General features: G+C 45.2%; 1 protein-coding gene across 3 annotated transcripts; it reads right to left on the bottom strand.

The window, feature by feature from the left end:
* Positions 1–34,975: 34,975 nt before the first annotated feature.
* NAB1 (NGFI-A binding protein 1) lies at positions 34,976–60,429 on the bottom strand. 3 transcript variants are annotated; one of them, XM_041403472.1, is made up of 9 exons: positions 60,262–60,428; positions 59,355–59,445; positions 54,755–55,585; positions 49,257–49,390; positions 48,221–48,272; positions 42,592–42,702; positions 40,098–40,239; positions 38,753–38,902; positions 34,976–37,652 (listed from the first exon to the last, which is right to left on the bottom strand). In XM_041403472.1, exons 3-9 carry the CDS (start codon positions 55,568–55,570, stop codon positions 37,561–37,563), a joined length of 1,497 nt encoding a protein of 498 aa, XP_041259406.1. In that variant the 5' UTR covers positions 55,571–55,585; positions 59,355–59,445; positions 60,262–60,428; the 3' UTR covers positions 34,976–37,560. The 3 variants fall into 3 exon arrangements, with proteins under 3 accessions (XP_041259406.1, XP_041259407.1, XP_041259404.1); XM_041403473.1 differs by lacking the exon at positions 59,355–59,445 and having other exon boundaries at positions 38,777–38,902; positions 60,262–60,429; XM_041403470.1 differs by lacking the exon at positions 59,355–59,445.
* Between the last annotated feature and the right edge of the window lie 519 nt (positions 60,430–60,948).

The raw sequence follows: 60,948 nt of genomic DNA on the forward strand, positions 1-60,948 counted from the left end.
AGCTTACATCTGATGGATATCAATAATTAACTCCAGCCTGAAATGAAAGTGTACAGGTTTAACTTCCCTGAGAGGCAGGTACTTCCCTGTGTTTCTAGATCTGACAGGTTCTGGTGTGCCTTGCTCCCACACAGGAGGTAAAATGCCAACTTATAGTGAAGTGATCCCTCTGGAAGAAAGGACCCTGCACTAAATGCTGATGGGGATAAGGGAGGGATTGATTTAATTTAAATCCAAATTTTTAGAGTGCTAAAAGAAAAAATGTTATAAAAAAATATTTATTGTTCCTAATTATCCTTAGGCCTTAGGTTTTGCTAAAATCTGTCAAGAGTAAAAACTTGGTTTTTACATGGCATGACAAGGTGCCATGTTCCTGCACCTGCTCTCAGTAGATGCTTCAGACCTCAACAGAGCCACTTACGTGTGTGTGTGTGTAATTAATGTGGGGAAACAACCTTGCACTTCTGAAGGCTGCTCTTGAAGTGCAACTTCAGACTCCTTCATCAGGCCTAATTGAGCTCTTGGGTATCAGATGTTTCTGCACAAACATTTCTCCATGCACAGCAGACTCCTTCATCAGGCCTAATTGAGCTCTTGGGTATCAGATGTTTCTGCCAAACACTTCTCCATGCACAGCGGTATATATATATAGATTTTTTTTTTATCAGTTTTTACTATTGATCCTTTACTGAGGGGACCTGAAGCTTTCTTTCATTAACACCAGCTTATCATTTACACCTAAAATCACCCCAGCTTTACAGGTATGTGACAGCAGCATCACCCACACCTAGCAACAGCAGCGGATGGTTCACTTGGGCACTGCCACAAGCAGGTTTTGTGTGTTACATGAACACTTGCCCTCAAGGTATATTCTAGAGCAGAACCTGCTCCCACAGAAATCATAACCAGACTCACAGCATCCCTGACAACTGGCAATAATCAGCTTCCTCAGGAGTATCCCTCTCCTTCAGGGAGGAGCAGGTACCTCCAAAGTAGGGGGCTGGCCAAACTGAATTCTCCAAGTGTTGGATGCCCAGCACATTGCCCTGGGGTCTTCAAAGCTGGCCTCAACACCAAGTGGGACCAGGTGAAGGTCTCCTGTTGGATGACAGTCTGTGCATATGCACAACAAGCTGGTGGGGATTTCCCAGTTTTGGCCCTTGCTTTCTAAAATGAGGAAGTTCCCCACATCTGCTGGCTTGCACATTCCATTTCTGTCTGGCAGCAGACTCTGCAGCCCGCGATGGCAGCACCAGAGGCAGCACAAGCAGAGAGCTGGTGGAGCACTGCCACGGTGCTGTGCTTTGGGAGGAGGCTGCCTCCCGTACAAAGCAGACCTTGTACTCTCCCTCCAGGGCTGTGCCTCATCCCGCCCCGTTCCAGCGGGCTGTCTGCGAGATGCCAAACCCAGGGGAGTCACATGGCTGCGTGGCAGACAGGAGCAGATCTATTTAAATTGATTATGCTTCAAACAAAACTGGTTCGATGTCTACTTACATTCCGGTTTCAGGAACATTTCATAACCACTAAGCCTTTTAATTAAAAAATGTACGACCTTCGTTGCTGAGCCAGCAGTCTTTGCAAAGCATCTTTGCAAACAGCAGGTGAGCTCAGGAAGGGACCCGAGGTGCGGGAGGAGAATCTACTGGCCCCATTCCTTCTCTCAGAACCCTTGAGCTGCCTGGGCACATCTGCACATAGGTGAGGCTCTTACAGACCACAGCATGAATTATCGGCCCCCAGCAGACAGAGAGGACAGCTCAGACTGGTGACTGGGGTGACAACCAGGAGCATTTCCTAAACCAGGGGAAAGAGCTCTCTCCGTCCAGCTGACAGTGCCTGCAGTCAGAAAGTGTTTATAGCTTCCAGCTGAGAAGTCAGCTAAAGTACCAGCCTGCAAGGAGACTCTGCACTGGCTCTCACAAAGGAGGCTCCTGTTCAGGCAAACTTGTTGCTGTTTCTTTGGTGTGACTGCACACACAGCTCCTCAGAAGGAAGCTGGTGGCCGCCTTCACGCTGAAGTTTTGCAAAGTTATGTAAAGGAGTGTTGTTTTTCTGGCCATCCCTGCAAGCTCCGGTCTGACACATCACCACCACGCTGATTTCTCTCCCGAGGAGAGGCTTGCCGGAGATCTGCGCTTTCGGGCAGTTCCCTTATAAGGCAAAGCTTTGGGCTCAGCTGGACTTAGCTATTCTCTTAGTCTTTAGTCTTCAGTGCAAAAAAATAGTCCTGCACTCTGATAAGCCATTGTACCAGTGTCAAGCCAGAAAGAAGAAAACAGAACTGCTCTTTTTGCCTTTGCTAAATGCCAGCTGACTTCGCCATTGGAAAAAAACACCCCGCTCCCTCCCAAAAACAATCGGCTCAGAGAATGTGTAATGTTTGTACCATGAGTTTTGCCCACCAACAATAGCCTGCAAACTCTTCAGCACTGTCTCTTCATCACATGTTCATCCAGTGCTTAACTCGGCAGAGCTCTGCCACTCATCTCTGATCCCTGGGCAGCACAGTCATGTAAGCACTACAGAAAATAGTGAAAACCCCATCAAACAACAACTTGAGTTACAAGGAGACTGGGCTGGGCCCTGACTCATCCCTCCCAAGAGCCCTCTCACAAAGGGCACCAGAGAATCGGTAATAACAAACATGCCAGCCCAGCTAACTCCCTTTTGAGCTCTTAGCCAGAAAAAAACCCCACTATTGTCTCAAATCCAGGGAGTGTAAAGCAATTTGGAGATGACAAGCAGTTCAGTTACTGCAGTAGCAATCCTGAGAAGCAAAAGGAAGAGAAAGAAAGTGTTTAGAGTGTGGTATATATACTTATACTACACTCAAGCTGGAAGCCAGGTTTAAGCCTGACCCTGTTTATGGTTGAACTGATAATGCTCAGATCAGATCTCAAGTCCTGAGTTTTCCAAGGAGCCACAGAGATGCAAGTTTGAATCTAGTTCTACATGATTGTGGTGCTCTGGATAAAGATATTCTGTGTCAAGCATCCTAACACATGAAGTCTTAGCAGTTAACACCTCACAGCTGTGTAAAGTGGATTACAGATTTGCCTTAAAATGTGCTTTCCATAAAGAAAAGCTATTGCTCAGATGCCGATGCAGGCACAGATTCAATGAGCAATTGAAATAAGGTGACAGAGAAGATGCTATCCTTGGCTGCCTATCTGCTGTGCATTAGCAAGCCAGTGGCTAAGAGTATCTTTAGCTGTCAGCCTCCTCTTCCTAAGCAAGAGCAATAGGAGGCTGCTTTGGTATAGTTAAAAGCAGAATTTATTATTTCTTAATAAAGGATTAGCAGTAACCCCATTGATTTTCTTATATGCCTGCCATGGCCCTACTTGTAGATTGCTAACTGGATCTATAAATGCAAGTCAGCCAGCTCTTAAAAGCCATTGAAAGGCATCATTGTGTGCTCCTCAGCTTGGAGATGACTCACTTTTCAAAACTGAAACGCCAGTAGTTATGTGGTGGTTTCTCAAACCCCAAGAGCATTCTGTTGGAATAGTGTCACTGGAAAAAGTCACATCAGCTGAAGAGAGAAGCTGAAATTTGTCACCTTGCAGCTGCTGCCCAGTTTATTTGTTACCTGCCTAGTGGAACATTACCTTACCAAGCATTGTTTCCTTTTTGAAGGATGAGCACTTTGCAAAAACAGCACGTAAGGGACTCTCCCTCTGGGACCCCATGATCCTTTCTCCTCTCCCCATGGGGAGAGAGGGCCTGCCACCCTGCACTCCAGCAGCAGCACGTGAGCCCGGCTGAATGGGTGCTGAGGCATGTGCAGAATCAATGGGGATTTACTGCTCCACCCAAATTTAATCTCATCATAATCCAAGGTATTTGTACACCAGCGTGTGGTTTGCTGGAGATAACCAGGGCTACTGTGTCACAGGAGGCTTGTCTGTCAGGCAGGGCACGTAGTGTCTACTGCTGCTTTCATGGCTTATCTTACAAATCTATTGCAGCAATCAGAATGAAGGCGGGGAGATCATAATAGTTACCAGAGAACAACAAAAATCTTTTAGACCGGTACGTTTGCAGTGCAAGAGGAAGAGTTGTGGTGCACTTTGTTTTGTTTACTTCCTTGAGTACTACCACCATGCATACCACAGTGATGGCTTAATCCAAAATAACATCTTTTTTTATGTGTGAGAGGAGGAGGAGAGCTGAGAAAGGAACATGCTGTAAAAACAATGCAAACTGGATATGCAGAAACAAGGGATATTTTTGTTTCTTCTACAAAGTAATTAAGCAAAACAAAATAAAACCTGTTGTAACTAAATTCAATTTGTTCCGAGCCAAGCTGACTGTTTCCTCCTGTGCCTGCCATATCCAAGCTACTTCTCCATTTAGCAGCACAAGGCACAGCGCTTTCATACTGTAACAGCAAAATCAGCACAGGACTTCCACTGCATTTCACAAAGTGAAGTGGCACATTATCAGGTGTGGGCAGCAACAAAGGTATTTCATCATGAACAGCAAAGAACTCAACAGAAAAAAACCCTTGACCATAGAAAATACATCGGCCCCAGCATTTTCATCATGCCACTGCCGTTAATTAATCGCTCAATGACATTGCTGCCCCAACATCCCAACCATTGCCTCATTGCTCCAATATCCCTCATTGCCCTTCCTCTGAACTGCTTTTGCTCCAAGAGTGCTGTGGGGCAAAGATCTGTCTCCCAAGGCTTTGAAGTGCTTAGTGCACTGCTGGCATCATATGAAAACACCATAAAATATACACACGCAAGTATCTGCATAGATTACTATTATTACCAAGGCTGTTGCTACATTTGTTGGTTATTTTACCATGCAGCAGCTATTTCGCTCTGATTTCCTTTAAGCTCGTGATAGGTTTATACAGAGGCAAAGGTAATCTAGCAAATGCGAGTGATTAATAACTTCCCCAACTAACATAATCCGCGAGCAGTAAGACAGAAACTGCGTCATTTTCTGGGCCGGGTCTCGGAGAGCAGTTGGAGCTGATGGGAAAAGCTATCCAGAGGCACAACCTACAGGTACAAGCTGATACTGCACCCGGGCTGAGGGCACCAGCGCGGCTCACCACCATGGAAAAGCAGTATATCCACAAAGGAAAAGTCCTCCTGAGAGGATAAAAATGATTCTGGATGTGAAAGGGATACAAGCTACACAGCTCCCCACGCAAAGCATCCAAGCATTCTCTTTCTTGCATTTACCCCTTCTGGTCAGGGGGCTGGAAGAGGATTTCCAAACCTGACAGGAACACAAGCACTGGGTACTGAGAATACAAGCATTGGGTGAATGAAGCTTGGATCATCATATTAATAACGGTTTTACCTCGAAGTTCTTGTGTCCTTGGAGAGAATTAGTCACTGTAATTTGTAATATCACCTCCCTTCTTCAACAAGTCAGACTTGGAGTCCATGAAAGCATTATGCACACCAGATACAGAAAGGAGAAATGGCAAAAGGAAAGGTGAGTTGCCCCTTCCTTTTCTTCAGGGAGCTTGCTGAGTAGCTGTGAATGCAGCCTGCTCACCCTGTTGGCCACCTCTTCTGCCTCCATCCCCTTTCCTGCAGCAATTCAAGGAAATAGTCCAAAATCCATATTTCTGCATCTCCAGAACATTACTTTTATCACCAGGCAACGTTTTTTTCCAGTCTTGCCAACATACCTGGGTCCAGTGAACTGGAGCACAACCCCAGCAGACTGCCACAGCCAGGGGAGGAGGCCTGGAGGGCACTCATGACAGGCTGGTACCAGGTTGTCAGGGTTATCCAAATCATGGGTGGGGGAAGAAGAGGAGAGCCCTGACTGCTCATGCCCAGCCAGCTGTGCCCCCCTGAGGGTCACACACAGGGAATGAGGGGTCTTGTCAACCCCCCCCTCCCCAGGCAGCTCTGACCCCATCAGTCTCTTGACTCCCAAATATATGAACATTGTAATTTCTGTCTTGAAAAATGCAGATGTCCAGCCACTCCAGAACTAATGAACAAGGTTTGTTTCAGGGCTGACACATCTTAAAAAGCCTGGCTTTCAGCTGCACAGCAATTTTTCTAAATTGGCTCCATTTGAGAGGATTCAAATGGGGTGGCCAACCATGACCTACAACTCTTCAAAATACCAGTCTTCATACATGCCCTGTGAAGGCCAGATCCAATCTGAAGACCTTTACTGCTCCCAGGTAACTCAGTCATTCTGTTAACTGCAGCAGGAAATCAGCTGGAGTAACTATTTCCAAATTACTGCAGACACTTTGTTCAGGGATAAAAGGACCATTATTTCTTTTTTTTAATTATATTCTTTTGGATGGAAAGTCATATGGAGGCAATCATCACATGGGCATCTGGGAGAGATTCCAGAGCAGAATCAAAGAACGTGGGATTTTTTTGCTCTGTGTTGCTATTCTGGTAAATTTCTTCATGTGGAAAAACCCCAACAACAGTCAAGCTCACCGTGTTGTTTACTTCTCTTAGGGCCTGGAGATGTGTTATACACCCTACTTTAGATGTCAGCAGTTTCAGCTGCACAATAAAGTCGTTTTGGTAGCCACAAGGATCTGGTAGAGGTTTCCAAAAGTACTGGAATCTGCTGCAGGAGCACTCCTGGCCAGGCAACCTCCCTGACTTCTGCAGGTCCCTCCTTAGCAGCTCGCACATCACTGCTCGTGATTTCAGAAGTGAAAACCAAGAGAGACACCATGGCAAAAAAGTTAATTTAGGTTATAAAAAGACAGGAATTCTGTTTCTTTATAAAACGTGTAGCCATGCATTTCCTTTGCACTCCCACTACAAGCCAGCGGGGTGTGCCCGTGGATCAGCTTTCCTACACACAACTCAATTTTTGCCTTAAAATGATGCAAACTCTCCTCCTCATGCATCATAGCCTTCTTTAAAAAAAAAAAAAAAAAGTCCATGACCCAATTAAACTAACAAGAACAGATCAACTTTGCTGATGCTGCACCACCTCTCTGTAGTTTCTCACTAAAATACAGCAAAACTTCAGCAATACGTAAAAGGAGCAGTAGGCTGAGAATCAGAATCACCTCCAGTTTTCTAATAAACAAACACTCTCAAACGCCTCTTCATGCTGCCTGCTCTTCGGCAGATCAGCCTGGCAGCCTTCCCAGCAGCACCTCTGAAACCAGGATTCCCGGGGAGGCACACAAGGGCAGGGCAGCTCCAGCACCATGGAAGGCAGTGAGTTCTCCAGCTCACAGGGCTGGGAAGGGACCCTGTCCCCAGGCAGTGCCACACCAGCAGCACAGCCAAAGCTGACTCCAGGAGCTGGATGCAATCCCTGAATTGTATCCCCCTGAAAGCCACAGCCACACAGAATAATGCTGTTCTAGCACCAGACAGTTTAGGTCACTGCTGAGCGAGACACACTCAGGATTGAGGTGTGCAAAACCATGTGCGAAACAGCAGTTTAACACACTTAAAAGTACTTTAGGCTTCTAAAAGGGACACCTGATTTTTTCCTATTCTGTTGAATATTGTGCACATCACTCTGGGAATTCACCTGACCCAAAAGAGCTACAGCTGGCACTTGATCTATTTTTGACACTAATGCAAAAAAGCTGTCCTGGATCACTAGCGAGTACCATCTGCTCTTTGCAACTGAAATGCCATCACTTCACACACCAGGGCCAGGAGCTTCAAAAATAGCTAGTCTGAAGTGAGCTGCCTTGATCTGTATTTAGGCACCTGACTGACTTTCAGGGAGAGCTGGGCCTGCTGCAGCTCTCATTAACCTGAATTTGGGACCCCCTGCCATTTCAGCCTTAGCAGTGTCCTCTGGGTTTCTCCAACCTGGGATAAGCAAAAAGGCCTGGTTTGTACTAAATGCTGATTTAGCAGTTTCTCAGATGAGTGAAATTCTCCAAAGCACCCAAACACTGAAGTTACCAGGTTGCTACTTACTTTCAATTTCTTAAGCTAAAACTACCTTTTAACTCAGGAACCATTTCTTTTTTAGATGAAGTCAGAATGACAATTTTCACCTTACAGAAATAATAAAATACAAACTCCAACTTTTAGTGTTTACAAGATGGAAAACAGCTTGTAGAAGTGATGGAAATGCTATGCTGAAGTTGTAGCTCCAATCCATTGCACCCTATTTTCCTGAGAGGCTCCTTGTTCCTACCACACTGACTTAGTATATTCACTTTTTTTTCTGAAGGGGACCACAGGTACACAGTTTCATACCTACAGTGTAGGTCCAGGAAGACATTTCCATACTGGTGGAGATCCAGCATTTATACAATGCAACATAAAAATCCTCAAAGCTCTAAAAGATGTTTTCACTGTATAAGTGACGATCATTTTGATGTGAAACCTGCTTTAATGAATACCTGACAACTAAAATTCTCAAAGGAATGATTTCACTTGACATGAATGCATTCAACTACTGTTTGTTGAATGATATTCTTCTTAAACAGCCAGCCAAAGAATATAGTGACACCTGTAAATCAGGGGTTCACAACCTTAGCAGCACTCAGGGCCATGTTTGAAACCTGCCAGAGCTCTCAGGGTGATGCTGGATTTCAGGATAAGCTCGGGAGGATTTGCATAAGCAGAGAGAGGCCTTCAGGAAGTCAGTGTTTGCACTGTAACCAGGGAGTAGTCCTCACCACAAACATTATCAAGGACTGCATGCAGAATATCTCTTTTGCAGTCAGCATATTTACTGTTTCCTCACAAAATGTGGATGGATGTAATGCCAGCTTCTGTGGGCCAGGTCAGGACATTGTATTGGCTCACGTTCAGAGCAGCTTCTGTTGGCACTGAAATAAGTCGAAGTTCAATTCGTTTAGGGGTGGAGCGTTCTGAAAGCCCATTTTCTGCAGAATTAAAAAAAAAATAAAATAAAAATCAAACACCTAAAGAGATACATCCTATATGCATAAGCCCCTGGAAAAAGTACTTTCCAACCTGCCAAAATGAGTCAGAGCGCTGAGAATACCAACGAGGAGCACCAATAAACCCAGCAGAGGAGGGGTGTAAGAACTGAATGCTTTCTGGAAAAAAAAAAAAAGGCACGAGCAGGTCTCGTTTCCAAAGGGCAGCCTTGCCTTTTCTTACCAGCAGGTGTCACATGGATGCAAGTTGTCATTCCAGCTGACACCGCATCCCCTGCCTGGGACAACGAGCTTGGCCCCAAATCAAGGTGCCTGGGGAACATGTTCCTGGCCAGGAGACAAATGGAGTTGTCCTCCACCTGGACAAGGACCAGAATCACTCAGATATGCCTTACATGCCACACAGGGGACCTGGCTGGCGTTTCAGGAGCCAGGGCACTTCTCTAACAGGACACACGACCCTCATAGAAGGCAAGGATGCCTGACAAGTGACCCTTAGCTCCTTCCTCAGGGGCACTAACAACACCGATGCTTCACAACCTTTTTTTTTTTCAGGAAATACCACTATTTTGTGCCACTTCAGCCTGCATTGCCCTTTCCAAGAGGTCATAGCTAGGTCCTCCAGGATGCCAGACTGTGCAACCCAGAGTAAATGCATGGATGGGGGATTTTAGCAGGATGTGCAAGAGCAAGGCTTTGAGTGGTGTTTCTTCTCAGAAGCATTGGGATTCCCAAAGCGTCCCTATCCAAGATGCGAGTTGTGAATGCTAAGTGAAAAAACACAGGCAAATAGCAATTTCTCATCTCACAGCAATTTCTGAGCTTGAGGTAAACACTATATAGGTCATTTTTTAAAACACTTCAACAACTGCTTTCACTCAATGGGATCCTCTGGAGCCCAAATCTTTTCTCCATCAGCTCACCAGAAACACCGTGGGCTTCATCAGTGTTGCACAGCAGCTGCACAAATCAGCCCAGCACTGGGAGTGCATCATCTCCTAGAGGGAAACTGCCATGGAACCTCCAGGAGCTCACCTCTACCACCACTGCCGCTGCAGACTCCCCTGCTCCAGAGGACTTTGCACAGGCAGCCTGCAAAAGGAGTCCCTGTGTGCCCCATGGGATGGGAAACCATCAGGTGGATAGGAGCCCCAGGATAATAGGAATTTCGCCCTGAGTGCCTTTGGCTGTGCTGGACCACTGTGCTAAGAGGGAGTGACAGCCATTGTTTTGCCCAAAAGGAGAGGCCTGAGCTTCAGCTCTGTCACACACAGAAAGGAGGCATCACCTGGGGGGGACCCTCCACATAAGCAGCTGCTGAGTGACCAGGAGCAAAGCAAACCAAAGCAATTATAACTATTAAATATAAACATTGATTAGTATGGTTCATAAAGTCAGGAGTCATGCCATGTTCTCTTGCTTTGGTTTTGCTTCTAAAAATTCTTCTAAATGTGAGTATCTTTCCTGGGATACATACAGCCTTGCATTTTGTTCCCCTCCTGGAACAAAGGGGAGGATGGATGCTTTGTAGATACCCATTTTCAACAGCCCTGTGAAAGTGTGGGAGTACAAATGTCTGACATCCCCCTGCACAGCTTCAAATACCCTCAGGCCCATCTCCTGCTTACAGGCTCCTTCAGCCTATGCCAACCTGAAATACCTTGAAACAGAGATGAGTCATTTGTAAGGACTGATGGCTAATGTTGCTTCCACCACCCTCCTTCATGTAAGAGACTTGCAATAAGAGTTTAAGAGACCGAGAAAAGCTTGAGTTTTATGGAAGCTAAATGCTTCAGCAAAGCTTTTAAACTAAAGAATAAAATAATAGGGTGACCAATACAGTCCCTACAGCTGAGGGATGTTCAGGAAAGCAAAATATAAGAAATTTGCTTTATTGGCTTTGAGCAAACAGCTCAGTTTGAGTAGCACAAATGGCACAGAAACACCTGTGGCCTCAGCACTGCTCCACAGTACTGGGGTTGAAATGACCCACATTCATTCATGCTAGAAAATAATAAAGCTCATAACTGAAGTCATCATCTCAGGATGGAGATGCTCCATCAGAGGTGCAGGTTGGTATTTCCCATGCAGACATGCAGCAGGGAGAGGAGTAGAACAAAAACACACAGAAAGAAGTGCTTGTGTGGCCTGAGTGCTGCATGGGCCCATCATTTCCATCACCTCACCATCCCTCTACTTTCCCACCTACTGTTTCCAGCTTTCACTTTCCAATCTTCATTCATCCTGGAGCTCTGGGATGCTCATGGCAGGGAATGTGCCCTTATGCACTTCTGCTACAGTGGCTATAGGCAGCAAACAAAAACTCAGCTGTTCCCATCTCTCTCTCCAGAGTATAACTGGCTCTGGCACCCCAGCATCTACCAATGTTCAAGTAGGGAGGAAATACAAAAGTTATTTAAATAAACAAATTCACTCTGTAAATGCTACGTGTGGCCAAACCGGATCTCCCAAGGCACACGGAGCTGCTCCTCAGTTGGTACAAAGTGTATCAGCAAAGGATATTTGCTCAGAGATTACAGCCTTGGGGAGCAAAAGCCAAGCCTTGTGACAGGGCAGAGATAAAAGAAACTGGAACTGAGACAAAAAGGAGGGAAAAGGCAAAAATCTGAAAAAAATTAAATGCCATCTTTCAACTGCACATTAATGGGCTTTGAACAGGGGCCTCAAAACTGTCCCTCTGTACTCTGACATACTTTTGCAATGGCTGAATACTGCAATTTTTTCACCAAGTGCAGCATCATCAATGCCAGGACCTGGCATCTCCCGGGGCCTGGAGGACCCCTCTCCTCTTACTCAGAAGGTGAGGGGTGGGAAAGGGAGCAGAGAAGGGGCCAGGGCAGCTCAGCTGCCCTTGGTCTGAGGCAGCAGGGCTGGCTCACCCTGGGAAGGTGCTGCATCAGATGAACTCCATCCCAGTCATCTTTATGAATTGACACTGGAAAGAGCACAGTTGTGGTTTGCTCCTCTAATTTTCCTTCTCTTGCAGAAGGACCAGCGTACAAGCACAGAGATGAGTTTTTCCATGAGTCTTTCCTGACCCAAGTCCAAACTGCCAGAAACATCTCCCAGGCTGCTGCATGTAAAACTACTTAGCCCTTTCTCCACAGGTGAGGAACTGCCATCACTAAAAACCACTTTTTTATACATCTACATGAAAAAAAAAATTTTTTATGGTTTTATCCTCTTCATACACCCAGTGTCTGCTGCAAGCCCAGTGCAGCCACAGCCAAATTGCTTGGTTGTGTCAGAACTCTGGTGGGGCAGGAACAGTGACTGGTGGGAATTAATTATCCCCTTGCATCCATGGAATATCTCCCACCTTTTTTATTCCCTTCTTCATCTCAGTGTTCCTTTCCACTGCAAACTTCCAAATTGGAGTTGCTTGTTTTTTCCCAAAGCCCCTTTGCCTGTGGGGCACAGGTTGTGAGGGGGGGAACACAACTCTGCCATCACCAGGCCCTACTGCAGCTACTGACAGGGAAGCAACAGGACAAGCCCAGCAAAAAACCCTTTGATCCAGAAAAATGGATGAGAGAGATGGTTTAGTAGCAAAGATTCCCAAAACATTGAAAATCCAACAACAGTGTGGGTTATGACATATAGCAGAAGCAGCTTAAAAATCACACTTGTTATGCTCCTATCTGGTATCCCACCATCAGGAAAATGAAAGTCAAGAGAGGTGCTCATCCAGCTGGGTTGTGAGACTGAGGACTAAGGGGGAACAAAGTTTTGAAGATCTCAAGGAACTCTGCACCATCCCCTGAATCACCTGGACAGATTCACAAGCTGGTTGATGTCTTGACTGAACCCCAAGATTGTGAAAAAAACAAGCATGGAAAGAGGCTGCCATTCACTGCTATCCCCAGTGGACAAGGGGAATGGCAAGAAAAATTGGCTTTTATTTTTAAGTTCTTCAAGGAGCTTTAAAAAAAATAAAAGGAAAAAAAGTGATGGAGGGAGTGGTGAAGCAGCAACAGCAGCCTGTGAAGGTGCAGTGGGGCAGGAGGATGAGTCAGTGTGAGTGGGCTGGGGCAAGGGCCATGAGCAGGACTGGGGAGTGGGCAGGCACAGAGCTCCTGCTCAGGGTCCTTGCAGAACACATGGCCTCCAATTGCCACAGGGAAAGAGCAAAAAACACCAAGGACCTGGTTTTACACAGAATGAGAAAGCAGAAAGCTGATGGTTAATGGCTCGACTCTTTCCTGCATCCTGCACATCTGGCAGCTTTGCAGTGCCCTGATCCTGGTTTAAAGCCTAAAGTGCTTCTCCCACGAGATGCAAAGCCCTCCTGCCAGGTGTGCAGGCTGCTGGGCACAGCTTTGTGAAGCTCCAGGAGAGCCTTCAAGCAAGAGGAGCTCAAAGAACCCAGCCCTCAGCCCCCTTGAAACAGCTTTCCCTATTGAATGATCATCATAATTAAACCAGAGCCAAGTGTCATGGCAGAGCAGCAGCTAAATTACAGGGTGGAGAAAGGCAGGGGTCTGACTGCCTGGCAATCAAAGAGGGCAAAGGAAACCTGAGCTCTGTAATTGCACCCCAATCTGAGAACAGGCAGGAATAGAAATGTGCCTCAAAAAAAAAAATAAAAATCAAACCATGTTGCAATTAAGTTTCTCTCCCTTTCTAATCCATAATTTGAAACATAATTATTTTAAATTATGATGGGTAATACCTTTGTAGACCAGAGAGTGTTGTAAATTAAAACTACCTACTATGCAAACCTAAGCTATCTCCAGTAAGTTAAATTCCATGACACTGTTTGTAGGCCATGTCCCAGGAAATGCAGCAAGAAAGGTGAGCACCAGGGTGGCTGGAAGTGACAGAGCTTCATCTCACCTTTGTACAGCTCCTCACCTCTGTACAGGACATCCACCACCCAGCCCCAAAGTCTCTCAATTCACTACCAGGTGCCTTTCCTCCCTACTGGCAGGGATAACCAGCAGTGGAAGCACCACACTGGGTAGCTGTTCCCAGTATGACCTCTTGTAGCCACAAACAGCAAACTGTTGCACCCACAGCCTGGTGCAGACTTGGAGTCGTTTCTGAGACTTAGAAACCAGGTGAGATTTGGGCACTGGAGCTGACGGTGGCCGTGCTCAGCTCTGATAACAGAGACAGGGCTGCTTGTACGTGCTGGGAAATGCTGCAACTGCGTGGGCAGAGTATGATACAGTGGACACATTTAGAAGCACTTACACCGACTTTTAAAAATACATTAATTTTACACATTTACTACTTCAAGAGGTTGGGTTTTTTTGGGGTGGGTTTTTTTAATTATTTAAAATAACACCCTTTCTCCCTGCTAAAATTTGTTCTGCATATCAATCAGAGTGAAGAGAAATCCTTTGGACCTTTCTCTGTGCATAAAACCACCACAAAAATAAAAGTATCAATAAATTATAAAGTGTTCTTTCCACAGCCATCTGTGTGGAGAAGGAAATCCCCAGCATACATGTCTTCTAGCAGAGCCACTTTATCAAAATACCACTAAAAAAGACACACAGTTTCCATCAGAAGTTCAGAGGTTTTCTGAAGCATACAGGCAATCCTGAACTGGTAGACCCGGAAATGTGCAAGGCCACATTTGTAGGACCTGGGAGGACATTTCTTCTGGGAGCTGTGCTTCACCACACAACATCCTCATGGCACATAAGATGCCTGAGCCACTCGCTGGCAGCAAAACTAATTGTAATGCATCATTAAAGTGGCAGGAAAACACATAGGGAATTATTTATCTCTCATCTTGTAACAGAATGGCAAAGCTAGCCTTGGAGAATGACTTTTTAAAATTTTTCACCTCAAAACACATAAAAATTACTAACAGACTCAAGTAAATTAATACTATGAATTAAGTCAGCAGTGCTGCTGCAGAGAAGCAAAGCTTGAACACCAAAAGCCTAGGTATCAGCCCAAAGCAGGTGCCATTCCTCCGGTTATGCAGGTTTGCGACCACAAGATTTGAGTTTCCTTCATCCCTTACTGAACAAGGGCTCTATTGATTTATTTATTTTAATCAGATTTCTCTCAAGTCACCCACACTCATCAAACCTGATTGGCAGGGCATGAAATAGCAATCCCTAAAAATAGAAACGAGGAAGAGTCTCGCTCCACTTCCACCCTCCTCCCAAAAATCTGCCACACGGGGCTGCAGCGAGGTGGGGTCCCCTGGGATGGAGTCAGCCAGACAGTGGAATTTGGATGCTGTTCCCATTGCAGGGGACAAACAGCAAAGGAGCCAAACCCACGTCCCTTGGAGGCTCTTGGTTGCAAGGGATTTGCATTGCCTCTAAAGGCAGCAGTACCGCCCAAGATCTTTCTGGGCTGGAGAATTAGGGTCATGTCACAAGTGGGATCTAGCACCAGTCCCTAGAAGCAATAGTGATGGGCAACATAGAGAGAGAAAAAAAAAAAAACAAACAACAAAACACCAAAAAACACACCAGCTCAAGCTTTTCTGTGAGCTCTGGGCATGATCCTAGTCCCACAGAAGTGTGTGGGCGTTTTGCAACTATTCCCAGTAAATGTAGATCTGTTCTCCTCTCCTTGTTCCCTTACTGTCTCTGCCTGGCATTCCCTCCTCGCCTCAGTTCTCCTTCCCTCTGCCGGGGTCAGCGTCCGCAGCCCCAGGCATGGATTCACCACCCATCCTTTGCTGCCATGGAGGTGCGCACGGCCGCTGGAAACCGGTCCATTTCCAACCAGCAGCTACCGGCGTCACCTCCCACACCAGCAGGGATAACTGGCTCCAGGAGCACCGCATCCAGCGGGAAACGCCCGCCGGCCCCCGAGCTGCGGGCAAGCAGCTCTCCGGGAAACGCCGCGCTCGCAACCTGCGCCTTTAAATTCATTTTACTATTACAGTCATTTCACTAACTACTTAATTGCAGCCATCTCTCTGCGTCTGTCTCGGCCCGACACCCACAGCTGCGGCCGCCCACGCTGCCACCCACGCCGGCCCACGCTCTGACTCATGCTCCGAGCCGTGCTCGAAAAGCCCCGCTCCCCGCCGAACGCTCCCTTCAAATGTGTGCTGCTACTTTGATCTATTTCCATAGATTCCTGTGAGTCATCTGATCCGTCTCTGATCTAAACCCAGTAGACTAGAGCCTGCATGTATGGTGTTTTGCATGAATTTGGCTTGCACAGAGGGCTGACCCTGCTGAAACGCATGGGCATGCCAGACCACAAAATTCCTGGGAACTTCTTCCAGGAGGGAATTGCTTACGTATCAAAAAAACAAGAGCAATTATTTTCTATTAAAAAGTCTCATTGTACTTTAAAATTTATATATATATAGGTAGTGGGGACAGCATTATTCAGGGATATAAGGCCACAGCGATGCTCAGAACGCCTTTCCACCAGATCCCTTCACAGCCTTTTCCCACCTCCCCGTTTGTTACCCCTCTCCTCCTTTTGCAGATGGCAGCATGGTGGTGCCAAACCTCAAAGTGCACGTTGGCAGGAGCCAGCCTGCCACTGGCAGCACCTTAATGAAGGCACGGGGGATGATCTGTCCTGGACACCTCGAGGCAGTGCAATTTGGCTGCTGTCACAGGGGAAGGCACTAATGACACGCAGGCTACCACCAACGCCTACTGTCTGGCAGATTTGTGGTCCCTCGTTATCCCAAATCTCGAGAGATGTGCCCCAGGGATACCCAACCTCTTCCCGAGTGGGTATCGCCTCCTGGTGATCAATCCAGCACTTGTGGGCGGATCCACAAAAGCCATGGGGGAACATTTCTAAGCCTGCCATCCCTTCCAGCCGTTATGTGGTTTGTGGAGGATGCTGGCATGGCTGAGTGTGGATAGTCAGAGGTGCTCACTCCCACCTGGAGGCTGTTGGCCAGGTCGTGCCAGCCTGCACCTGAGCTACCCCTTCCCTCTCACAGCCAGCACTCACCCTTGCAAATGTACCTTCCTCAAGCCTTGCTACTGCAGCCACCAGCATTATTCCCATTCCACAGCCTCCCTGCGCACAGCAGGCAGGCAGCATTCCTTCCTGAGTGCTTCACAGGCAAGTAGCAGATGGTGCCTGTCACTAAAAGCAAATAAATGCTTTGGTGCCCTGATTTATCTGCGCAAACACCACCTGAATTATCAAGGACAGGAGGCCCCCTTGGAAACGCCCTTCTTAGTGGATTTGCACTCGTTGATAACAAGCTCTAAGCACACAGAAATCACACTTTACAGGGTGTGTATCACTAATGGCTTATTTAGGTTTGCACAGATGCATTTGAAACACAATTAGAACAAAGAAAAAAAAAAAAGAGAGAAGCCAGATGGGTTTCATGGAGTTGTCACAAGGATAATTCCAGGACATTCCAGCCTAAAATGCTAAATACTAAGAAAAAAAAATAAAGAACTGAAACGTACTTGAAGCATACACCTGAGCTTCCCAAAGTCAGTGGCAAAGCTCCTGTCACCTCCCTGCAAGAGAGCTGCAGGCATACAATTAGAGATGGGAAACCCAGGGCCAAATTGCTTCCCTTTGCTCCCTGAGTACAAAACCAATTAACTCCCTTCTGCACAGCAGATGAGCAACAGAAAGCCAAATCTTCAAAGCTTCCCAGTGGCTGATGTTTGGGCTCCCCCTTTTATATTCCCCATCCATCCTCCTAATGGGTCTCAGCACTGCCATCATGCCTGGCACCAAGGGAGAGAGGGAACCTGTGGCCATCCATCTCCCCCTGCAAAATGCAGCCCAGCTGTAAAGGAGCTCTGGGAACTAGAGGTTTATTTAAACCAAGTCGGTGGATCTGGGCCCCCCCCTGCACCAGGCACAGCTGGTCTCAGCTCTCCCTGGGAGTTCTGTATCTTCCAGGAATTCCTCCTGGTGAGCACGGCAGGGTGTGGCACAGGGAATGCTCTGCCGGCCTGGAGGGGGGCTGATTATCAATTTAAATATTTTGGACTAGGGAAGCATGAACCTCAGTCTGGTAATTTATCACAGGAATAACATCAACATCAGGAGGGTGACCAACCCTTACTGCAAAACGTGGTGGTACTCAATTCCTGGACACCCCAAAAAGTGCCAAAAATAGCCCAAGTGACCCAGGGAGCACAGCAAGGATCATCAGCAAGAGCTAACACTCCCTGGGTTTTTTTTTTCTGGATAACCTACAACAACGTAGGACTTCTATACTGAACAACCCTTTCTCCCTTTTTTCCCCGGTTGTTTTTGCTAATTTTCTTTCATTTTGTTTTTGTTTGTTTTCAAGAGAACTGGGGGAGGAGGGAGAGAAAGGGGTAGAAAAAACATTGTGTGATTTGATTTGAATTGCACTGCACTTTTCCTGTGCTTTTTTTATGCTCGATGGGAATGATGCATGCAAGTCTGGGAAAACAGCACATTTCACCAGCCTGAAAAATATTGCCTTGGGCCGCACCCAAATTTTCACCACTTTCACTGGAAGTTGAACAACGTTTTTTGAATAGCCAGAGTGGCAACCTGTGATACCCAGCATTCCGATAGATATTATATGGTAACTGAAGCCTCAACAGTCTCAAATATTTTTAGGGTGTTGATGGCCATCAGCAGCACTGAGCATCATGCTCAGAAAGCAACACTCAGCCCTTGCCAGCCTTTGCAGTGCTTCCGAGTAGGAAGCGACAAGGCAAGCAAGTCACTAGAGGGAGAATTTCTGTCTTCCAGGTCCATAAAGGATATGCAATATATAAGCAGAATCAAAATGAATCACAAAACCACATGGAAACTGTCTGATTTCCACTATTATTCCTAACACATCAGCTCTAAATGATACACCCCAGAAGAGCTGCAGTTAAAATATTGTTGTTTATTCAGTTATTTCCATACGCATCTTATTTACTTAGGATCAAGACAAATACTACCTTCATGCCTACTCTGCTGGCATTAATCATCTCCTGCATCCTGGGATGCAGGAGGAACACAACAGCCATGTGTGCGGGCAGGCACAGAGGTGGGTGTTTGCCTGTTGGAGCAGAGGTTTGGAGCAAGCCAGGGTGAACGCTCAAATTCAGAGCCTTCCCAGGGTCTTGCACAACACTCCACGTTTATTTATCATTTTTTTTGTTTAAATATCTTTTCTTTGCAAATTTTATCTGTGAACAAGGGGCACATTGGTGGGGTTTGCTGTTTTGGAATAAGATGGGGTATTTGCTTCCCTTTGGTGGAGGCTCGCACCTCTGTGGCCTTTGAACACAGATTTTCAGCCTTGCCTCTCTGCTGCATCTTGGCACTCAGCCGCTCCCCCCACCAGCCCTCCCTCTTCATTGAGAGCTGCTGAAAGCACCTTGGCTGTGCCTGAATGGGGGAGCATTTGTTCCGCTCGCTCCGGCACAGGGAGGGAGCTGTGTGTCAAGAAGTGACGCCGGTACAGCGCGCAGGAGCCGCGCCAATGCAGCCGCTCGCGGCGGGGATGCCAAGGCGCGGGCGCTGCTGGCTCCACTCGCAGCAGGAATCGCATCCCTTCGGGGGAGCAAAGCCACACTTGCCGGGAAGCCCCGGGCCGTGAGAGCCACGGCATCGCTCTGTGGAGGGGAGGCAGCACGCAGACACCCGGCACAGGGATGGGGGTTGTGGCTCCAGCTCTCTGCACCACCCCAGCTGCTAACTCTTCAACCAACCTAAACCCTTTTTCAAACATTTAATTAGCTTAAGAAAATGGTCAATTTCACTTGGAATGTGGCGCTAGTCTGTTTACTTAAAAATCAATTCATCCCATATCTACACAAACAAAGGCAAAAAGAAAGGCCAGCTCTAGTAAACCTGATTAGAGCAAGCCTGATCAAACACTCCCAAGTTAAACACCTCTGTGCACAGCCACCCTGAGAGTCAGTCCTTTAGGTTAAACCCCACTGGCAACACACACCATTTGGAATATTAACAACATATTTAATATCTGAACATTCCCTTTTATCTACTTTGGAATTACAGAATAAATTAGGTTGAAAAAGACTTGCAGTCATTGAGTCCAACCTTAAGCATAATACTGCCACATCCAACCATGCCCCTAAGTACCACATACCTTTTTATTTCCCTCCTGTCAGCAGCATGCATCACAGTTGAGACAGCCATTATGTACAGCGTAACACCACAACACCTCCAAAGACTGCAAGCATCTGCCCTTCTTGTTCTTTAGCCCAGCCTTTTATCCCCTCCTGTTGATGCCCTGCCCCTGTGAGCCCTCTGCTCCCTTTGGTGGTTGCTCAGTGCCCCGGGCACTCCATGGCTCATTACTTTCAATATCATTCACCTGTCCTGCACAGCTGCACCCACTGGGGATGAGGCTCAGACCCACTCCCAATCACCACAAACTGTGTGCCTACAACAACCTGCTTGGAACAGCAAGGAAACCCATAACATCTCCTGTTGATGCAATTCATGACCCAGCTGTGCCCACAATGAATTAAGAGATTTTTCAGCCTGGACAGGAGAACAAATACCTGTTTTGGGAGACCTCTGCCATGAACAGAGTCTGAGCTGGCATTACAGGAGTGCTGATGTTCTGCTGACCTGAAGATAGCACAGGCAAATTTCCTGCAAACAGCAAAGCAAAAGCCAGTGTCACCAACTTTTACCTTCTGCTACCAACTTCAGTGACCACAAGGGAGGCTTTTTAATCTCACCAAAGCCTGAGGTTCTGTGGTAACATCCATCCTCTTACATCCTCCCTTCTCCATCCTTTCCAAGGAAAGTCCAAGCACAGCAAAAAAGAAAACAAGTAAAAATGTATTATCTGCTTAAATATGCTTTCTGCCTTCTTTTTAGAAGAGAAATTTTAGTAAAGACCCTGAGGGGGGAGTCCGAGGGGGGACAGGTTGCATCCCATCGTACCCAAAGGAAATATAACAGCACAGTCCCTTGGGAACAGGGAGCTGCCCCTCTCCCAGCTGCACCAGGACCACTTTGATTTCAGCTCGGGAGCTAAGTGTAAAAAAACCCAACAAACCAAGAAGTAAAAAGTTACTGTATTTTGGTTCCTTTCACCAAGGACCAAGAGGGTGTTGTGGGAATGGCAAATGGGAATTCAGGGTGATCTGCAGAGCAAAAAGGACCTCATGCCTTTTCTTCCTTCTTTGAAATACATAAAAAAAGTTTAAAAAGTACATAAAAAAGTTTAGAGGATAATTCTTCTGTCTTCTCTTAAACAATGGAAAGAAAAAATACAATCTTGGCATTTTTGCCCTCAACTACAAAAACTGTGAATTTATTTTGGGAGAAAGCAAAATGGCATCTCAGAACCTAACACATTCAAGACACTGAGCGCTCCAAAAATAAAGCTGAGCATCACAAGGCAGACAGCCCTGTCAGCAGGCTCTGAGCGGGGATCGCCTGCCCCTGTCAGAGCAGATTTCATGAAGCTTGATAGCAAAGGCATCTGGTGAGGGCTCTGCTGTCTAATCCTCAAAGCACACCTGATATTGCAGGAAGAAATCTTGGATGTACTCAATAATCACACTGTCAGACTGGGGCTCCGTTTAGCACCAGGAGCTGTTTCTAGAGAGCTTGAGAAAAAGTGACAGAGTGAGGAAAGAAGGAAGAAAAAAGGGGATAAAATACAGGATGACACTTACATAGATGTAATGGCTAAGAAATGGCTTATTTTCTATCCCTAGAAACATTCCTGTTGAAAAATACTGTATTAGTTGTCTCCCAGTATTGCAGGTTCTATAGGACACCTTGATCTTATACAAAGCACAAGGCAAACACGGTCCTTACAGTGGAAAATTGGTGGGGTTTTGTTCAGCAATGGGAGTGGATCATTTCTGGAATTAGTACTCAAAGTCATTAAAATGGCATATAAGCCTTTAAAATATGCACTGGGTTTTCCTGAGTAAATCAGCATTTACATGATGAGAGCAGGGGAAATCCTCTAGACACCACGGAGGAATTTGTTCATTTGTCATTACTGAGTTTTGATAAATGCTCCTTAATGTGTTTCCTACACTCCTGGAAGTTGCCGTCGTTTTACAGGGACTGGGTGTGCCCCAGCCCCAGGAGAGATGTATTGCAGCAGGCATCCCCAGCAAAGAGCGGTAACAGTCAGAGCATCCTGCTCCCTCCTCCTCCTCCTCCTGCTCACAGCCCAGTTATCAGCACAACATCCCTACACGTGCCAGAAATACAGAGGCAAGTGTTGTTTCCACTGCATCCCAGTATGAGGATGAACCATGGAGCACCCTGACCCTCACATTTTACTCCCTTTGCACTGCTGAAGAAAAGGAGAGCATTTTGGGGATGCAGAGCCTGGCTCTGCCACAGCAGCTGGCTCACAAACCAAGTAGTTCTTACTGCAGGGACCCCCTGCATTTTCTCTGTTGAAGTAATTTGTGTAGGAATGATGACACTGTCATTAAGGGTAGATGTTAATAGCGATATCTACACAAAGAGTGTAATTTCAGCTGCTCTGTTCAGCCTGTAGCCCACAAACATCAATAAGCAGGGTGAATAAATCCACACATGTCCCTGTGGGATCACTCCTCTGACTTGCTTTTCATCCTAAACCCTGGTGAACTAAAAGCTACAGTCACCTCCACTGCAACCCGGTATTTAGGCTTATGAAAAACAATAAATCTTTACATTCACAGAAACGGCTTGGGGTGTTATCCAGCATTCCCTGACCTCAGGCACAGCCTCTGCTCCCATTCTCTTTATGGCCAGGAGCCCAGGGTTTCCCAGCCAGCCATGCCAAACCTGCCAGGGCACCTAAGGGCACCTGGGGCTGACAGTGTTTCTGCTCCACTTTTCACCTGAGCTTCTCTGTTCGGGAGCTCTGTAACACCCATTAATTACTACTCTGAGCAGTGTGATGGATTGGGATGGGTTTGGGCTTTGGAGGGAGCGTGGGGCACAGCAGTTCAGCAGGATCCAGCTTTCTCCATGCCTGCATCTCTTCCTCCCGCTCAGGCGGAAAACAACAGCTGTGACAAGCGGGGGAGCAGCATCGCCCACTCCCTACTCCCACTCACGCCGGGAAGAAAACAGCCTGCTCTCAGTTCCTCCTCACTTCTGTCGGCTTCCAGCAGTGCCGGGCTGCCAGCGAGGCAAGAAGTCGTGTCAGCAGAGCGGGTGCAACTCTAGAGATAAGGGGAGGTCACTGGTTAAACATCTCATTGATTCTTTTCCAAGGACGGGAATTACAGAGTGTCTGCAGCGCTCGTAAATTGTCATTGTTGCGGGATGAAGTTCACCTGTAGTAGCCAGCCATGAGCAGAGACTTTGTCAGAGTCAATGATTAGTTATTTATTTCCCTGGATTTCTACAATACTAAAGTGGCACCCATCCAAAAAGCTCTGGGCTTAGAGCCATGATTTAAAACACGCACATCCGAAGTTATCCACCCCCTGACAGCCTCACCCCCAGCAACACCCAGCTGCGAGCCTTGGATGGGGGGAAAGAGAAGGAAGGAAAAAATATGGAGAAAAGCAAGAAGCAATCCCCCTGGCCAGCCCACTCTTCTCTGGGAAGAGCAGGACCTCCCTCTAATGCCCAGTTACCTGTATTCTCTCAGGGCACAGGGCAGCCCCTGCAGCCTGGTGTCAGCTAACAGCACTGCCACAGCCTCACCCTTGCAGCCAGGCTTGGCCAGGGCCTCCTCACATCCCTGCAGGTCACAGGGATGCAGATGGTGAGGCCAAGAACAAGGATCTCTAAATCCTGGTTTGTGAGCAGTTAAACCAGGATGGGAGACCGTCTGCAAGGCGAGGGAGAGCTTTTTCTCAAGCCAGGAAAGGGAACAGTGCCTCTTAATATAGCAAGGGGAGTAATATAAAAAGAGTCTTCCCTATCTCCCACCTCCCATCCCTCCTACATCCTGACTTATTTTAGTGCCTGGCTACACCCTGGCATGCAGAAAACCATTAGGGTTGCCAAACGCCTGTTTCAGGAGACAATTTACATACACAAAATAATTTTGTTTTTGTTTGCTGCTTCTCACTGGAGCACCTGTGGCTAAGGCTGACCAGCAACCCTGCTGACAGCTCCTGAAGCTCCAGCAAACTTGGCGTGCTGCCTGGGAGCAGACTGGGCCTCCTGTCCCCAAACTCCAGGAGGTTTCTCTGGTCCTGGCCGTGCCTCCAGGTGTGCTGGTGGCCAGGCTTCAGGGAAGGGCCGTATCGGGTCCCTGCCCACCCTGGCACCTGCCAGGGAACAAGGGGAGATGTTTAATGGGTCATGGCCACACGACACCACAGCTGGCAGCAACACAGCGTCTTTGATTTTGGAGTGAGGACAGCGAGAGCCCAGCTGTGGTGGGCTGAGGAAACCTCCCCTCCCACACCAACTCTCTGTGTCCCAGGGAGAGACATTAGTCAGAGCCACAAGGTGAGGTCACAAAGTCACATACTGAGACCACAGGGCCTGTTTACATGCAGATCTGGAAAAAGCCTGAGCAAAGAAAACTCTTCTTTTTGGAAGAAATCCTGCAGCTTCCCCATGTTTCAATGGTGGCCAGCATCCCCTCCTAGTCCCAGCAGAGCAAAGCTCTTGACCTGTCCCCTGGTACGGGGCACATCTGCCAGAGCATCTCTGCATCCCAAGAGGCTGTGCACTGAGGAGCCCAAGCTAATGACAACTATTCCTTAATTTTTGGTCAAACTAAGTATTTTCTGTCACAAAGGCACTCACAACAGAATTCATCTGTTGGTGAAACATGCGTACTGATGAAAGCTGCCACTTCATAAATGAAGGCTCCTCCATTAAAAAAAAAATCTTATTTTATGGAGTTTCATTCTAATAATATTATTTTTACCTATTAAATGACATGTCAGAAGTAGTTACTCTATCATGTCATATTATGACAGGAATAATAGTTGAAATATTCTCCTTTTACTTGCCATTACAATCACAAAGAGCAGCTGTTATCTGGTGCTGTTCAAGACATCTTTTCTTTGTTCTAGATCAAAGTGGCTCCTGTTTGTGCCCCAGTGAAGTCGTCAAACCATTTTGTTACAACATGAATATGAGCCACTTTGATCTAGAAACAAAGGCAAGGGAGATTAATCAGTATCTAGCCAAACCACTCTTAATTAAAAAATTAAAAATAAAAATAGCTGAAGCTCTTACATCATACTATGATGTGTAGGTAATTGTAAGGCATGTAATGCACTGCCTTTACAGGGATGACACAGAAGCTGGAATGGCAAAACATCCACACACACTAACCAGATTTTCCTCAAGCATCCTAAAATTTAAAAAGTTAAAAATAAAATAATTTAAAAAATAATAATTAGTAAAAGATTTCCCCAAAATCCCTATTCATGAAAAACTGAAAATATTTGGGTTTGCTCTAATTCAGCAGGTACAAATTATTTTCCTTTGTGACATTTTATAAGAATGCTGAAATCCGATCCTGAATTTTATCTATCATATGTTTGGTTTATAAAACACCATCTTCAAATAATGTCTGCTGAAGCCTGATTTGGCTACTGATGTATTATCACAGAAGTTTGCTGAATTCTTTCTGAACCAGGTGATCTCCAAGGACAAAAAGAAATATCAGATTTAGTAAATCCAGAATATTTCAAAGGCATGTTTCTGTCTCATCAAGAGGGCCCTAGATAATCTAAGATTTTCCTTCAAATTTACAATACATTTATAAATTAAAATAGCAAAACAATTATCAAAATACTTTGATTTAAAAAATTGTGCATTAATTGTATAAGGATTTTAAAAAGTCAAAAGAAATTCCTGAATCCTCAATTTCTAGATTGAAGGTTTAGGGATGAAGTAATATTGCCTTGTTTTTCTCATCAGCTACTGGCCAACTCTTTTGCTGAGTAGGGAAAGGAAAAGCCCCAGCAGTTCCACAATGAAGAAACCTTGCTGGAGGCTGCAGTGGCAGCAGGAGAGGTCTGAAGGACCAGAGGTTTGTGTTCTCTTCTGGTGGTCCTTAATAAACTCTGTCTCCTGCCCCTCTGCTTTCCCTTTGATTTGCTGTCCCTCAGCCTTGATCTTTGCTTTTATTTATGCAAACCCAAAGCTTTATATTTTAAAGGACTGTCTCAGCACTCCAGCAGATGCAAAGCACAACAGCTGGATATTAATGCAGCTTGGCATCACAACCATTGGGGGCCTTTTTTTCCCTTAATTAATGCTCTACCATATTACAACAAGGAAACAGTTTCTCTTCTTTTATTACCATCCTATCCCTGAGCCAAGTATTAAATAAGACTTAATTTAATTAGTTCTTGTATTTTCTCCCCTTGCAAGATTATTCAGTAACACAAGGTTCCTACCCAGCTCCCTTTCTTGCAGACAGATAGAAATCCTGCTGATGGTGGTGGGAACTCTCCAGACACCTAATTTACATGCAAGACGGATTACTGGGTTATGAAAAGTAGAGATATTTTCAACCAGTCCTGTGGTTCACCTTTTGCTTTGCCACACATTCCCAAGCTGCTCTGCTCTCCCTGCCCTTCTGCAGTGTGTGGGGATGCCACCAGCTTCAGACCTCACTCCCAGCACCAACCAGGCTTGTCCCACCTCTGGGTTGCCCCAGAAAAATGAAAGCTGTGAGCTGTAGGTTCAAGGGTTATATCCTGGCATCCCCTTATCCTGCTGGCATTGCTACTTTCCTTCATTCCCAGCTTTTCTCTGCAGACTAGGTGAGCTGGTTTTCCCCACCCTGTGTTTTGAGGGGAGGAAATGCCTCTGGTCTCCACTCTTAAGCACATTCCTCTTTGGAGTGGACCGCTGGTGTTCTCAGACTCCCTGGACTTCTGGATCCAGATGACATCCTGCTAGCTCCTTCATGAGTCTGCCCACCAAAAGCCTGGCTGGAGACCGGGACTGCAGCATCTACTGCATTCCCATACTCCACCACTAAAATACCCAATTCACTGGGCTGCTGCCCCAACAGATCCCTCTCAATCCATCAAGGGGAGGCTTCTGCTGGGATTTGAAGTCACGGAGCCACTGCTGTGTGTGCCCAAGGCAAAGCCCAACCAAGGTGGACCTTAAGGACTGGGACTGCTGGAACAGAGCTCTCCAAGGGGCACAAACTGCATCTACATGGGTTGGAGCAAGCCCGAGTCTCATCCCAAATCTCATCCCGAGTGGGAACAGCAGTGAAAGAGGGCTGTGCCTCCAAGTGAGCCCCACGCTGTCCCTGGCACCCACTCTGGGCAGTGAGCTGTAACAGCAGATGCTGAGGATGCTGCTGAAGGGTTTGGCACCACTGACATCTGGGCACTGCTGATCTTGGCTCACCACCTTGATCCAGCCCTTGGGTGACCAGGAGCAGCAAGACATGCCTGGCAGCCCAGAGTAGATCTGGCTTTAGAAATCCTGCAGATGTTTTGACTTAGGAGTGGGCATCTCATCCTTTTGAGGCACAATAAATAACTGACATGCTGTGATTAGTCACTCAATATCAATTGATGTCCACAGTCACAGCTTGGATGGAGCACAGAAAGCAAAGCCCTCGCAAGGAGCCCTTGGGAAAGGGATGCAGTCACACAGGTCATCTTTAAGGAAGAAAAAACCTGTCCCACGCTTATTAGCTAGGCAGTGCCTGTTCCATGAAGCACACGCTTCCAGCCAAAAATGGGGAACATCACCTTGAAGCAACAAATCACAGCAAAACCCAGAGCTTGAGGGCAAACACGACCAAGAGAACGAGCAGGTCCCAGCTCTGAGGGTTTCATTCAGTCCAGGGCAGAAAACCCTTGGGCTGAGTCAGGCTGTGAATCACATCCATCGATTTCCCAGCACTCCTGCCAGCAGGCTTGCCCAAGCAGGGGCTACAGCCTTCCCACTGCCGGCTCTGCCCCCAGCATCCACCTCAGCTCTGCCTCCAAGCACTCTGCCTACAGGAGACTGGGAGCAAAACTCCCAGCGAAGAGCAAGGAGAATTCTGGCCATGAGCAGTGTCAGGCAGAGACATCAAATACCAGCAGCACTACAAGGGGAAGGGAGAGATTGATGGGAAGGGTGAAGAGGCAGAAGAAGCCTGGGCAGGAGTGGGTGTTTGGTCCAGGTACTGGTGACAGCACACCAGGAGGCTCTGGAGTCTGAGAAAAGCACTCTGCAAAAGGAAAAACACATTCGAGCAGCGAGGTGAAAGGTCTGGAAAAAGCGGCGAGCGAGAGAGAAGGAGTAGGAGGAAACGTGGGCGCAGAAGTAGGTGGTGCCACATAGCAAGTTTCTGATGTAGCCGGGAAAGGCATCCAGAGCTCCCAATTTCCAGGCCCACACCTTCACCAGGAGACCATCTGTGCTCTCCCAGGGGGAAGGAGCCCCTGGGTCAGGCAAGAGCGTTTTCCTCATTCTGCAAAAAATAGCAGGCGGTGCCGAGGCGCGGAACAGCGCCGCTTCCCAGGGTTCCTGTGCTGACAGTGACGCTCCGAGCTGGGTCTGTGCCTGCAGTACCCAGTCTGTGGGAGAACTGCATCACTGCTCTGGGACCTGCCATACTTACCTGCCTCCTGAAATGGTGTCCCTGCTGATGTTTTAAAAGCACCAGATGATAGCTTGGCGTTTTTTCTTTCAGTGCACAGCCATAGGTAATCCAATTCCTCCCTTCGTAGCACTTCAATGAGGATTTTAGGGTGGACCTTTTTTTTGATTTAAGATTGTCTTTCAGGAAGACAGTCATATCCCCCCAGATTCTGTTGAATGCAGACTAGAGCAAAGCAACCATACAGTGCAGTGGTGGGTCTCTTCTTTCCGTTTTTTCTTTTTCCCTCCAGCCTCAATTGAAAGGAAAATTCTCACAATTCTGAATAGGGATTCCTTTTCCTGGTGTCATTTATGTTTGTGAGAGCAGGCAGAACACTCACCTGTTTTCCCAAGTCCTGATGCTGGGGTACCATGGGGAGGACTGACAGGCAGTGCCAGGAGTGCCTTCAGTGCGGTGGCGGTGCTCAGCTGCAGTGAGGGCACATCCCCAGTGCACTGGCCTCATCCCCTGCAAGGTTCCATCCAGCACCACCTTGAACACTTCCAGGGATTGGACACTCTCAGCTTTTCTGGGCAGCCTATTCCAGAGCCTCAAAGGGAACAATTCTTTCCTAATAACTAATCTAAACCTGCCCTCTGTCAGTTTGAAGCCATTACCCCTTGTCCTGTCACTACCTGCCCTTGCCAACAGTGCCTCTGCATCTCTATTGTAGGCCCTCTTTAGGTATTGAAAGGCTGCTATAAGGCTCCTCAAAGCTTCCTCTTTTCCAGGCTGAACTAACTTGGCCCATCTTCATTGGAGAGGTGGTCCAGCCCTTTGACCACATTTGTGGCTCTCCTCTGAACTCATTCTGTCAGGTGCATGTCCTGAGATTTAGGTGCTCAAGATCAGGAGACTGAAATAAGGAGCAACGGTTCTGAAAGTCAAGATGTAGCTCATCTACAAAAAACAAGGCACCTCTGGCAGGCACTTCAGTTGCACCTCATGGGCTTGGGAGCAGGGTCAGCAGCAGATGACACATCCAGCCCCTTCCCCAGCATGGCTGCAGAACTGCCCAGAACCCCTAACAATGCACACATCAAAATGCTTTGCAAACACCACATTCCATGAGGAGAAAAATTTGTCCCATTAATTTAACAAAGAGGGTGTAAAGCGGGGGGAGTGATGGCTGTGCCAGCCTCACTGCCAGGCAGGGGCAGGACACAAGGAACCCAGGCAGTGTCAGTCCCTCAGTGTCCCCTGCCAGCAGCAAACACCTCCGGAGTGCACAGGGCAGCCAGAAGCTCCAGCACAGACACAGCAAGCAGCAAACCAAATCAGCCTCTCACCATCCCATGGGAACGCAAACTTTTGACACTATTGGAGAGCGCCCTTCGACATGAGCTATGGATTTGCATGTCTCTGCTCTCTCCCTGTGAAATGCAGGGGCCAGTTTTTCTGTGTTACCTGTAATAAACATTTAATGCCACACATTCAGGATCCCTTGTTTGCCCTGTAGAAAGTTTCTCTTCATGCATCAGACTGGGAGAACAAAGCCTGGACTGTTTAGCCGCAGGATTTAACCACCTGTTGTAATACCTTGTTGATCTAATCTTTTGTTTTAATTAACACGCTTTCAGTTGGGTTTGAAGGATTTTTTCTTCCCCGCACCCAATGCCAGCTTGCCACCTGCTTCACTGGCTCTGTCTTGGCTGTGCAGTTCACATCAATCCTTTCATTGCCTCCAAAGGCACGGAAATGGATAGAAAACAAACAAATCCACCTCAGCAAGTGTCCAGCCTGACACCCTCCACTGTCTGGCCACTGCTGCAAAGGGTGAAATGAAACAGCTGCCACGAGTGGGGAGCCAACAAAGCAATATGCAGAGTGTCTGCTGCTCTCCAGGCCAGCTCGTCTCTATTTGAGGGAAGAAACCTTCGGGCAGTGAGATGGGACCCCAGCCCACCGACACTCAGGGGATTGCTTTGGCCACCAAGAGAAAGATGTCTGCGTGAGGTTGAGATGTAAACTTGGTTTCAAGAACTGACATGAATTCTCCTCTATCTCATAATTAAAACATACAGAGCTACATCAGCAATCTCCTGCAGTGGATGCATACTTTAAGATGGCCACTTTGAATATCATTTTGACTTTTTTCCTGCACAGATTTAAATAAAATCCAGACTCCACCAGCCAGCAGAATTAGTTTTAGCCTTTTGAGTAGGTCACTTCAGAAGAGGAAAATAAGCAAATCAAAAAACAATATTTCAGAAAATGCTCTTGCCACTCCCACTGCAGCTATGCACTGGTGCTGCCTTCCCCAGCCAGTCACAGCAGCTCTTGGTAAGATACACTCCATTCTCCTTCCCATTCACAATTCTTTGTTCCTATCAAGCTTCAAAAGCTTTTCTTATCCTTCTGAGGAGCACAGTGACAAGCCCTTCAAAACTGGCCACATGCCTAACACACCAAAATAATTTGAAAACTCTGTATTCACACTGTTTCTGGCATGTCACTTCACTTCTGCCAGTGCTACCAATACAGCAGGGAATCCAGCATGGCCACAACCATCCCTATGGAGCCACCTTCAGCTAACAGCCACTACCACCTGTAAGAATGAAACATCATCCAAGAAGAGAGCAAGCAAGGCTTTGGGAATATCAAGTGGCTGCATTTTTCCTTGCCTTTCCCCTGCGTTGGCAAAGAGGCATGTTAAAAGCCAAGACACCTTCGGTGCCATCACCACCCACAGCATCCAGCACTCTCCTCTGCTTCCCTGGAGGTGGCTGCAACTGGGAAGCAGCGGGTCTGGCCAGTGGGAAAACAGGACACAGGGAGATGGCTGCTCCGAGGCTGGCACGCCGTGCCACCGAGACCTGTCAGGATGTGTCACAACACGCAGCGTGTCGTGCCTCACCGCTCTGTCGAGCAACAAGCTGGAAAAAAAAGGGAACAAAAAAAAAAGAAAAAAAAAAAAAAAAAAAGAAAAAAAAAAAAAAAAAAAAAAGGGAAAAAAAAAAAAAAAAGGGAACAAAAAAAAGGATTCGGATCTAATACATGAGTGGGCCGGTATGTGCAAGAGAGATGAATATGAAGTAAAACATGCTGGATGCTACAGTAATAACCGGGCGCACACGGAGAGGCTGGAAGGGAGCCAGGGAGGGGAGATACGAGAGGGATGCTCTGAGCTCAGTCTGTGCGTGGCGGAGAAGCTGCAGCTCCTGAATGAGTGCAAGGCGGATCCCGAGGCTGCCGCGTGGGCGTCAGGCTGACACTGCTCCACCAAAACCAGTGGGAGCCCACGTCAACCCCAGGCTGGGGCCATGCCCCCTGCCAGGCTCAGCAGTTGGTTCACCAGACACCCGGTGTGTGGGGGGAAAGCTGGATATTGTCCTTTAAAAATAAAGTGGTTCTTATGCATGTGTCAAGTGCAGCGAACCGTGGTGCCAAGCACGGAGAGGGGTGACCTCAACAGATCCCTGCGAAACACAAGAATGTGTTCCCCAGTATTTCTGTATTAAGGGTGGGACCAGCTCACACTTCTTTATATGGCAGTGCTGAACCTGAGGGCCCCTCTTGTAGCGGCTTCGTGTCCATGCAAATCCCATTTTGGTGACCAGTGGGAGGAGAACAGAGGTCGCAGGCAGGCACCCACTGCCAAGCAGCATCCCTGCCTCCATTCCCTGCCCGCCGGAGGCGGTGGGAGGAAGGGCTGCCTTGCCCAGGTCCCGTGGGCGTTCACATGGCCCCTTCGCGGCAGCCAAACGCACATTTACGAAGAGCAGACTTCTAACGGCATGGGGATGAGTCATTACGGGCTTTCAAAATGCGTAAATATGGTCACATCCTAATTCAGTGTGTCACAACGAGCTACCCTGCATCTGCGGGTTACTCGGCTCCACAGAAACCTCGGAAATTCCTGCCCAACCTTATGATGCAAAAATTCATCTAAATTCGTGTCACTGCATGCAGAGAGTTAATGTGGTTTTTAGGTTTTTTTTAAGTTTTGGCACTGGATTTCAATGGAGGTTTATCTGCAGTGCTACAACCCAGTACTGCTATGTTTTGCATCACAAATTTACAACCGAGTAATAAGTAAACACAAGATTTTTTGGCTTGGATTTTCCAAGGTGATTAAATAATTTTCTAAATAGCTTTGAGAATGAAGCTGTCTGAAATCCCCAAGGTAATAGGAAATTGACTGCATCCCCATACGCTCCATAGACATAGGAAGAATTCAAATTTACTGAGAAGTAATATAAAATATTTAAGAAACCAAACAGAATTGAATAAAACCTTTTGCAATGTAAATTAAATCTGCCCAAACCAGCAGTGATTACCTTTGCTGCCATGGCTCCTCCAGAGACTGTCTGTGCCTCAGGCTCCACACGGCCCCTGCCTCACCAGCGCCCGTCACAGACAGCGTGCACCTCGTATGTGATTTGAAGACCTCCAAATATTTTTTTAAATGTTCAAAAGCAGTATTTGTTACATGCTCACCCAAAGAACAGGAAGACAGGAGCATCAGGAACCAGGCTGAGCGATGGTTTTGGAGTCAGCAGGTGTCTGGAACACCACCTGATGACCCAGAGGTTTGGCAGTAGCCTACCTTAGGGCTTCCCAAGCTTTCCCACAGTGGGAACCCCCTGCAGCACCCCCCTCAGCCCTGAAGGGCTGCCAGGTCACCCAGGCACAGCCCGTCAGCTGGAGCCCTGTCCTCGGCTGAGAGCCACAGCCACAGCCAGGGTGAAGGGGCCTGGCCCGGGCCTGCAGGGGCAGGGGAGGAGCAGGGCAAGGCACCCCAGCTGGGGCCTTCCTGGCGGGGCCTGACCTTCATCCCGGCTCAGCCGGGCAGGGGGAGCCGAGAGCCACCGGGGGAAGGGTTCTGGAAAGCCATCCCTCCTGAGCAGCTCGAGGAAATTCATATTTCATGTTCTGCTCCTTCTCTGCCCACGGAGTTCTTTCTCGTGGTGGTGCGTAGGTGTATGTGAGGGATTTATCCTTTCCCCACTGAATCACTGCAGCACAACATCTTTTCAACCCTTCTGTACAGCACAAAAGAGCCTCTCGGCATTTATCCTCATTTTCCTGCTTAAGGAGACAGCCAGCAAGCTCCACAGTGCGACCCACTTGCACCCCAGCTCAAGGCTGGGAGCGGCTCGAGTCCAGCTAGCTCTGGTTGGGGACAGGTCTGGGGAGCAGACACCCCTGCTTCTGCCGGCTGGCACCCCAAAACCACGTCCTGATGCCAGCATGAAGGTGCCTGGAATGATGCTGCTGGTTCAGCTGGAAAATAGCTCCACAGTGAAGGGAAGGAGCAGTGCATGGTGCACTGAGCATGCTGGGCTCCCCTCAGGGCGTCAGGGGCCCAGATCCAAACCAAAGAGTTCCCAAATCCCAATTGCCACAGTAACAAAGCCTTCGTGCTTTAACCAGGGGCTGCTGACATGCTTCCATCAGGTCTGATACTGGTGTTGTGTATGAGTTCTCTGTGTTTTGAAAGGAAAATGGGTGGAAAATGAGTTCTGCAGTTATCATGAGCAAAGTTATTGCCGTGAGTGGAGGCTCACCACAGACGAAGGCCCTCCTGGCTGACCCTCATATCAACTGCTTATTTAGGAAAAGACAGAAGAGCTTTGGAAGGTAGCCAGCAATAAAATCTAAATTTTGGCTGCACTTCCTGAAGCTTCAAGTGAGCATTAATGACCCTCGTGTAAGCTGTCCCATCCAACAGTGCTTTCCAAGCAAGGATGTCACAGCTTGGTAAGACACTGTGGGCAGGCCTAAAGCAAACCTGTGGGCTCCAGCAGCACAGTGCCCTTCCAGCACCACGGCATTCTTACCGAACTTTGGGCAGCCACTGCTCAGCCCACGGCAAGTTAGAAAAAATAGACATCTAAAGGTTTTCCAGTTATACTGGTGTGCAGCCTGACAGACCAATAAAGTGGCTGTCCCCCCATCCTTGTACCTTGAACACAGGAGTGTCTAGCTGCTCCCTTCTCCTCTTTCCCAGAATAGGGCAAGATTGCACTGAAGTGCAAGGTAAAAGCCAGCAAACACTGAGCCACTGGTCCAGAATTCCCAGGTTTACTCTCCCCTGGACCAGGAGAAGGCAGGGGGATTGCACATACTCTGACCCCATCTCTGCTTCAAACCACTCCTGACTTTCATGCCACCTCAGCAACCGGATGTTTTGGTTTATGGAGGGGTTCTCCCCCCTGTCCTCCGATTCCTCTTTGAAGTTTTTGCTGCTTTTCCCTTTTTGTACCTCATCTCCCATATCCAGTTTCTGCACCCTAACAACCTCGCAGCAGAGATGTGGGCTGCTGCTCAGAGAGCAAGTTGGGACAGGGTGGATCACCAAGGCTCCCCCATTCCCAAAGAGCACTTACACATGCCTGCCATCCCATCCTAGCAGCTCTGTGCTGTTTGCAATTGGAGCATATGCAAAAGCAGGAGCACAAGAGGTGGGAAAAGAGCTCAGCACCTCAGTGCTGCAGACCCTGCCCAGGTTTTAGTTCTTCCCTCCTGCCTGGGCCCACTGAGCCTGCAGGCTGTGCACATAATGAGGCCACCCTCAAATGAGGATTCAACCACAAGAGCAGGAAAAGGCTTCCTCCACTGAGAGCTGCAGTTTGAGGTACTCCCTCCTCCCCTACCCACCCCCCGCCCCAAATTAACATCTTTTAGAAAACACAATTTAAAAAAAACCAAAAAGGACAAACCCTGGGGAAACTAAAGAGTTCTCACGGTGAATTTTATTTTGTAAGCAACAATATAAACATGTGAATAAAACAGGCATCATTTGCAGGGCTGGCCTTTGATCCAGAGTACCCTGGATCTAGCAACCCTTCCCGAGCAGACGAGGGCAAGCCTTTACCTGCGACTCCAGAGGCTGGCCAGGATGCAGTCCACCAAGACCTTTGTCATGGAAAGACCAATGCTTGAGTATTTGCTATTACCAAGCGTATGTGCAATCTTGGAATGTACCGCCCACCTCCCCCACCCCAGGAATAAAAAAAAAATAAAAATCATACAGCTGCAAACCAGTAAAAAAAAATTGCTTCCAGCTTATTGAGACTGAAATGGCCTGTTGGACTATAAACTGAAATATCATTCTGGAGATAACCAACTGGTTGTGACACAAAGTACTGTATTTACAACTCAAAAATATAACTGTTATAGACTTTAATTTATAGCAAATTTAATACATTAGTGTTTACAAAATAAATTCTGGACTCAACTGAAACAGCGTGCTGCTTAGCAAGTTCTTTTTCCTTCCTCTCACTTTAACTGAAGAGACCAGCAAGCTTAAGAGCTTCTTCTGTGACCCACACACAACTTTTGATGGTGTCAGATGTTGGAGAAAACCAAATGTTTCCTGCATCTCTAAAGGTTTGCTGCTTGGTACCTTCTATTGCTCAAGCTGTACAGTTCAAACCTTAAACTGTCCTTTAACAAGTTCCATACACGTCTCAGGAAAACTACTCAGAGTAGGTACTAACCAGGGCACTGGTTAATGTTACAAACTGAAGGAACATCCGTGCTACTAACTCACACAACAGAAAAGAGGAAATATAACTACACATTCAATCTCTTATGCCTAAACAGCAAAGCTGCAAACTCCATTGCTTAAGGTAAGATACTTCAGTAAGTGAAACAGTACCATACAGTTCAAGAAACATTTTTTTTAAAAAAAACCAAACATTTTAATAGTATAAAAAAGTTGTTTTACTGGTGTTTCTACTATAAAGCTTTGTTCCACAAATCAAGTGATAAAATAATTAGATATGTTTACAGTGATAAGAGACTGCAGTGTAGACATTTCAGCTCACATTTTGCTGAGCGCTTCAGTACAACAGAGACTGACTGGTTTTTTAATACACACCTAGGACACAGAGCAAACTGCAGACACCAAGTGCACACCTGAATGGGGAAGTTTACCCTCTGACATGGTAACTCACTTTCTTCAGCTCTCCCTTTCCCCTCCAGAACACATGGTAAGCACAAACTGTGTTCGGAAATGGAGGCATATAACTGTCCTGACTGCAGAGCAGCACAGAGGAAAGATGGATGCACACAAACACACCATGGTAAATTCCAAAGTTATATGCCAACTACTCCTCCTTAGATAAAATGACATCTTCAAAAGTGAACATGTACAAAAAATAAAAACTGTCAAATAAATAAAGAATACAGATGTTAATTAATCACATACATTAAGAAACGTATTGGCATACTGTATGCAGTATACAGTATATTCATAGAATCATGTGGGCTGGACAGCACTTAGTAAGGAGATATGTGCTGAAGACAACTCCTTTCTCTCCTCCAAAAAATCTTATGGTTTCTGGATATCAAGTGCAACCTTTTACACCGATGCATAAATCCTGCACAGTATCTCATCTTTGCCACACTTGGGATGCCTTTATTTTTTTTTTTTTTAAGATCCACAGAGAAGTCCAGGAAGTTATAATGGTCTCAATGACAATTTTTGCAGCCCTGTCCATACTACTTGGTCTCTCGACTTTCCTACCAAATGAAATTTCGTAATTGTATGGTACCTCAATCCCCAGTTTTTCCCAAGGAAATGGGAGCCAATCATATGGACTCCTCCATCCTCTAACTGGCATTTCCCACACTCCTGAGCTGTGTGTAGGTATTATGCTGTGAGTGTGTTACACAAAGGCTGCTGGAACCATTGGAAGTGATGTAGCGATAGTTAAGTGTCAAGTACATCTGCTATGATACAGAATCAGGGTCTAGGTCTATCAAATGCTATATCCACATAACATTTTAAACCATGAAAATATTGTATGCATTTTCCTTTTTCTACAAATATTGTTGCAAACTTGCTGTTAATTGTGTCACGAGGTTTGCATTCCTAATTGTCCAATGAATTTTAATTCAAATGTTTAACAACCATATCTACGCTAGGTACACTGAAAGTAGACATTGAAATTTCAAGTAAAATGAACTGTAGCCACATCTACTGGACTCAATACACGTCCCGACATCTAGATTTACTTTGATAAGTTATACAAATACATAATACATTCTTAAATAATGAAGACCCACAATATTAATTTGTGAATCCTCCCACGTTATAAAACCACTTTTACAGGAATGTTTATCCACCTGTATTACTGTTTTAGTTGCAGTGTCTCTTGCTTTCCTGTTTCCACAGATTACTGTACCAGTTCTTAGGCTTTGGCTATTGAAATCTCTTATTGAATGAGGCAACACTGGTTATTAAGGCTGGTTTTTTTTTTTCTCTTGTGAAGTTTTATTCTTTACTATGACACTGTTTTCCAGAGCAGAATGACTATCTTGTGTCTTCAGGTTCTGTTTTTATGACCTTCCTTTCGATGTTGTTAAAAGCTGAATGAGGAAAATCCTTTAATATACCAAGGCCTTCTGCATTGAGAAAAGAAAGAAAAAAAGATGTTAAAACACTGTTTGGAAACAAATATATTTTGTTCTTAAACAAAAAAAAAGGTCCAAGAACCACATGAATACCAACAGATGAAGCAATAAATTCTGCCTCCTCCTCCTGGTCTTCAACCCAGCTGGGTTAGAACCACCTCAGTTACACTGCAGTGATGACAGAGGAAGCACCACAGATTCACTTCAACCCCTCTGACAGCAGGGGCTAATGGAGATACACTCTGCACTTGCATTTTGAGAGGGAACAGGGAAAAATCCCCTACTAGAGATTTCACTAAGTGAATTAGCACTGGGATTGGGACAATCTGCAAGAGAGGTGAGCCAAGATTGCAGTATCCCAAAGTGAAAAAGACAAGATTCTGCCTTGTTTTCAAAGCAACTACTTTTGCATCTTGTCTTTCAAATAACCTCTTTCCCACTGCATCTTTCAAACTCAGGTGGGATTTTATTATTGCTTCTAAAGTTGCAAGAGTCTCAAGAACTCCTGGCTTTATTTCAGTGCACTATTACACTGAAAACACTCACAGAGATTTCACAAAGGTTTTTTGCTCTCTTCTATCAAACTTAGAGTGGGTTTCTCCCAGTGCCAGAGGTAAATTACAAGACTGGCAGTGAGCAGAGGTCACTGAATGAGAAACCCATGTGGAAAAGACTTACTGTGTGACATGCAGTTCACAGCAGAGAAACAGTGCTAGCTCCTTATAAATCAGAATAAAGACATCTTTATAAAAAGCCTGATTCTATTACACAGAATGAAGCCATGTCATATTCATGTTGCTGTCACTGTGATGCAGTTTAAGCATTTAATAGCAGTAATTTGGGTCAATACCAAGGACAGACACATGCCAGGACTTGGTTATCTGATTCCAGCTACTGCATCCCCTAAACTGTTCCCAAATAATATTCAATCTGACTCTAGGTTAGCAAGTAACACTCCTCTTGGAGTTTTCTCCAAAGCTTTGATGGCATGGTTACACACAATGCATGCCAGCCTGCCTTCCTGGCTGCTTCACTCAGAGACATCACAGAAAAGGAGAAATGGTGGGTAATTTCTCAGGGGCAGCACTAACCCGAGGACTGGGACTTTGCCTCACCACTGGGGTAAAGCCGGATCAAGTCACTGCACAGAGATTTCCCAACGTGCTGCTCTCCATCAAGTGAAATGTGCTGCATCTGTCTGCTTGGCAGGTTGGACATCCGGAGGTTCAGTGGTCTTTCACCTGAAAGTTGTTCACAGTGAGACATTGAGGCATTAAGAGAAAATCAGTGTGAAAAAACAGAGACTTAAACACATGTTAATTCTATCAGCAAAAATGCATCCTAGATTTCAGCTGCTCAGAGAAGTTTTCTAGCAAAACAGGGCTTATGTAAATATATTGCTTTGCAGAATACTTCACAGGCACTGCTAGGAAAGGACACTCAGCCAGACCAAAAAAAAAAAAAGTTTTTAAAAAACCCTTTGTTCTGCTCAAAAATCCTCTTGAGATAGAAGAATTTTCCTCTCCTGCTGCACAATCCCTCTGAGATCCTAGAAATTTCCAGTTCCCCCGCACAATGGCCAAATGGCATAAAGAAGCTTGCTGGGCCAAGGAAAGCTGGATCCACACACCTATTCTTCATGATTACTTCTGTACCTCATTGCTTCACCAATTCACACAATGAAAATCTTGTATTGATTCCCTTAGTTGTCCCTCTACTGCTTCCTTTCAATCCCCTTTAAAAAACTAGCATTTAAAAAACAGACACAAGAACCTCTGGTTGTATTTCTTCTTTGTAACATTTTGTCTCATTTCACAAAAAAAGTGATCTAAACAGAAATACTCAAGCAAAACAAACACTCCTAAAATTAATTCAAGACAAGGAATAGCCAGGTGGTAAATCAAAGAGAACCACAGAACTGTAAGCTTTTTGAAGAATAACAAACCACTAAGAACATCATTAGAACATGCTTAGTGCCAAGTAATTTACATAGCCAGCTCCTCAGGTTTTGTTCCTAGACTGCACAAACAGGTAAACAAAAAGGGGTACCAACTGTATTATCTCCTTTATTTTCAATTTCTCAAAGTAAGAACACAAATTAAATGCAACACTCTGCTCTGTTTTCAAAACTGAGGATAAAGCTAGAGCAAAGTCCTGCTCTCAATAACAGCAGTGCACCCAACCTCCTGCCTTCTCCACGCTCTTCCTGGGGAAACGGTTTGCCCAGATGCACAACAGGAACAGAACAGAACCTGAGTGTGCATCTGATTGCATGATTTACACCGTAAGCACTTCAGGGCAGAGAGAGATCTTGTCTTGTCCATTCAGTGCTCAATGTTCTGTATGAGATAAACACCACCACTGACAGAGGTTGCATAACATCAAATGTCTCTGCTGGCAGCACCGTGTGCCTGGGAGCTATGGGAGCTACCATACCTTGTCCGTCAGCATTATCTAACGACATGCCATTGGGGCTGTGCTCTTCCGAGTTCTGCCTGTAACACCCTGTGGAAAGACGTCTCTCTAACGCTGCCTGGTTGCAGAGAAACTCCATCTGTTTTGCCATCACCTTTTCCGACTGCAATTGAAACAAAAAAAGATTTCTCTCTATATACATACATAGAGCAAGTCAAAACACAGGGGGAAAAACAGGATCAGATGAAAAGACTAACAGCCTAGATAGTGGTTTTTGTTGACTCATATGTACAGATGTGTGTTTTACGGTTTCTTCAAAACTATGAAGCAAACAAAATATTTTTGCACCCGTAGAGATTTTCATAATGTACATCTGAGTCACTCAAGAATACTTAAAATCCAAGCTGTTGTAGTTCATCTACCCAGAAATGCAACATTAAATTCCGTTCTTCAAAAACACATAAAAATCACTTCCTGCACTTTAGGACTGCAGGTTACGTGAAGAGAATCTCAAGAAAAGCAAAAAAGACTGTCTTAATTATCCAGTTAGCTCTGTTCAAATACATGCCTTCACAAAGTATTCCAGAAAGTATTCCAAGAGCAATGGCAACATCTGCTAAAAACTTATGCCAAGATTTCACCAGACATCTTGGAATCTTTATTTTAGGAAACAGCACTACACAAGCTTAAAAATCTGCCATTCTGAAAGTGTAGGATGACAGTATGTTTGTGGGGGATAAAGGTGTGAAATGTCTGTCTAGAAGAAGAACAAGACCTATACACCTCTAGAGAGTGGAGCTAAACAATCCAGCGCAACGTGGGAGGAAATGGCGTCTGAATGTTTGTCATTGACTTGAATGCCAAGAGAATTCTAACTTTCACTATAATCTTGTTCTTGAGAGAATGTAAATAAGCATCTTGCAAAAATAAGAACAAAATCACAAGTCAAGAAAGTTGATTTAGAAGAGCCACAATGAACATAAGAACAGAAAGTACACAAACTTAACACGTACAATTGATAGGAAAAATTGATTTATTTTTCAGGTAAAGCCGTAATTGTTTCAACTGCTACAGAGGTCTATTCATTGCAGAGCATTTCACTTTTCATGGGAGATGCTGAAAGCCCTGACTTCCCACAAAAGGCTGCTTGCTCAGCACAGTTCAATAACTGAACATCTACAATGACAGCCTAACAGACCAGCAAAACCTGGGCTTCTCCAGCACCATGGTGACCCTGACAGCAAGTAAATGGCACGGCCAGTATTTACATGATTTGGCTCAGAGCTCATCAGGGTCTGCAGAAGAACACTGACAGATTCAGCCCTGTCTTGGGAGGAAGGTAAAAAGAGAACCTATTTTCAAATAGTTTATTTTTAAGTGTGCTTTAACTTTGCTATTCTGTCAATACAACTTTTGAACTACAACTACACAGTAGTTCTGTTACCAACTTTTGAACTACACAGTAATTTTAAAAAAGAATAACACATTTTTCATTCATGCCATCTTTGTTGTTTACTTGGGATAAAACCAGAATTTTAAACTTCAATGATGCTTCTGATCACCACAGAAAAACCTGCAGAGTTTCAGATACGTTTAAGCTTGAATTAAATGTATAGTCCATTGTTATGTGGCAGTGACCAAAAAAACTTTAAAGCATATACAAACCAAGCTCATGTAATGATTCTGTGACATCAGAACATGTGGTGTAACTGCATTTGATGTATCCCAGATTTGTATGACCGAGCACTACTTTGCAATAGAAGAAGGTAAATGACAGGGTAACACATCCACTCCCAGAAAACAGGAAGGTAACTCCTAAATGTAATCTTACGTGCAAATTTGGTGATTACATTTGCCCAAATCAGCTACACAAAACAAATTTGTTGCAACTTAGCATGAAATCCCTCCTTGGCAAGAACTGGCAGTAGGAGATGGGTATTTTGCCTCGAGGCTGGGATACACTACAGAAAAGACAAAGAAAAAATTGGCAACCTGCCTTCATTTATACAAAGCTTCCTGTCTGCTCAAGAACACTGCACTTCCACCAGGCTAGACGCTGTTCAGGAAGGCAATTTATCCTCTCAGATCCAGAGGTTTGCTTATTTCCTAAACACATTGGTCTTTCTTCTTGTAAGACATGTCAGCAGAGAGGACTCCAAGATCGCCTACTCTATTCCTCTCGACTCAGAAACTTGAGCTTTCCATTTATAGCGGGTAACGCAAGTAACACAGCACACACTGTACCAATACTACCCTACTTGCTCCCAACAGGCAACCACAGATTTTCAAGCCTACTATGATGCATCTTACCTCCTTGGAACTAACAAGGGCAAAGCTGTAGTACTGTGACAGAACAGTTTCAGGAGGTAAACCCAAATGAAGAGTGATGCAATCACAGCTAAGCTAGGTAGCCTTTTAAAACTGATGGGAATTAATTTAGTCATCAAAACAACAACATCAAAACCAATGTACAAAGACAGCCTGTATCATTCACAATGTAGTGTGGTTGGTTTACCTGGGAATTAAGAGCTGTTGGGTCTTCACTCTTTCCTTTAGCCAAAGCAAGTGGCATTTTGTCTTGCTGATAGAGCGTCTGGACTGTGTCCTGGAAATCAGGATAACCATCCTATTGAGCATAAAAAGAAACCAAACCAAGAGGGACACATTACTATTTTTTTCTTTACCTTCTCTGTACACTTAGAAGAAAAACAAACAACTAAAAATCACATTCCTGAACTTCTGTAAAAATTCTGGACTGCAATTTACATGTTTGTGCTATCCACTTCATTTAAGCTTGTGCATAAAATACACACAGCCCCCCACAGCTACTGCTATATACCTAATATGGCACAGAAAATCTCATCTCTCTCAAGTTTCAGGTGAATCCAGACTACCCTTGTTACGCACACTAAACTAGTTTACATTCAGCCTTGACAGGCAGATTTAGGCCTATGGTTTCTGTCACTTTTCAGAAATCAAGTTTATATGTAGGCAAGGATATATACTAACCTTGTGAAACTGAGAAAAGCCTCCTGAAATTCAACATATTTCACACAGAACCTACACTTGTATCACAAAATGAAATCTCACCATTTCAGAAGTATAGTGGAAAATTTACAGACTATGAGAAAGCATGATTCAATAATTCTTCCAGTCTGAAATTCTTATGACATGCAAATCTCTTCTGCAGCTTGCATATGTATCAATAAAGCAAATAAAGTTCCTGTGAAAGCCTGCCAGACTCCATTAAAATAATCATTGAAGCAAAGGTTCAAGATGAGGGGTTTATCTATCTTGGCATTATAAAAGGAAAGCTCATGTGCACTAGAGGAACATCCAGAATTGTTTACGAAAGCAGAGTATAGGTAACTCTGTTAAAATGTGAGAGGAAGCCAGAGATCTTAAGACAGACCCAAACCTGAGAGCCATGACATCTGTCACTGAGGTTCTGCAGACCTCAGTCTCAAAAATACACCAAATTAGGGATATTTGCCTTGTAGATTCCAAAGACACATAGATGTCAATAATTGCATTTTCAGCAATAGATGGACAAAATGGTTACAGCCCAAGAAAAGTAGAAGTGATCTTTCAGAAAAAACACAGGGAAAGGATTACAAGGTTCCCTCCACTGACCTGCAGAGCAGGGGTCTGACCCAAGGCAGATGGCGAGGAACTCAATGCAATGTAATGCCATTAAACCTATTCTTTTTGCTCAGGAAAACACCTTAAAATTTGTCAGAACACTGCATATTGCTTTTAAACACCCAACATACTCCCTCAGAGAACAAATAAACAGAACAGCTATGCAAAAACTTCATAGCCAGGTTAACTGCCACAAAGCCTCTAGCTAAGCTGGAAACAAAGGCTTTGCAGCACATCTCCATGAGCACTGACCACTTCTATAGTTAAGACCTGAATCTGTTTGGGAGAGGAGAATGATTGTGCGTAGGAAGATGAGAAGCTGAACACACAAAACCCTATCACTCAGGATCCTATTTTTGCAACAAAACAGGTAACACAGTTCTTCACAACACATTTGTGATCACCTGCCTATACCAAACTGAAGGCTGTTTCCCAAAGGTGGCTCTGGCTGCCTGCTGCTGTGTCAGTCCCCCCTCAGCCAGGCAGGTAACTCCTGGAGGATGACACGTTCTGGATCACCTTCCCAGAGCCACTCCCACTGCTGGCTGTCCCCAGTGCCCTGTGGGATGAGGAGCACGCTGGACCAAGCACCAACCTGCTCTGCCCTGTGGCTACCTGGAGGTCCTCCTGCATGCACTGCAGCATTTTTGTTTTGCCATGCTGCTGCTTAGTTGTTTTCCAAGCGGTTTTGTGCAGCAGATGTTCCCAGTCCCACATGTGTTTTTTCGCTCCCTCTAATGACATTTTTCCTATGAAAACAGTACCTTCTACTGCTTTTGCTGTTTTTGTGAAAAAAAAACAAATCCCACACTTTGGTTTTCTTTTCAGCCTTCTCAGAAATAGTGGAGGTGGGGCTTTTCTCTCCTCTTCCTCCACCCACACTGGCACCAAGGGAAGATGCTTCCTTGCAGCCTCTGCTCAGGTCTCCCTGCCTGTGCCCCCTGACTCCCACTGAGCTTCGGGAAATGAGTTTTTGAAAGCTCTTCCCACCTCTCTTGTTCAGATGAATGGAGACACAGACACACTAAATAATTTCTTCAGACGACAGACAGCAAGAATATTTTTAAAAACTCTCCTTTTTTCCTCTCTTGGCTGCTCACGCAGACTCTGAAGGGGAACTTTGCCAACCCCCATAGCGATGAGGAACCTCTTCCTCCACTTCTGCCTGATGTACCTGTGACTTGTTTTGCTTTCTAAGCTGGTGCCACAACAGCTCACTGCTTTGAGTGGTGCTGGCACTGAGTCATGGAAGGTGACAAAATAAGGGGTGCCCCTGCCACACAACACCTAAGCAGGATTGATCCTTGCTCTGCAGGAGAATGTGCCATTTCCACCCCTATTCACCCGTCCTGCTCTTTGTCCAGAGTGGATTTAGGAACTACAACTCCTTTTTTATAGTCTGCTCCCAAATACCAATTCACTCCACTCCTTTTTTTGCTCCCTCCACACCTTTAGTCTGTCATTTGCCTGGAATTTTTTCCCCTTCTCTTCTTTACACTTCACTCCCACAGCTCACCCACCCACTCAACGAATAAGAGGGGGAGAGCTCACAGGGGAAGAGAAAGGCTTTTACAGGTAATTTGATGTAATTCATGGCACATTGTTTCTTTGTAATGCTTGTGCGAGTTTCATATTCATGAAAAGGATAAATTTACAATGCGGCTGCAGATTGACAGCGCTGCAGCTTGCACACACAGCTCTGCTGGCTCTGCTCAAGGATGACCTTCAGAGCCTCTCTGGAGGCTTTTATAAGTGTTATTATATTTCAGGAAATTAACTCATCTTTTTTTAAAGTAATCTTTTACACTATGCAAACAGGCTGTGAAGTCTTTCCAAACTGAAGCCCTAGTAATTTTAGGCCACGCTTCACAGAGACATTAATGACTAAAAGTTAAAGGAATGGTGAATCAAAATACAGAGTTCAGCCTTAAAACAGAAAGGCAAAATGACTCTTCTCAAAAAAAAAAAAAAAAAAAAAAAAAAAAAAAAAAATAAAAGAAAACCAGAAAAGAGCTAGTTATACCAACAAAAAATATACCCCATGTTCAGGTCCTTTCTGTATTTTCCTGATAGTGAGCGAACAGATCCACAATGAAGCATTACAACTCCAAAAACAGCATAAGGAATTCTTACCCAGAACAGAAAGAAAAATCTGCATTTGCTACCATTTTCCTTTTTACTTTCACCTTTCCAAAAAAACCTGAACCAAAACAAAACCAAAAAAATCCCTGAACATATTACTAAAAAAAGGCCTTTTTTATTTTAAAAATGCAAGCACCAGAAACCCAAAACAGCAGTCATCTACTAAGTCATACTGCATCTCTTTTACATTTCATTGAAGTAAAGCCCAAAATTTACAGTGTACCTAAAATTTAAAATGCACTGAAATAATGCTTTACTCCTCCCTAGAAGACTCCCAAAGTTGTGAGGAAAAAAGACATTTCTACTGGTAACAATACAGGCAATTTCAAAATTAATAATGCTATGCCAGCAGATTGAAAATTTAATTACATTTTACTTTCAATTTCTTATTTTGGAAAAATGACCTATTTCTGAAATAGTCATTTGTACAATTAAGACTGAAATTTTCACAAGCATTTTAAAATATAACTGGTCATTTTAGATAAAACAAGAACCAAGTAAATATAATTTCTCAGAATTATTGAACTATAAAGGGTATACAAGAAGCAGGCCTTCCAGACTCTTAACGTTTCACCTTGCAGAAAACAGGAGAATACACATTCCCTAAGGCTGTCCAGATATCCTGCTCTCCAGAAAACCTTGAGTTTCAGCTTGTATTTTTCAGGGTTTTAATTTCACACTTTTTTTCAATGAAGATCCTGTAAAAAACAGCACCTCCCTTGCAGTGTGTCATTTTAGACACTTGCTCATCATCAATTATTACTGAATGAAGGAAAAACTTTCCAATGCTGAAATCCAAGTCATTGAAATACTACTTCAAGCAGAGGAGTGGCAGCTCCCCACCAGCTCTCACAAATTAGGGCTGGACTGAACAAAAGAGAGGAGACTCAAGCAACCATCCTGCAACATGTTGGTCAAGACTTTTGATAAAGGTGAAGCTGGATAAAATCATTTAATGCAGCTTTTCCCTGCTCTTTTTTTGTGGATCTAAGAACAAGCATAGGTCAAAAGCAAATCCTGACACATGTAAAGGACATTACTGACTTATCCAAGCTACCAGTGAATCCTCATTGCGTGTGTATATTTTACACTATAAAAACTCAAAACCACAACTGTATATGGACTGATGGAACTTCGTAAGTAAGATGAACTCCTCTACATCTGTTCAAAACTGCCTTTTAAAAACTAACTGCTCTCACCAGGGCTTGCCTCACATGGAAAGCCTTTGTACAAGTGAAAGCACTGCAGTACTGAAAAAAAAATTAAAGCCTTACCACATACAGTGCATCATTTATCACAGAATGTGTTGCATATAGGAAACACACTTCAGAATGTGTTGCAATTTTCCTCTACAGTTAGAGAATACATCACCTATCTGTGTCACATACAAATCTAGCTCACATTCTAACACACATTTAACCTACACCTTTTTGAGTAGATAGTACAATAAAAAACACCCACAATGCTAAGGATAAATTAGATACCCACGTAACAGTGAAACAGTAATTTGTTTAAAACACAAATTATAAAGCAAGATCTGCTATTCTTATAAGGTATATAGGTATATATATATGTACATTTTACTTTTTCTTTTTTTTTTTTTTTTGGTTAAAAGTGACTTTAAAAAGGCCTCAAATTTACCTTCCAGCAGTAGTAACTGAAGAAAAAGGCAAACTACATACATGCTGCTCCTGCACTGTTAACAAGAAATTTCCAGCATCTCCCTAAGCAACATCTTGTGCAGGTGTATACATTAGCCATGTATACATGCATTTGACACAAAACTCATTACAAAAAGCTGTAATTTAATATCTACAAGCACAGCCTTTTGTGATGAAATATACAGCTTTTAGTTAGTTTTTGACTTTTTAATATGATCCATGTCCTAAAGTATGGCACAGTCAGAGATGGCTAATATTCTGCCATCAGTCCTTATCCAGAACTCTGCATTTTGGACATGATCAACAGCTGACTCCAGTGCAATTAGGCAAACCCCACCTCATGCTGACTGAAAAGCAGCAGGCCTTATGGGAAGACATCTCCTACAGTGCTTGAGCTTATTCCACCACAGGAAGTCAGTCAGTCCCATTCCTCCCCTCCTACTCACTCTGAGTGCAAAACACTGAGAGTATCTTTACCATTAAACAAATCCTACTCTTTACCCCTGCTCCTACAGGTTTCTCCATCAAGCACTTACATTTACAGAGACACTGGTGATGTTTTCCCACCCTCTCTCTCTCTCATACCCATCAACTGTCTATCAAATGTTTTTCTGACAAATCTCCTTAAGACAGATCCCTTCAAAACAAAACTGAATTTCAGCACACACAGGTCAAAATACAGAAGTCACATTACTGTACCTCTATCTTGATTCTCTTTGGTGACAGCTCATCCCTTTCTCCACATTTAGATCTACAAGAGAAGACAAATACAAGATCAGTAAACAGCACATTAACCCCAATCACCAATAATAATGAAAAGGAGTCATCGTAAAAAAAAACAGCTCAGGGAAGAACACCGAGATGCACAAAAACGCCTCCAGTCCACTTTGACATGGTAGTGAAAGTCATTCAAGTATGGAGGAACACAAGTATTTTGTGTTGTTTTCAGAAGCATCAAGAAATTCATAGATTCTTCCTTCCAAAGAGGAAAGAAAGCACAGAGAATAACAGAAATGCTCTTGGCATTGCTTATCCTGGATGGATGTATATTTATATGAATCTCTACAAAAGAAAGGGGAGCAAAGGAAAACTTTCTAGAAGGGTAGCAAAACGTATTTTGAAAGGATATTACATTACAGGCAAGGGAATCAGCATTTAAAAATCTAAGGAAAGTATCAAGATATTAAATCATACTTACTAATGCTAAAGTTTTAATTAAAAAAAATTAAAAGCTGTTAAGCTTTTGTCGCCATTTCATAACAGCAGTTCATTTAACAGAACAGTAACAACTGAAATTAGGACTCAGCTTCAGTTCCTTTAAAGCAAGCTTGTAAGCCACTCCCTGTGACCTTATCTTTTTGGCTAAGAAGCCAAATCTGTATATGGAAAAAAGGAAATTGATGCACTGAGCATCTCTGGCTACTCTGCCAATTTACATTAACCTCAAAACACACTAACACCTCATATGCTTGAAATACCAGCCGCTCAGATGCCTCTTAATACGCACTATCCTCAAAATACTTGGAAAACTAGAGAGCAAATAAAAAGGTAACTCAAGACAGCTGAATCTCATCAGTTTATTAGCTTCAGGACTCAGCCTTTCCCTCCTTTCCTCAGAAGAGCACACTGCTAACTGAAGAGCAAGAAGAAAGTGTCTCTAGTGCTTCAGAAGAAAGGCTACCAGCCTGCTTAGTTCCCTGAAAGTGAAGACCCCCTGAGCTAAGGAAAGCCTTACTTGGTGGTCCTGTAGGTGTACTTGTAGGTGACCTCCCGAGAGATCTGCCGGGCCAGTGCGAAGAGCTCGTCCCTCCTGGTCAGCAAGGCGTTGTCTTTCACGCACAGCTGGGCAGCTGCTTCGTTAACTGTTAGCTGCAAGTCGAACACACAGGCACTCAGCATTCTCATACTTTCACCTGCTCTGCTTGTTCAACTACCTCTTCTGAAATAATAAAGAATTTTGGTCACAAGTAAAATTACCTATAATTGTACACTAAACCCTGGAGGGTTTCTTCAGTTTATTTATACCCCTTACTAAACCAGGTAACCTCTCTGGGAAGAGGAAAGACATGAATGCACTTGGTTCATAAAGTAAAACATTATTGTAAGACTGTCTCAATGTGCGCTGCTTTTGCTTCATCCCAGCACTAATTAAATCTCAGTATAAAACAGTAGCTCTGAACATTCACAGTGTTTGGCTCCCAAAGCCTGGCTTACAGGGAATACTATTTTTATAAACGCAATATGCCCAGGACTTGGGGGGGGGAAAAAAAATCAACCACCCTGACAGTGTGGGTACAGATGGCTTTCCCTTGTGAATACAGAATAAATTCTGTAGAAGGTGATGGTTTAAGAAACGATTAAACTTTTTTTAGCTATGTTTCTCACCCTCGTGTTTGTGAAGACTATCTTCAGACATGAATCAAATGTAACTTGTTTCAAGGATGTTTTCCTGAGCCTGCCAGGACACATTTCTAGTGCCTCTGCTGCTGGCAAAAGATTCATAAAGAAGTGGGGGGGGAGGAAAAGCCTGAAATTGAGGCTCCAAATGGTTTTGCAATGCTCTTCAGAAGCCTATAGGAAGTTGTGATAATGTCAGGAATTATATCAGCTTAAAAGCACTGCTGTCCAAGAAGCCTATGGTCAGCAGTATGGACACAAGATTAGTAATGCCATGAGACACAGATAGAGATGCTGGACAGGCTATTCCAAGCTCCTTCCACAGCAAGCAGGGCTTGAAGAGGCTTTCTCACTTTTTCCTCAGCTGAAGAACAGTCGGAACACGTAATGAGGCGTAACAGCAAGAGGTCAACAGAACACTACAGGTGTTTCTACCAAGTGCCCACAGCTCTTTCTATCATTTTACTTTTAGAAATTAAGCTGCTTTGGAGCTATTGTCAACAGTATATTCTGCATCTGTCCCTGGCTGGTGAATACTGCAGAGCAGCTCAGTTTCCAGAGCACAGTCAGCACACCCATGATGGATGGAGACGTGCTATCCCTGACCTGCACCTGGCAGCACCGGAGCAGCGGCGCAGGCGGCACAGCACACGTGTGACCTCAGACACCAAACCCGCTGCTCCCACAGACAGCAGGTCTGCACTTACAGGGCATCCCTTGGCAGAAGGACAAGAACTCTCCCCCTCACCCTGCTGTCTGCCACACTGCAGGGTCACCTGTGAATTAAACCAGAGGCCAGCAGCTCCCCCGAATCGCGGCACGCTCCATCCCTGAAGGATGGATGCTGTGACAGGACATGAACGACACACAGCCATGCTGTCCTTCACCACGGGGCTTGGTGGCATCCAAACCATCAAGAATTTATTCTGCTGAATGCAACACCTGTGCTCCAGGAAGGTTGAGAAAACAAAAACATCTATGAAGAAGAGCTGAGACTCTTCTCTCAACAGCCTGTGCAGTATTTCTAGTAAAACCTCACACAGAACTGCTGCCCCTAATATTTCAGAAGCAATTTTTCCTGTGTTTAGCCTAAAAGCCTCTGATCTCAGTAGGGCACTTCCTATGGCATCTAAATGTTAGGCAGAGTACTGTACTTTTTAACAGGTGAACTAGGTATGTTGCCTGATCCTTTAGTCTCTGTACAGACAAAAACCCCAAATCTCACAGAGATCAGATGTTCAAGGGCATGAACAGGTTACTATGTTCCTACAATACAAGATACTAAAAAACAATTATCCCTTAGACAGGAGCAGCTGTTCCACAATGTCTGTCTTTCCAGACAAAAACACAATGGGGAAAAAGACACAATATAAGATTAATACAACACCGATTAAAATAATTACCATCCAAAGCAGGCATTAATTTCTGTAACACTGATAGCTATTACTTTGCCAAGGATGAATAATACAGCTAATGCTTACAAAATAATTTGAGATATTTTTTATCCCTCCAAGTGTTGAAAGGTTGCAAAGAGCTGAAATGACTGAAAATGCTTTGGGTAGTTGTAGGCAAATGCTGTTTATCCTAATATGTGAGAAAAGCCAAATGTTTATTTGCTTGTTTTTCCTGGTTTCTCTTTCAGGTCACATTCAGACTTACTGAATTGAAGTGCATCATGGCTTTCTGCCTTTTCAGGAGGCATAATACTGCAGATACAAAGCAATGCATGCCTAAAAATAAAGAATCTGTTTGCTGGAAGCCTTAAGGATATGGAGCAGCACAGAACCATACAGGAGAGGGATGGGTATATTTCCATCTGATGGGGTTCACAGATTCCTCCACTAGAAACCACATAATTAAATACCAAACCCTACTGTTTTGGTGAGTCAGCAAAAGAAAAGGAAGAAACCAAGCTAGACAAAATTAATTGCTTGTTTTTCTAATTCCACGGTTTTTTTCCCTGTTTTATAGGTACTGAGACAAAAACTGAAATATGAAAATGCAAATTACAAACTTGACTCAAACTTGCAGGGGTCACCGAGTTCAGGGGCATGCCTTGCACTCATCCCTCCTCTAGTCCAACTTTAAACATTAAGTGCTCTCTGTGTTTGAAAAGCTGTGTAATACTGAAACAATGGCATGGATTAAGGACAGCATGTTTATTAGTTTTGGAACGCCTTCGGAAGATTTTATGTCAGATTAATGCTTTATGCAAATACTCCTACCAGGAGCACACACTTCCAAACCAGCCCAGTGTCTGCAGCCCCCACAGGCCTCTAATGGCTGCTCCAGCCCTCTGAGACACTTCAGTGCTCACACTGAAACAAAATATTCTCACTAATTCACCACTAATGATTCCACCATGTTTGATCTTAATTTGCATCCAACTCCCCTCTGCTTGAGGAGCCAGAGATACCCTAATCTTTACATTAAAAATCTAACCATTACTTAAGCTTTCTAAATTCACAGTAAAGTTTATTCAGCTGTTCCCTGCCAGCTGCAAGGAGAAACCTTGAACTGTGAGGCAGAATGACAGCTCTGGAATGTATTAACACGTGCAGAAAAACAGTCTCTGGACCTGCAGAAACTTACCTCCCTGGTTGTTTAAGGTCCTTCCTTCTGAGCTGCAAATTCCTTAAGCCATCAGAACCAAAAACACACCGAGGCTGAGTTTACAAAAGGCAAACTCTGGTTTAGCAGATTTTAAACAAAAAACAAAATTGGTCTCATTGCTGCTATTTATTTTCTGCCTTAAACACAAAACGAAGACAAAACTGTTCAAGGCAAAACTTTGTGAAATCCAGCCTCTTTAAGCCAACAGTAAACTAATTATGAGCAAATTCTTCTTGCCTGCATGTGTGCAGTTCCCATCAAGTTCAGCGAGGCCCCACATGCGTAAGTGAGGCATAAGTCAACCACAGACTCCTTTGATCTGGTGCCCTTAATCACAATAGCGATAGAAATATTTCCTAAAGCCAAACCATGCTCTCATTCCATTTTTAAACGTGGTTTTACAATGATGTAGTAGAGATCTGTAGTGCAATGCTAAAAAAAAATGAACAAGGCAGAGCAGTTGTCCTTTCTTCCAGCTCACTGCCATCCCGCTCCTTCAATTACTACCCCCGGGTTCATCCCCCCAGTTTTGCAGAGCCACTCCTGAACCTACACAAAAGGTGCCCCCGGAGCCCACCTTCCAGTACACTGCTGGATGCTAGAAAATTATCCTACAAGTAGTCTGCCCAGATTTCAGAGCATTTTTTGCAGTTGCTACCCCAGAGAGAGGCTGTGAAAGCACACAGCCACACACTTGTACATCTCGACTGCCTCCATCCTCAGGTGAGGAGAATCCCCTTTCTCTGAATCCTGAATCTGCAGCCATGTATACAGGACATCTACACAATTAATCCTTTCAAATCCTGCCTCCATCTCATACACAACTTGTTCTTTTACAAGGGGGACTTCCACAAGGTCAGGGGAGTAAGATGAGATCTCGTCCTGTACAGTGGATGAATTCATAGATTATAAGTGTTTGACATAAAGCCACAGAGCACGTAAGTGTAAGCTGCACAACTAGAACTGTGTGGTAGGAATGTGGCTGACTACTGTATAAGTGTCTCCGCAGTCTGCAGTAAAAGCCCTTGTCAAGTCACTGCCAGTGATGTGCAGTTGCCTTATAAATGTAAATAAGTAAACAAAAATGTAAAGAAATACGCCTTGTTTCCTTCTGCCCTTCTACTCAGAGACATAAAGAGAACTCAGTCTTATGCTATAGATCACACACCTACAAAACTTCTTCTTGAAGCGAAAAAAGGCTAAAGCCAGTACAGTTTTTTTGGCACTCCTGTAACATAAACACTGCCTTTCCTTTTGGGAGCTAAGCCTTACATGCCAAACTTTAAATCCAACTGAAATTTTGCAATCACTGTTAACTGTGAAAATGCTGATGCAGCATTCGTATCAACAGTGTTTTGGCAGAGCTCTGAATTAATGTTTGTTCTCCTCCTGTACAGTACTTTGGCACTAGGAAACGACTCCCCACACAGACACACCTATTGCGTTACAACACATGCAGTGTGAGCCTCAGGAGTGCCACAAGAGGAGCAAGGGAGGCCCACAGGAACTTTCAAAGACAAGAGGGAAGAGATGCTCCTCAGGGATGAAAAGACAAACATCCAGATTACAACCACCATCAATACTGGAGACATCCTTTCCTTTCCTCCTCACACAGTCTGCACCTCACTTGACAGGCTTAAGGCGATCATGCCCAAACAACCCCACAGGTTGTGTAATTCAGCTTCATCCCAATTCAAACAAAAAAAAAAAGTCCATGCCACTGGGTTTAGGGACCTAACTGACAGAATCCTTTTTATCTCAAGTGCACAAGCTACAGAGTAGAGTCTTGAGGAGAGGGAAGACAGCAGAGGGAAGTAATCACATCAGACACAAGGAATTTTAGTTACTGATCTTCCAAACAAGTCTACTCTCAAAGCTGCAAGGAAATACCACGACAGACCATCTTTAAGAATGTACCAAATCCTTAGAATGCCTCAGGGTGATACTGGTTGCTGTTTTGGTGCCAAACTCCAAACCTTCTGTCTGGCAGGCCAGACCAGCGAGCGATCAGTCTGATGACACCAAATCACCACGTGCACACACACACTCCCCCACAAAAGGAGACCTGTGCTGCACCTGAGATTTCCATGTCAGGCCAGCACTCAGACACACAACTCCCATCACTCAGCAAGAAGTGCCCATACAAGAAGTGTACCCTGTAAATACATCTTATCAAAGGTGTAGAATAGGGGAGGAAGCCCAGTGCCACTCAAGCTGTTTTACCTCGTGGAGGGTGAGATGCTTGCCATCCTTTCTTTTCGAGTCAAATCTGCCGTATATTGCACTGTACTTCCTGATCTCCTCCTCTTTGTGAGGGTCATCGTCACTCATCTCAAAGATGTGACCAATCATCTTTGCCAGTTTCTTATTGGTTTTCAGTAACTCCTTGACTTCATTGGAGTCACTTTTGGGCAGGGAGGGAACCATACGTTCTACACATTCAGCAACTGACAGAGCAGCAGCAGCATCCAGGGTCTCGCTGTTTTCCTTTGGTGAGGCTGGAGAGCCAAGGTCAGCTGGGGAAAGGCTGTGCTCACTCTCTGTGGTGTGGTGTCCCTGCCAGAGTCTGGGCTCGCTGCTGCTCTGCAGTGATAAGCTCCCCACATCAGATTTGCTCGTGCCCACGCTCTGCACGCACGTCGTGGCAGCACATTTCGGAATCTTCAGGTGAGGCTCTCTGGTGCTGCTGTTCCTCTCGTAACTGCTGCAGGATATCCCCAGCCAGGCAGGAGACCCTTCTGGCAGCTTATATATTGGAATGCTGCTGACTGGTAAGGAGGTGAGAGGCTGGTTAAAAAGGCCAGGGTTTGTGACCCAGTCCCTCAAAGCCTTCTGCAGCCGTCGGACATGAAGTGGCTTGCTAGCCATGCCCACGAGAGCCATTATCTCCAAAAACTCCTCTTCACCTGCTTCACAGAGCTGCTGGACATCATCACCACCCTGCTGAATGAAGGCATCGAAGTAGAATAAGAGATTTGCTTTTTGTAGTATTCGATACAGCTGCAATTCTCCAAGGGTTCTGGGTAGAGCTGACGCCATCACGGACGACAGAACCTGCAAACAGTAAGAACAGAGAGAAGATGAGCTCCAAAGCACCGACACCCAGATGTACTGTCCCACCGCCCAGCTTTGCACAAGGCTGTCAACTCAGAGGACAGCATTTCTTTCTCTCATTACAAGAACACCCACGGAAATTAATAAGGGGCAAAAGCTCTGTTTTTTGACTTGTTAACTTAATGGAAACATTTTTGAAAAAAAAACAAATCAGCAGATAGTTGTGATGCACCTATAAAAAAGATGATTCAAACACAAAGCCAGCTTGTTTTCAACATTCTTACTTCATGTTTGTTCCCAAGAATGTCAGCCAATAGCGCTCCCAGATTCTACTCGATTCTTTTTTATATCTTAAGATCAAAATGATCATAGAACACATTCTGAAGAATTACTCGATTCCCTGAAGAAAAATAATCTCATCAGTTTCAATTCTTCTCAATTGTCACATCATTTTTCCCCCACAGAAAGTGTGGAGGACTGTAAAAGGAAAAGAAAGAAGAAAAGTGCTTCACAGAACTCCAGAGGATGAATGAAGTTGGGTCACTAGAAGAACCAAGTATTTCTACAGTTTTACCTGTTTCATATAAAAAGGATCTAATGCCTCTGCTGATCTTAATTATGGCAGCAACAGCTGCAGACAAAGCTAAAATACTGATGGATTCCAACATACAGTTTAAAAACCTTAGTTTGAATTCACCTGCCCGTTTCATTTGCTAACAAGGCTGCCGGTCATTGACACTTGAGACATGAAATACCACTCAGCAATACAGCAATTGTGCTTAAAGGCTCCCAACAGACAGATCTCTGTGGTGCTCAGCCCTTACAGCAGCAGCAAAAAAACAAGTTTCAACTTCATAAACCCCTTATCCAGTTATAGCACAACTAATAAACTCCTCAGAGAATTCTAGGATCTCACACACACACCTCTTCACTTTATGGTGGCTTTCACAGAAACAAGCAGATAATTTCCAGTATTACTGTATTACACTAAACCACTAATCAATAAGGTCTAAAGCACATAATTTATAGTTGGTTGAGAAAGTAACAGAACTAAAACACTGAGCAGGTCTCCTAATATTGCTCTGGCTCTACTATCACACTGGACTTGGAAAAACACCCAGTAGTAACCTAAAAAACAACACCTACAGAAAGATTTGCACACACTGAGGAAGTATTTTAATACTGTGTAACTCCCCTTCCTCCAGAACTGCAATGCAAGCAAATACATTTGCTATGGGGCATCGGGAGATTGGTTACTAAAAGTAAAAGTCAGAGAAATTACTTTTACAGCATGTGCTTTTGCATATTGTAAAACATGGAAAATACTGTAAAAATTGGTTTGGGTATTTTTGTGGTTCTTTCACAACACAAGCCTTTTCTTCAGCAAGTCAAACATACAGATAAAACAAGCAGAACCCAACTTTTATGCAGGAGGCATCTGGAAGACCAGGCTTTTGCTACAAAATTCTGATTTAACTCTACTAGAGAAAAATAAAATCAGGAGGCCAACAGAAACTTCCCAGAAATGTATGTGGCAGCAACAGGATACCGACAGTCAATCTCTTCAGGAAGAGAGATGAAGCCCAGGGGGGAAAAAAAAAAAAAAGACTCAAAACATACAAAACCCCCAAACCACCAGGTGAACATATCATTCCTGACATGTGTGCCAGTATGTGTAAAGCAGAAGGGCAGTAATAGCAGTTTAGGTTCAAAGAGCTACCTCAAGGAGCTGCTGGTGAGCTTAAGAGCTAATAAACTACACACTTTGGAACTCAGGGTGAAACTGTACATATTTAAGAGCTACGTATTTTAGAAAAACAGTTTGGTTTTCGGAAAGAATAGTTAACTGCAGGATATCAACCAAGTACTGTCAACACTCAAAGATACAAGAAACAAGGAAAATGAAGAAAATCACTTAAAGGTAACCCTTTACAGGGCAACGAATTCACTGTTTTTAAAAGTGTCATTATTTCCATTATTTGTGGAATTTCTTAGAAAAATCCTCCCATTCTTAATAAAATTTGTCAAGATAAACAAAACTAACAGCTTATGGTTTAGTGGCATTCCATAAACTATTCCTACCCTCCCATTTCAAATGATGCTGCCTTTTCACCATCAATACCACAAATTAACTTATATAACTTTTAAAAGAAGGCCCATTTCCTCTGAATGTTATTCATCTTAGCACAAAATCTACATAAATCTACATAAATGGACTTTGTGCAGAGAGCTAAATTGAATCTTGGGAGGACGGTGGCAGTAAAATTACACACAGCCCAAGAGCTCCAGGCAAGCCATGGAACTGAACTCATTTTTCCAGCCCACAGGCTGGAAGAGCAGCACCAGTCCACGAGCAGCCTTTACCTAGAGGCTTCTAATCAACAAATCTCCTCATGACAGATAAAACTGGATTAATGTGTACCATGGAGGCATCAGCAGCGAGTCCACTGCGTTGGGATTTGCATTTAAGGCGAGACTGAAATCCCTTTGTTTCATAGTTTAAAGACCCATTCTGTTTTTCAAATTCAGCACAGTAACTCCTGAGAGGGCTGAGCAATTTTTCCACGCACGGCTGCTACCGATTTCTGCAGAGAAGGCATTTTCGAACACTCCTCCTTCTAACCTCTTTTCTCCTTGCATTAAACAGTTCCTCCAGCACTCACCTCAATGCCATCCCAAGTTATTTCTAAACTGTACCGAGGGGAAGGCTCCCTCCCCTTTCCGAGACGGCCTCTCCCAGCTACGCTGCTTCTCCAGACATGAGCACTCCGGTCCCTGCTTCGGCCCCGCTCACAGCCTACAAAGCCCGGGAAGCAGCTATGCTAGTCCACCTGCAGGAGTAAGAGGAGGCCTAGGAAGAGGACAAGCAACAAGCAAGGACTGCTGAGAAAGCAGCACAGCGGTGGCTGCGCCCGAGGAGACTGTCTGTGAAGACAAAGGACACCTGGAGTTGCTGCTGCTGGCTCCGCTCACCCGGCCGGCTACGCAAAGCCTTAGCACACCCACTCAAGTCTCAGCGCCCCACATCTTTCAGGTGACCTTTAAGCTGTATCTAAGAGACCTGAAATACTGCTTTCCACCACTGTTCTCATTTCTTAGTGCACTGGGGACTGTGTTTTTGGGGCAAAGGGTGAGCACGAGAAGAGGTTACACAATGAGAAGACACAGGGAGAGCTCACAGCCAGGACACTTGTGTCTGCTCCTCACCAGGAAGAGCATCTTGGATAAGACCCTGGGGCACCATGTGTGATCCTCCTCTTCTACAGCCTACTCAATAAGTCTTAGGCTGTCTAATCTGTGATCCCAAACCAGCCTGGTTCAGGAGTAACAGCCTGGTCATGTCCTCTGGCGAATCCTAAGAAGCCAGCCAGAACGACCTGCTGCCTCGGGAGTGAGCAGGTACATCGAACACAACTGCAAACCCTTTCTCCAGCAAGAGGCAGGAATGCAAAGCTGGTGTGGGGAGGTCTACAGGAATAAATGAAATGAACACAGCCACAGCACTTCAGCTGCTACTTCTCCCTCTTCTTTGCTTGCTGTCCATACCAGTGAGAAAGAAGTGTCAGAACACAGAGGGAAGAGCAGCGATCTCTTACGTTTTTCACATATAGAACAAAGAAGCCAGAAAACTCCCCACAGCAGACAAAGCTGTTTAAAATAAACACAAGGCTGCATACGGTTATAGCCACGGGAGAACCAGGAAATCACAAGTTAGATTTTCACTCAGCCTTTGCAACCCACAACCATGCATTCTGATTTTCCACATTACCTCATTCACATCCACAGCCCATCACCCCACACGCCATGCCCTCCTCTCCAAACGCTGGCTGTCACCTTAACTCTGACCACAAACATAACTCCTGGGAAAAAGGAAAACAAAAACCACAGAGACACCACAGAGCGCTCTTAAATATCTGTAAACAGCTAGCGCAGGGATCACAACCTATTCCCGCTCCCTCTATCCAGACAGCGGGGCAGCGGCAGCCCCGCTCGGCATCTCGAACCACGGGCAAAGCCCGGCTCCTTCCCCGCTGTGCCCGCTCCCAGCTCGGAGCCGCACGCTTCCCGGAGGAGGCAGGAAGATGCGCGGCTGAAGCAGGCAGGTGGTGGATGTGGGTGAAGCCCCGGGAGAAGGAAAACTCGGGAGCTGTGGGATGTACGCATGGGACATCCTAAGCAGCTTTCCTGCTTTTTAAGGCTGCACGGCAAGTAAAAGCAACCGAGCAACTCTAACCGATCGTACAGATTTTATTTCAGGTGAATTCTAATTGAGCTGTCACCAATTAAATTAGGAATACAAGGAGAAAGTGTGAAACATCACATCCCTGTATTTTAGGCAAAAGTGATTATTTCATAATGTATCTTGATCACTTTGGGCGTTTTGAAAAGTCTCTGAAGACAAACTGGGTTTGGGTTTGAGAGCTGGCTGCTTTGCATATTCATTACATTTCTGCAGCGTTTCCAAAGGACTTTTAGCAGGAGGAGAAAATTACATGTAGCTGCAGAAGAGAGACTTCGCAAATTAAATAGTCTTGTCTAGCTGTGAGATGTGCCAAAATACAGCCGATGAGTGAGCTCCGCGTTTACGTACAAACCCGCACCTCGCCTCAACTAATGACAAACTTGAAACGTGCAAGAACACCCTTCGCGTAAGGACGAGACGAGCGCACAAATACCTCCAGAGCAGGGTCCCGCACCGAGGGATGCAGCTCCCGGGAAGGAAACCCACGCGGCGGGCACGGACGGGCAGCGGCGGTCCCCGCACAAACTTCGCGGCCGCCGAGCCCGGTGACAGCAACCCTCCCGGGGCGCCTTCTCCGTCGGGGCTGCCCCTCGGGGCGCCGCCGCGCCCGCACAGCCCCTCCCGTCGGTACCGGGGAGAGGCGCGCGCCGGGACCGCGACCCCCCCGCGGGAATTGCGCGGCTCCCGACCGCCCCGCCTTGGGAAAACGGCCCGGGAACCGCGCCGAGCACCCTGCCGGGGCGGGCACACCGCCCCCGGGGCGGCCGAGGCGGCAGAAAGGGCCCGCCTGCGGTGCGACAGGCAGAAAGCGGTGCGAGAGTACCAAGTGTCAATTGGAGCGACAAGAAATGGGAGCGTGTAGTTGTTTTAGTGATGGAGAATTGGTTAAACTGTCAGTTTTTAAGCAAGTAATGTTATTGAGTAATAAGTAATAAATTAAGTAACTCATATTTAGTGCCGATAACAATAGGAAAAAAAAAAACCAAAAACATTACATGTGTGGAAAAAATAGCGAGTGAGGGGAAAAAAAGCCTCAATAGAATAAGCTTGTCTTGTAGGCAACGTCCAGCTCTGCCTAGAGCTGGGAATACCTTTCACAAAGGGTTTGCTTTCCTTTTTG

This window comes from Onychostruthus taczanowskii, unplaced genomic scaffold (assembly GCF_017590055.1).
Source record: "Onychostruthus taczanowskii isolate IOZ18803 unplaced genomic scaffold, ASM1759005v1 scaffold20, whole genome shotgun sequence".
NCBI lineage: Eukaryota > Metazoa > Chordata > Aves > Passeriformes > Passeridae > Onychostruthus > Onychostruthus taczanowskii.

What these genes read in the sequence shown, in the direction of transcription:
- NAB1 (XM_041403470.1), bottom strand. Translation starts at nt 55,570, where the DNA reads ATGGCGTCAGCTCTACCCAGAACCCTTGGAGAATTGCAGCTGTATCGA. An exon ending in CAAAGAGAATCAAGATAGAG is followed by an intron (nt 42,703 to 48,220) that starts GTACAGTAATGT and finishes TATGCTCAATAG; the next exon opens with GATGGTTATCCTGATTTCCA. An exon ending in AGATAATGCTGACGGACAAG is followed by an intron (nt 38,903 to 40,097) that starts GTATGGTAGCTC and finishes AACAACTTTCAG; the next exon opens with GTGAAAGACCACTGAACCTC.